Raw genomic sequence first — 71,725 nt, 5'->3', positions numbered from 1 at the left:
GGAAGAAGGTGCCCAAGCAGAAGTTTCCCTGCAACCCATGGCAAGATGGCAGAGTTTCCCCCTGCACTCATGAAGGAATGTGGTGGAACATTCCCTGAAGGTGCCAGGACGTGTGAACTTGGCCAGTGGACTTGGGTTTTGTGGCCAGAGGATTTGCTGCCTGTGGACTCTGATTATGCAGCTTTGGAAGACCCCGGCACCAGGGGGGTTTGATCCCGAAGCACCCGTGACTCTGTGGGAAGCCCAGGCTGGAGCAGCTCCAGACCTTGTGGGCAGGACTCATGAAGGAGAGGTTCATGGAGGACTCTCTGCCATGGGAGGGACCCCATGGGGAAGCAGGGAAGGACTGTAAGGAATCCTCCTTCCTGAGGAGGAAGGAGCGGCAGGAACCTCCCGCCTGTGAACTGACTCTAAACCCCATCCCCTGTCCCCCTGTGCCGCTGGGGGGAAGGAGGGAGAGAAACCGGGAACAAAGTGATTTGGGCCCGGGAAGAAGGGAGGGGTGGGGTAACATATGCAAGCCCTGCTCTTTGTGTCTCTGTGTCCTGTGTGTGTTTGATTAGTGTGAGATTAAATTCTTATTTTTCCCCCAAGTTGAGTCTGTTTTGTTGGGACCTTAACTGGTGAAGATCCCTCCTTGGCCTTTGTCTCAGCCCAGGAGTTTTGTCCTCCTCATCCCAGAGTGTGTGTGGGGGGAGCTGAGTGAGTGGCCGTGGGGCTGTTCCTTGTGTTGTCATGTTGGGCCCAAACCACGACAGCCTCTCATCTGGTGTAGTACATGCCACTGTGGACAAGAACAAGGCTTCATTTTTCTGGATATAAAAAAAAAAAATCTCAGGGCATTTATGATTTTGATATATAGGCCTTGGTGGCTATAACGTCCAGTAACTGGGATTCTTGGATATACAGCATGAACAGAACAGGGGACCATCTACCTTTGGGGAAAAACAAAAAAAAAAAAAAAAAAAAGAAAGAAAAAGAAGTTCTAGGCAGTGGGAATCATCTAACCAGGAGAAAACCTCCACAATGTACACACTTATTTCTGAGCTGCTACTTCAACCCCCTTTGCAGTTAATGGAGGGAAACATGCATTTGAAATAGCACAAATCCATTTCTCTCAGTTGATTACAGAAAGGACCCGGGGCAACTAACTCAAAAGTAGACACTTATATTTTAATCATCTAAGGTTCAGTTCAGCTAGTTGCATTATTCATTACTTACTGCTTTTTCAGTCTTTTGCCTAAAAACAGGTGCCTAGCATCACTTGAGATATCCAGAAACATTCTTGTGGGGACATGGGCTTGGATATAGGATGTATGGGAGCCCCATGTCATGCTGGATGAGCAGCAATAGAGATTAAGTGACATCCTCAAAGCTATCTCAAGGGGTTCTGCACAGGCTGCTCAAGGAGATGCCTCCTTGCAGGTGTGTATCACGAAGGTGTTTTGGAGTCCACCAACAAGGCAAGTTTCTGCGATGTTGGGCCACTAGATTGTACTTCTCATTGGCAGTGGCTGGTGATGAGGCTAAAGGCAGCCTAGCTCCAGCCTCAGGACTGTGCTCTGCCTTCACACCTCTCCTGAGTGGCTTCTTGCAGGTTCCCTTAATTTTTCCCTTCCTACACGCCCCCCTTTGACTACATTCTGGGATTATGGTTAGGGATGGACCATGGCCTCTGTTCCATCTGCTTGCACAAAGAGCCATGACAAGACCAGCACCTTAACCATGAGGGTTTCAGTCGGCTCCAAAATGACCACCCTGGCAGTTGCATCTGGAAGCACAAAGACAACAAAGTCTGGGTGGCCCAGGCATAGAAGCATGTGCTAGGTCTGTCCATGTCTTCTTCATGAAAGGAAACTAGATTTTATAATATCACATATGCAGGGAAGAGGACTGATACATCCTGGAAATGCAGGTCTGCCTGGAAACCTTACCCTATTGAGACTGAAAATGTGGAGCATCTGAACTGCATCTCCTAGGGAAAAACATCATTGACATTTCTGTAGCCCTGTGGGGTTTGAAGCTTTCTCTTCTGGAAAGTTGAATTTTCCTTTGAAAAATATGTATCAGACACATTTAGTAACTGAGAGGTATATCCCATTCCTCTTATAGTCCAAATTTCTACCTGTTGCTTTGGGAAGAAAGCCAGCCATGCTGAATTGCCCATCAGGAAATTCTGGCTATATATATATACTTAAGTAAAACTGAGCCTTTTGGCCACATCCATTTTATTAAACTCTCTTACTCTCCAAAACCAAGTGGCTGTATTAGGACTACACTCCCTATGCCCAAGATAATTCCTGAAGGTTGCAAAAAACTTTTAAGAGTGAGCAAAAACTGTAGCAAGAGCCATCCTAAAGAAGTTCAGATGGGGAAGTGTCAGGCTTAAGACCTTGATTTACTAACACAGATAAAATCTCTTTCTCCAGAAGATCTTGTGCCCAAATAAAGGGTCTGTTGCGTGTCTATGGGGCTCATCAGGGGAGGATCATAGAATCATTTTGGTTGAAAAGGACCTTTAAGACCATCAAGTCCAACTGTTAAGCTCACACTGCCAAGGTGTCCTGGTCTGACCCAGGACAGAACCAATTTTCTTTCTAGTAATTTTACTTTTCAGTGTCTTTTCTAAGTAGCTGCATGTGCTGAAATTAACAGCCTGTTTTCCAGTTAGTGTCTGCTCTTAGGACTGGTAGCACTGATGTTTATAGTTACTGCTGGAGAGGGGTGTGCTCTTGGTGATACCTATTGCTATAGAAACCAAGGTCACTTCTTGGTTCTGCTGAACTTCTTGTGTGCTGGAAATGAAAGAGAGAAAAAGGGATCACACCTGTGACCCTCCTGAAGGGAGGAACAGACCAGAAAAGTGAGGAGAACTGACCAAAGGCAGTGTTCCATCCCATGTGTCATACTGGGTATAAAGCTGAGGGATCATGAGGTCTCTTCATCCATGGCTGGTGTCCTGGGAGGCCTTCATCCGTTCATCTGCCTTTCGTCCTGATCCCTGTGTTCCTGAATCAGTGTGTTCCTGAATCCAGTTCCCATCTGCTGCTGAGTCCAGGAGCCCAATCCAGGACTTTCCCAGAGCCAGCCCTGCAGCCTCAGTGGTGACCTCAGCGTTACTGGGGGGAACAATAATGGTTTTGTGTATATTTGTATATTTTTCATTGTTTTCTTTTCCATTGCTACTGTTTCGTTAAAGCTTTATAGTCTAGTTTCCCACCCATAAGTCTCTCTCCCATATTTTATCTTTCCCCTTCTGGGAAGGGAGAAGGGTTTGTAGAGAGCATCTGCCAGTCATTTATTTGTCAGCCCAGTTTATTGGATGCTGTTAAACCTTGACACAAGGCCACCACTAAACCATGTCCCTAAGCACCATATCTACATGTCTGTGAAATACCTCCAGTGATGGTTACCTGGGCAGCCTCTGACCTGGGCTTGACAAACCTTTGGGTGAAGAAGTTTGGTTATGGCACTCTTGTCAGTTGGCAGAGATACCCCAGATGTGTCCAGCATCACATTGCCTTGGTTCCTTAGTCTGATAAGCAGGTAGTGACAGCTAAGTTCTTCTGCTGGCCCACTTCAATCAGGAACCAAACTTGGCCCTAGGTCACTTCTGAAGTACAATTGTGCTGACACAATGCACCAAAGAGAGTAGGATGGACAAGTGTCTTCAAAATGTTTGCAGTGATTTATGTCCTGCAACATAAAGAACAGCTTTGTACTATATTTTTTCTTCAAAAGTTTAAAAGTTCCCTTTCTTTCCTATTGTCCTCTGAAAATATGAGGAGAAAGGAGGTGGTTAAAAATAAAATATAAGTGAACTTATGCAAATGTTGATTAAAAAATATCAACCCACTCTACTGTGAAATGTTAACAATGGTTCCCATGGCTCCTGTCTCCCGAGTCAGAGGAGCCCCAGTGGGTGAACTTTTGATTTCTAAAAGCACAACCACCTTGTGAATGGGCATCAGTAACTTGCACTCAGAAAGGCAATATCTGCTGTAGGAGATAAAACCACCTGTTGAGCTCCCAAGTTGGGAAAGTGATATCAGTCAAATTCCAGCTTGAAACAAGTTTCACATCTTTGGACAGTGTGGGTAAGTAACAATCACAGAATTTTCTCTGGACTCGTTCCAAGAGCTCCATGCTCTTCTTGTGTTGGGGACTCCAGAGCTGGATCCAGCACTGCAGGGGGTCTCACCAGCGCAGAGCAGAGGGGGACAATCCCCTCACTGGCCCTGCTGGTTCCACTGCTGGGGATGCAGCCCAGGACACAGTTGGTTTCTGGGCTGCCAGCACATGATGCCAGCTCATGGTGAGCATCTCATCACCCAACACCCCCAAGTCCTTCTTCTCAGGGCTGCTCTCCATCCATTCTCCACCCAGCCTGTATCTGTGCTTGGGATTGCAATGGGAACAAATAAAAAGGGACCATTATTGGTTTTTTTCCCCATTATTTGCATGAATAAGCCAAACCTGGATAGGTTTCTGGAAGCCAAAACCCATGATAGGAATCTTGTTATGTTATCAAGTGAAATTCCCTACCCCAGGTGCTAAGGCAATCACTCCAGAAACTCACTACTACCGTGTTACTCCACCTTCTCCTCTGTGCATCTGTGAAGAAGTAAACTCCAAACAGTCATTTATTATTTGTCACTTTCACTTCCCCCATATCACAGTAACGTTTAGCACTAGCACAGCACTAAAACCAACCTGTGGATATTTCAGTGTTTATTTTGTCTGGTGACTGAGTAGTAGTAGTAACCTCTGTGTTTCTCCAGAGCTTGCTCTTTTATCTCCTCCTCCTTTCTTTCCAACAGGTCAGCAGATTTCTACCCTGAATCAATACAATCACTAGAAAAACATCAGCCTCCGATAAAGATCCCCATATCCATTCTGTAGCTGATGTGCAAGGCAGGGAGCAAAGGCCAAGGAAGTGGAAAAAGTTGTACATTGTTTGCAAAATCTTGGACCAGCAGTATCACTTCCTGATTAAGACGTAGCAGTCGGTGACTTTGACACCCCCAACCACCTTCCTCCCATCTCATGTCCCCAGCATGCAATGAGTGTGTGGTGACATTTGCAAGCAGATGAGATGGGGATAAATAATATAAATCATAAAATCACAGATTGGTTTGGTTTGGAAAAGACCTGAAAGATCATCTAATCCTAACCCCCCTGCATGGGCAGAGACACCTCCTACTAGACCATGTTGCTCCAATCCCCATCCAACCTGGCCTTCAATACTTCTGGGGATGGGGCAGCCACAGCTTCCCTGGGCATCCTGGGCCAATGTGTCACCACCTTCACAGCGAAGAATTTCTTCCTAACATCTCATCTCAATCTCCCCTCTTTCAGCTTGAAACTATTCTCCCTGATCCTATCATTCCATGCCCTTGTAAAAAGTCCCTCTCCATGTTTCCTGTAGCCCCTTCAGGTACTGGAAAGTCTCCCCTTCTGAAGCTTTCTCTTCTACAGGCTGAACAACCCCAGGTCTCTCAGCACATCTTCATAGGAGAGGTGCTCCAGCCCTCTGATCACCTTCACTACCCTTCTCTGAGCCTTTTCTAGTTCTGATGTGTCCTTTTGGAGATGAGTGGGGACCACAAGCACCCAACATGCAGCATCCTGGACAGGGAAGCAGTAGCATGTTTTCTTGTGTGCCTTCTCCCTTTCTCAGTCTCCCTTCCATCTGATCTCCCTCTTCTGGCCCATCCCCAGGCCATGCAGGTTAAAGGAGCCATGGTGGCTGAAGGACTGGCAGCAGCACATTGCAGCCACCTGGCTGGAGAGGACACGGTGCAGTGAGAAGGTTTCCAGCCCTCCCTTTGCAGCCTGCAACACTTTTCTCCACTCTCCCCTCTGCTTTGCTGTGATTGCTCTGCCTTCTCCTTCTTTCTCTGCCTGGCACAGATGGTTGGAGGGTTTTCTGAAGCTGCAAACATAGCATAAAGACACCAAGGCCCCTGTGCTCCTGCGTGAGGCTCAGCTTTACAGAGGGAGTGGCTTTTCCTTTACCGTCAGGCGGTGGCAGCTCCCGTCCCTATCTCTTCCCATTGATCTAGCATGGTTTTGTTACAAACAGGTTGGTGGATTTAATTAGAAGCAGGAAAACATTTTGATTTATGATTCCTACCCACCTTGCCTCCTCCCCTCCCTCTCTGCTCTCCTGCTTCACGCTTGTCAGAGCAGATATTTTTAATATATATATATATTTCTCACTAGCCACTCCTTCAGTGCTACAGGCAAAGCTTTTAGCAGGGGGGAAGATGCCCAGCTTACAAGTATCTCTCCTTTCACAATTGCTTGCTTTGGTGATTTTCCAGGAGAGGCAGAGGGCTATATCCTGGCTGTTTCTTTCCTTCACATCAAGATGTTCACCCTTTCTTGGATCATCCTCCCCCACTCTCCCAGGTAGCACATTCATCCTTCTTTGGGATGGAGAGCAGTTCTCTTTGCCCTGGCTTGCACTCAATCCAGAGCTGTGATCTGTGTCTGCTTTCCCCTCTTCCAGACATCAGGGCATTAATAAATTAACCCCCTTCTTTAGGTACCCTTGAGTTTATCAGAAGCTGAACTAAACCCCAGGGCAGGGGCAGCAGGAGGGGAATGTCTCTGCAACCTCTGAGTTTCCCAACTCCACCTATGAGCTTAGATTTGATTAATGAATTAATACAAAGAAGGTTCCTTTATATCTATTGTGTATATAATCAAACAAGTCACTTCCATGCTCTTTTGTAGATCAAATATAAAGTCACACCTCCCAGGACAAGGGCTGGAAGATGGGACTGGTGATGACAGGGATGCAGCTTAGGGATGCAGGGTCCCCATGGCATGGCCCCATGGCCAGGCTCCTTCAGCCCTCCCGGGCAGGCAGCAGCAGCGATACGATCTCTGCTGCCGGCGTTGCTGCAGTGGCTCCAGGGAGGCTCTGTCCAGACCTGCTGTCTGCAGCTCAGGAGGGAAACCAGAGAAAGGCAGGGGAGTAATGGAAGGACTGAAAGAGACGCCAGATGGTGAGCAAAGTTCAGCTCATGTAACACCTGGGAGAGTGTAGGGACAGGGGAAGGACATCAAGAGTTTGGCCACGGTCTCTTGATGCCTCCAAGTGGAGCAGGAACCTGATAAACTGCCTTTTCTCCTTACCTTTAGCTGCAACAAGGGGTAGAAGAATGTAGCTGCTTCCTTGGCTCACCAGTGAGAAAACCCTTTTCCTCTCCAAAGACAATGATTGAATCTGTATTAAGTTACAGCTGCCCTTATTTTATTTTGTTTATTTTATTTCAAAATAGCATATTACCATGATAATACATTATACAGTAATGGGTCATCCCATCCAGCACTATGGGTGGCATACACTGAATATGAAGTTTAAAAAGTGAAATACAACCAGTAATAATAATTTTGCCAAGAAGTGACATTTCCTTGGTTTCTTAAAAGAGCTTTCCCAAATTAATTCCAAAGGTCTTTTACACAAAATCTTCAAAATACTCTTCTATTTATTCCAGCTTGACCTGAAAGCTGATTTCCACGTTTACATCAGACAGGAATTCTTGGTTTAACCTACTCCACCAGCAGGAAATTGTTTGTATAGGTGTATAAATAAATCATGTCTATAGCCATATCTGTTATATATATACACACATACTGTTTATTTATTCATTCATATCAATATATAGGTCATAAATAAGGTTTTTGTTCCTTTATTTATATATACCATATACCTCTATGTATACATATATATACACATTTATACACCTATAATGAATAAATAAGCCATAGATATGTATACATATAGGTTTGTACATATATATGAACCTGCATCTATGTTTAAGAGTGTATTTAAGGGTATGTCTATCTGTATGTGGTTTATTTATTCATTATATGGTTTTTTTCTGGTGATATAGAGTCCTGTGTGGTGCTCATAAATTAAAAAGCAAACAAACAAATAAACAAAACTGTTAAAAAATTCATTCCAGAGTGATTACATAAAGTGACTCATGGGCAAAATCCCAGGAAAAATGGAAGTGGGGCAAGAATCTAGTGTCAGAAAATGGATTTGGGTGAATATATAGATGATATCTAAGCTGAATGGTTGGACCAGAAGGATGGGATTTACCCCACCTGACTTGGTACTTTGACAATGGAGGTATTTCCGAATAAGGTAGATAATTATAATAAAACTCATAATTCATCTCAGCTTAAAGCAGGACTCTGAGGCACATCAGGTGGCTGTCACTGTAAAAATACACTAATTTTTTTTCTTGTTGAATGGAAAGGGCAATGAGCATTCCCAGCACGGCTGGACATGTGGGTAGTGGGTCCCTGGCTGCCACCTGGAAAGAGATCCATCCCCTGCAACCATCAGAAGCACAGAAAGCCAGAAAGCTCTGGCTAGTCCTCTGCCCATGAGTTTTGTGTGCCACCTCATCCTTCTGCTCTCTGTGGAGGGAGAGGTTCCTCTGGAGGATGACTCAGTGCAGGAGGCCAGTTTCAGGAGATGAGTCACCCTCTGCAGCTGCCCCTTGCTCTCCCTCGGCTGCAGAGGAAGCCTGGTTGACATCAGACATCTGATAATGGAGACATGAATAACCTGGTGACATGAATAACCTGGTGCCCTGAGTACTCACTGCACATGCACTCACCACAAACCCCAAGGTGCTGCCAATGTCTTGTATCAAACTGGAGACCTGCAGTACCCAAACCACTAGAAAAACATGGACAAGAACGATATGCCAAGGGCATCACCCCATTGCACCAGGGCTGGCTGCACTGCAGCCTTGCCACCATCCTCCTAATAAGAGCTTTCCACATAGACCTCCTCATCCTTACCTGACTCTGCCCAACATCTTTGACTCAGCCCTCACCTTCAAGGGTGATGGTACCATCCTGCAGAGGTGTCAGGCTATGGGAACAAGGGATTAAGCTATGACAGCTGCAGGTTGTGCTCCCAGAATGTCTGCAAAGGGGTTTTTTCCCATGAAGTCAGCCATGAAGTCTTTCCCTCACCCAACAATGAGCCTAAGACTCTTTGACAACGTCCCTTGAAGGCACTGTCAGCTGTGATTGCCTTGGACGTTGCACCCCAGCTGCAGGCAGCCTCAGACTGATTTGGGATGATAGAGGATGGGACAAGGAAGGTTTTATTTTTTACTGCACCTCCTTTCCCACATGCCTGTCCATGCAGCTTCATAGTGGTTTGGCATTGCATGAGGTGGCTGCAGCACCTCTTCTATGAAGACAGAGTGGGAGAGTTGGGGTTGTTCAGGCTGGAGAAAATAAGGCTCTGGGGAGACCTTAGAGCACCTTCCAGAAGTTGAAGGGGCTACAGGAAAGCTGGGAGGGACTTTTTACAAGGGCAGGGAGTGATAGGTCAAGGGGACGTGGTTTTAAGCTGAGAGAGAGAAGATTGAGATGAGATGTTAGGTAGAAATTCTTTACTGTGAAGGTGGTGAGATGCTGGCCCAGGCTGCCCAGAGCAGCTGTGGCTGCCCCATCCCTGGAAGTGTTCAAGGCCAGGTTGGATGGGACTTGGAGGAGGTGTCCCTGCCCATGGAAGGGGGCTTGGAAGGTCCCTTCCAACCCAAACCATTCTATGATTCTATGATTCTGTACCCATGTGAATTAAATTTGGCTTCCTACAGAACTCATCCCTACCCCTAAGAATTCTGTGATTCTATGACTTACTGCATGTTGGGCAGCCTAGGAGACACCCTGCCAGCTCCCAAGAGGCTTTACAGAGCCTAGACCTCTTAGGATATAGATGTGCTTTCACTGGCTGATGTAGCAGAGGCGTGTCCAAAATACTCATTGACACAAGTGAGGCATTTTACAGTGAAGCTGCTTCCTGTCCCCTGAAGGAAGATGCCCATTTGTCAAAAGCAACAGTTTTAGATGGGAAAACACCAGGGCTGAGAAAGCTTTCATGGGAAAAGCTTTCTTTTGGCTCCAAGATGGTCTTTTAGCTGCAGATCCCATCTTCTCAAATAGCTAAATGTGTCCATATGGGGATGAGGTGTATCTCCCAAATCCCAGCATGTATGAGGAAGAGGGAGACCAAGAGGTAGAAGGGAGTTTTGCAGGTGTAGCCAGAGCCTTTCTGACCTATCTGTCACAATTTTACCTTCTTGCCCCTATTTTACAAATGCCTCCAAGCTGAGGAAGGCAAGCCAGATCTCTTGTCTCAGCTGGCATCTCCACACCATTGAGGAGGTTATTCTTAAGTCCACGCTGAATGTCCTCTGTGGCTTGTCCATTCACTGATCCTGCAACGCACCCTCGGTGTTTATCCCAAAAATGTTTTACACTTCAAATTCACACTCCTGTCTACAAAATGCCTCTGAGGAAACAGTGGGCAATGCATGGGCTGACCAGAGGGGCTTTCTGGGCATGGGCTCTACAGGAGCCATCCATCTCCAGCCCTCCTCCTCCTCCATCCTTCGGATCAGGCTGCGCCCACCTGCTCACGCTGGTTTTGATGAGTTTTGAGTAGAGCCTGGGAGGGGAGCGATTTTCCTGTGAAAGCCACTGAATGGCAGGTTTCATCTCCCAAGCTGGCTCTGAAACACTGAGCAAAACCATCCCTGGTTCTCTCTCTGCTCATTAACAGACAACTGGGAGAGAGGCAGGAACTTCCTAATGACTGGTGGCTCGGGAGTGAGGAGCTGTGCTTTTGTTATTTGCCTCTGATGGTAGGAGGGGGCTGCTGACAGCAAGGGCTGAAAGCAGGCAAGTAGGCATGTCAGGAGAGGAGATGAAGGCCCAGCCTAAGCCTTTTTTTTTTTTGTCCTGTGCATTTAAAAAGCTGGGCTGAATGATCTGCAGGTTTGTACAGCACGGAACACCTCGCTTTTAAATGGCTGTAGTAATTTAAATGGGGGGATTCGGAGACGTGGGGGATTTTTTTTCTCTTCTGCTTTTTAGCATGTCTTTTATTGAAGTGATTGTCATGGAAAGGACTGGAGGTGACTGATGGGTTGTACAATTTCTGTTCACCAGTGGGAAAACAGGAAGAAAACCTTCCCCACAAATCCAGGAGCACTGGAGCAATTCATCTGCCATGGAAGATGCAGCTCTGGCTTTCACAGCAGTGTCACCAAAGGGTTGGAGCATCATTCCCCAAATGCAGGAGGTTGAATAAGGTCCTCCACCATACAGTGTAAGGAGCTGGTGACGCCAGCTGACAGCCAGCAGAAGACAGGTTCAGATCATATCCAATGTAATTTAATCCTAGAATCATGGAATAGTTTGGGTTGGAAGGGACCTTAAAGATAGTCTAGTTCCAACTCCCCTGCCATGGGCAGGAACACCTTCCACTAGTCCAAGTTGCTCAAAGCCCCATCCAGCCTGGCATTCAACACATTTGCAGGGTGACAGGCTGAAGTGAGCTCCACCTCCACCCATTAACACCCCCTCCACAGTGCTAGTTATGGGGCTAACAATCATCATGCACACAACAGCATGTTGCTTTGGCCATTCTGGCTCCTCCAAAGGGTATGTATGTGCAGGTGGCACCTAACCTCCCACAGCCCCATTGCCTGACCCACATGTGCAGGCTGTATGTGGCCATGTTTGGTGACAACCTTGGATCTTCCCATGCTCCCCCAAAGGTCTGTGACCACCCCTGCCACATCAATCTGAGTTCTGAGCATGGATTTGAACTCCAGCCTGTACCCACCCAGGCTACCCCATGAGCATCTGGTCTCACTGGCTGCCTCCAGCATCACCTTTAATTACTTCTTTGGTTCCACCAGTGAACTGAAAAAACAGTTATGTGGGCTTCAGTATGTGCATTGCTTCTATTAACTAGAAAGACCTTCATAGTGATTTTGGTGGGTTTTTTCAATCCATCTGGGTAGGCACAATATCATCTCTCACCACAGTCTCTGATCACCATATATAAGCACAAAGAAGATTAAAAGAGAAGTTGCCTTTCAACCTGAAGATATGCTTTCATCTCCAATGTGTTTCATTTGTTTATGGAGAAAGGTCTTCCAGAGAAAATCCATGGATTTTCCTTATAATAAAATCACACCTTTTAAGAACAAGCTCTCTTTGTTTGCTTTCAAGTGAAAAATAGGTAAAACATGGGACCTGAAGCCCAAATGTTATGTCTGTGTTTAAACCAGAGCAATAATCAGTGATGTTCTCTAACTCTGAGACCAACCTTCATGATCTGCTTCACATTTGAACAATCATATCTCTTAGCCTCCAAAATGATGTGGCAAGACCCCTGATCTCTCATTGCAAACGAGCCCTGGCTTTGGCTAATTTCTCATCCATGCCTGGCAATTGTCTGGAGAAGGCTAATTCTCCTAGCACAAAGCTGTGGCAGGACACACTAACAATTTAATTGTGGATAGTCAGGCTTCAGCCCTTTTCCACAGTCCCAGGCACTCCTGACTTTTATAGCATGGATGTGGTCCTACTGTTCCTGCAAAGCATTGGATGAAAATTATTAAAAGTGACAGCTGAGGTGTGAAAAGTCTCAGCCACACTTTATTTCCTACAATTGAAGAGGATACTTCAAAGGGTACCCTTTGTTCTTAAATGCTGGGCATGTTCCTCTCCATCACTGAGCAGATGTCATGGTCTATTCCAGGTTCACCTGCCTTCCCTGTGTTTCTCAGAGCTGATGAGCTGCAAAACTACATATTTAAATTTCAATACGTACATCCATTGTTTTTTTCATTGCAAACGAACAGAACCTTGCAGTGCTACCATTAAATGCACTTGGTTGTTTTGCAGACATTATATGATTTACTAAAGCATTAATTTCCTGTAGCAAAAAGTGACGATGTGATACGAAAATAAATTCGATTTTAAATTACCATGGCAAGTTGGCAGAAACACTCCCATTATTCAGTAGAATGGGTGAGGGTTTTCACAACTGTGAAGGAAAATAATGCCATTTAAGATCATGGGCTCCTGAGTGGCATTGGCAGGCTTTGGTGACACCATTATGGTGGAGTCCTATTACTAAGCAACAAGCTCTTAAGAGATCTTGATTGAGAGTAACCTGGTCCATGTAGAAAAGCCATGTTACTGTAACTTGGTTTCCTTTGTGTTTCCTTGAAATGATGCTGGTGGGGATGGTGCTGTGGTGATGGATGGTGATGGTCACCAAGATGATGACCAAGAAGATGAACAGCAGTTTGAGGGAGTTGATTCTCCCCCTGTGCTCTGATCTGGTGAGATCCCACCTGTAGTGCTGGATCCAGTTCTGGGGCCCCCAACATAAGGTCATGGAGCTGTTGGAATGAGTGCAGAGGAGGACATGAAGGTGATACAGGGACAGGCTGAAAGAGTTGGGGTTGTTCAGCCTGGAGAAGAGAAGACTCCAGAAGGGGAAACATTAGAGCACCTTCCAGTACCTGAAAGAGCTACAGGAAAGCTGGGGAGGAAAATTCACAGGGGCATGGAGTGATAGGACAATGGGTAGTGGCTTTAAGTTGAAAGAGGGGAGATTGAGATGAGATTTTAGGAAGAAATACTTTGCTGTGAGGGTGGTGAGACACTGGCCCACATTGCCCAGAGCAGCTGTGGCTGCCCCATCCCTGGAAGTGTTCAAGGCCAGGTTGGATGGGGCTTGGAGCAACCTGGTCTAATGGGAGGTGTCCCTGCCCATGGCAGGGAGGTGAGACTAGATTATTTTTAGGGCCCCTTCCAACCCAAACCATTGTGTGATCGATGATCTCTGACTTTGACCAGTGTAACAGTGGGGCCTGTACCCACCCAGGCTACCCCATGAGCATCTGGTCTCACTGGCTGCCTCCAGCATCACCTTTAATTACTTCTTTGGTTCCACCAGTGAACTGAAAAAACAGTTATGTGGGCTTCAGTATGTGCATTGCTTCTATTAACTAGAAAGACCTTCATAGTGATTTTGGTGGGTTTTTTCAATCCATCTGGGTAGGCACAATATCATCTCTCACCACAGTCTCTGATCACCATATATAAGCACAAAGAAGATTAAAAGAGAAGTTGCCTTTCAACCTGAAGATATGCTTTCATCTCCAATGTGTTTCATTTGTTTATGGAGAAAGGTCTTCCAGAGAAAATCCATGGATTTTCCTTATAATAAAATCACACCTTTTAAGAACAAGCTCTCTTTGTTTGCTTTCAAGTGAAAAATAGGTAAAACATGGGACCTGAAGCCCAAATGTTATGTCTGTGTTTAAACCAGAGCAATAATCAGTGATGTTCTCTAACTCTGAGACCAACCTTCATGATCTGCTTCACATTTGAACAATCATATCTCTTAGCCTCCAAAATGATGTGGCAAGACCCCTGATCTCTCATTGCAAACGAGCCCTGGCTTTGGCTAATTTCTCATCCATGCCTGGCAATTGTCTGGAGAAGGCTAATTCTCCTAGCACAAAGCTGTGGCAGGACACACTAACAATTTAATTGTGGATAGTCAGGCTTCAGCCCTTTTCCACAGTCCCAGGCACTCCTGACTTTTATAGCATGGATGTGGTCCTACTGTTCCTGCAAAGCATTGGATGAAAATTATTAAAAGTGACAGCTGAGGTGTGAAAAGTCTCAGCCACACTTTATTTCCTACAATTGAAGAGGATACTTCAAAGGGTACCCTTTGTTCTTAAATGCTGGGCATGTTCCTCTCCATCACTGAGCAGATGTCATGGTCTATTCCAGGTTCACCTGCCTTCCCTGTGTTTCTCAGAGCTGATGAGCTGCAAAACTACATATTTAAATTTCAATACGTACATCCATTGTTTTTTTCATTGCAAACGAACAGAACCTTGCAGTGCTACCATTAAATGCACTTGGTTGTTTTGCAGACATTATATGATTTACTAAAGCATTAATTTCCTGTAGCAAAAAGTGACGATGTGATACGAAAATAAATTCGATTTTAAATTACCATGGCAAGTTGGCAGAAACACTCCCATTATTCAGTAGAATGGGTGAGGGTTTTCACAACTGTGAAGGAAAATAATGCCATTTAAGATCATGGGCTCCTGAGTGGCATTGGCAGGCTTTGGTGACACCATTATGGTGGAGTCCTATTACTAAGCAACAAGCTCTTAAGAGATCTTGATTGAGAGTAACCTGGTCCATGTAGAAAAGCCATGTTACTGTAACTTGGTTTCCTTTGTGTTTCCTTGAAATGATGCTGGTGGGGATGGTGCTGTGGTGATGGATGGTGATGGTCACCAAGATGATGACCAAGAAGATGAACAGCAGTTTGAGGGAGTTGATTCTCCCCCTGTGCTCTGATCTGGTGAGATCCCACCTGTAGTGCTGGATCCAGTTCTGGGGCCCCCAACATAAGGTCATGGAGCTGTTGGAATGAGTGCAGAGGAGGACATGAAGGTGATACAGGGACAGGCTGAAAGAGTTGGGGTTGTTCAGCCTGGAGAAGAGAAGACTCCAGAAGGGGAAACATTAGAGCACCTTCCAGTACCTGAAAGAGCTACAGGAAAGCTGGGGAGGAAAATTCACAGGGGCATGGAGTGATAGGACAATGGGTAGTGGCTTTAAGTTGAAAGAGGGGAGATTGGGATGAGATTTTAGGAAGAAATACTTTGCTGTGAGGGTGGTGAGACACTGGCCCACATTGCCCAGAGCAGCTGTGGCTGCCCCATCCCTGGAAGTGTTCAAGGCCAGGTTGGATGGGGCTTGGAGCAACCTGGTCTAATGGGAGGTGTCCCTGCCCATGGCAGGGAGGTGAGACTAGATTATTTTTAGGGCCCCTTCCAACCCAAACCATTGTGTGATCGATGATCTCTGACTTTGACCAGTGTAACAGTGGGAATTTCAGGCACAGCTTTGTCTCCAGGAGACTTATCTTTGATATTCATAAAAGCAAGGATTGCCCCTTCTTTACATGAGCAGCTGTCCTCAGTCTTGTGCTTCTGAAACAAACATTTTCACTCAAAGTCTGGCATCCTAAGTTATTTTCACCCAGGGTGGCTGAAGCCAAAGGAAAGTGAGAGGGGAAGATTGCAAAGCCCAAGGTCTCTAGCTCAAACACAAAGTCTACTAAAGCCATGTAGATGCTTTTTGGTGTTGAGATGTGTCAGGAGTGTGATGCACAAATAAGCAGTGTGTGTCGTGAAGAAAATTAGAGGCAAGGACCCTCATAAACCCGTAGTAATGAACTGTGGGGTCCCATCCTGAAGGCTTTACTCTTCTTGAAGGGATTGTCCATGAAAAAGCAGGCTGTCAGTGCCCTGGGGCAGGATCTTATGCAAGACTAAGGCTTTGTAGACGCAACAGCTATTTCAGACTGGCTTAAGCTCATGGAGTCAGAGATGCTTTCCCATGGAGAAGGCTGACAATATGAAATGTTTACAATACATTGACATAAGGCATTATTGCATCCTGTCCTCCTTGGTTCCTGAGGTCACACTGTACAGTTGCAGCTGTGGCATAGCTGCCCTGCTGTTTGGACCCCCTCTGCTCATCCCATTCTCTCCAGGCTCTGGTTTGAAGGCTTCCAGGGTTCAATAGCATAGATGTACCCAGATACTGCCTGTTGGCCTCAGGGCCAGAGGAGAACCATGAAATGTTTAGTTAATGACTTTGCATGAGGCCCTAGAGACCAGAAGAAACCTTTAGTGTAAAAAACAATTCCTTTTCTTGGCCCAGAAAATGACACAAGCCTTAAAACTGCTCATTCCTCACCTAATGCTTCTGGTCCATAAACACTGTGTAAGGAAAGCACTTCTTTGCACTCAGGATCATGCGAGGACTCTGTGATTTGATACGAATAATTCCTGGGAATGTTTGCTCCCACGAGGGCCTTTTGCAAGGAGGAGAAGAAACAAGACAGATCCTTTGAATTCCCCCTTACCCTGGCTGATTACGAAGGTTTACATGCAGATGTTGAGAGCACCCACAGCACTAAGCTCTTTATTGATATCATAACCAGTTCTAATCCGGCAGGGATTCTAGGGCAGTGTGGAAAAATCAAAGCAGTTACACAACAGGATGAAGCTGTGACCATATGGAGGCAGGGTGAGCTCAGAAATACGTGTTTTGCTGCGTAAGACCGTGGACAAATTGCCCTGAATCCCTACATGATAGCTCAGCTTGTCTGAGGGGTCGACCTCTGATGGTGAAGGCTTCAGAAGAGAAACCAGTGTCATGACCACAAAGTGACTAGTATGGGCCAAGGATGATGGGGCATAGCCATGGGTGGTGCAGATACAGTCCTACCTATTTCTCTGTTTCCCCTCCCATACAGTGTCACTCAGCAACTGAAATTCTGAGTTGTTTTGGTAGGACTTTCATTTTTGTTTAAAAATGGTTTTTACTGCTAAAATAGCTATTCTGTTTTTTTATTGCCATTTTTATTGGTGTTTGTCTCTTCTGAAGTGTCCGAGTCTCAACCCCAGCCTGCTTCTTCCTTGCTCTGTTTCTTCTGCAGATCTCACCATTACATTTTCTGGACAGTAAGAGAGTCTGGTTAATTTTGAGGCCAAAACTGACCAGACGGGCAATGAGTAGCTAAATGAGACATAGGAGTGGATGTGACAAGGCAAAACCCTACATTTACTGATATTTATCAACTGAAATAAGATCTTAAATTGTTCAGATTTGGGTGTTCAACTGAACAGTTAAATCTCCTTTGCATCACTCCTATGGTTCAAATGCATCCCAGAGAGTCAAGGAGCTTTGGTAGGCTAATGGAAAAGGAATTGATGTCAGATGCCAAATCTCAAAAAAAGTAATACCAGCCTCTCCTCCAGTAGACAGAGTAAATTTATTTGTTCTCGTGTGCTTTCTCACATGTGATTTGGATAGATGTGGAGTGTTATAGGACATGTGTGCAAAGACAGGTGGGATAATCTCATCATGCTTTGAGATGTCCTGACCAGACTCAGAAATGATCAACAAGTCTAACCAGAGTCTTGGCACAGTGTCGTGCCCAACCTAACAAACTGGCTGAGGGTCACTTTTTCAGGCAGATGTCCCCTGAAATCTACTTTTTCAGGCAGGTTTCACCTAAGTAGATGTTATTTCAGCTTCGTCTTCCTTTCTTGCCAGCCTATAGACGTACCTGGAGAGGTTTATCAGCCTCAGCCCTGACCCCTCTAGCAGGGCTTGGAGGGGACCTGTCTGGGTAAACCAAAGCCAGTTGACAGGGGATGATGATGACACCACAGACAGTGGTGTCAAAGGGAGCTTTTCTTCTCCCTCTCAGTCATGTACAAATAAGGATGGGGCAGGAGCAAGAATGCATTTGTGCTGGGTTGTGGGTTTTGGCAGGGGTCTTGGCCTCACCTGAACCACCAGCAAAGTTCCCAACTCACCCAGATTCCCAGCGTGCACCTTCCCTGACGGCTGAGACAAGGCAGTGTCGGTGAGAAAGCAAGGGTCAGCTTTGGGCTCTTCCACAAGCTCCCTCTGTGACCGCAGGTGATTTACTCCATCTCTCAATGCCTCAGTCCCCTGCTGTTAATAACACATCCTTTCCTTTGCTGTGCTTCTGTCCTTGTCAATTTAGATTGTAAATCCTTTAGGGCAAGAACTGTCTCTTACGATGTGTATGCACCAGACTCAGTACAATCAAACTCTGATCTCAGCAGAAGCCTCTTTAACATTGCTATAATATAAATAACAGTCATACCTGGGAGCCAGGACTCGTGGGTTCTGTGTCCAGGTCTCTCAGTCCTGCATTGCAGCCACAGACAAGTTACTTTACCTCTTGAAGAACCTCTAATAATTGTGCTGAAGGAACAAAGCCTCTCTGAAACAGTGGTCGGAAGGACTGGCTGAATGGGGAAGGAAATGAGGATTTATTTATTAATAACTTTAAGGAAGAGTTGATTGGGTGCAAGAGTTTAATTACTAGTTGCAGAGAATGAGTTGAGAGCAGCCCTGAGAAGGACTTGGGGGTGTTGGGCGATGAGGAGCTCACCATGAGCCAGCACCGTGTGCTGGAAGCCCAGAAACCAACTGTGTCCTGGGCTGCATGTCCAGCAGTGGGACCAGCAGGGCCGGGGAGGGGATTGTCCCACTCTGCTCTGCTCTGGTGAGATCCCCCTGCAGTGCTGGGTCCAGTGGGGTCCCCAGCACAAGAAGGACATGGAGCTGTTGGAGTGAGTCCAGAGGAGGCCGCAAAGATGATCAGAGGGCTGGAGCAGCTCTGCTCTGGAGACAGGCTGGGAGAGATATGATTGTTCAGCCTGGAGAAGAGAAGGCTCCAGGGAGACCTTAGAGCACCTTCCAGTACCTGAAGGGGATACAGGAAAGCTGGGGAGGGGTTTTTGACAAGAGCATGGAGTGATGGGATGAGGGGAAATATTTCAAGCTGCAAGAGGGGAGATTGAGATGAGAAATGGGGAAGAAATTCTTCACTGTAAAAGTGCTGAGATACTGGCCCAAGTTGCCTGGAGAAGCTGTGGCTACCCTCTCCTGGAAGTATTGAAGGCCAGGTTGGGTGGTGTTTGGAGCAACCTGGCCTAGTGGGAGGTGTCCCTGATAATGGCAGGGGGGTTGGAACTACGTGATCTTTAAGATCCCTTCCAAGCCAAACCAATCTGTGAGTCTATGATTCTGTAACTAATATGAATTAAATTTGGTTTCCTACAGAATGGATCACTGATCCTAAGGAAAAAATGAAAGGGGATGCACTTACAGGGCTGATCCAACACTGGAGCAAAGGCTTTGTGGACAGTGTATGGGTTCTACTGGATGACTGCTCTCCTGCTCCCTTGTGCTTCCCAACCTTTGCTGCCTTAATAAACAAAACTGTTCAGAGAGATGTATTCTGCCCATGTACCACTCTCTGCTGCCTACAAACCTCCTGAGCAAGCTCCCAAACCTCCTTTATATGCTGCTTTTCTTTTCTAAGCAGTGAACAGTGACATCTTTGTCAGAGGGCATAGCTGGTGACAGGAGGACTAGCAGCCCTGGAGGTTTCAAGGACAGAGGTTCTGGGTTGTTGTGGCTTGCAGGGACGTGCAGAATCTGCTGTCAGGCTCACAGTGAGGGTTTCTTCCAGCTGGTGCCTGCAGTGGGCAGCAGGGGCCAGGGAAGGGCAAGAACTCCACACATGAGGCAAATAAACTGGGTGGCTCCCCATGGGCAAAGTGTAGATGGAGAAATGAATAGCATGGGGAGGAGGAGAGCCTGATTTCTTCTTTGCCAGGGTGGAGTTGGCCTGCCTGGCTTGGTGGCCTGCTGTCATACATTCTCCCTCTGGGCTAAGACTCAGGATCTCCATTCAGTTGTCCAAACCAGGCACCCAGCACCACTCAGGATGTGTCCCAGTGCACCCTCAGCTGTGGGTGTAGAAAGGCCCAGGTCTTCTGCATGCCTTGTGTCCTACCTGCCACCAGTCCATGCATATCTTTGATAACTGCCTGAAACAGTCCAGATGCCTATGAGTCTTGCTCCTGGTTTTCTGCTTCTTCAGGGATGCCTTGGAAAAGCTGGCTGGGGGATTATGCATGGGATTTTCCTCCATGGGGACTTTGATTGAAAGGAAAGACTTTCCTCCGGGTAGAGAGGGACATGGGACAGCATCTGTTCTAGACAAGAGCTATTCATGGTGTGTGTCCACTTCCCATGGCTGTGTATTTGCTCCACAGAGAAAAGGGCAGCCAAGTAAAGAGATGGCTGGAACAAAAAATATCCCAGCCAGCTCTGGGAGCTCCTACTCCAGCTATCAGATAAGAATACATTCGGTTTTAGTGAGAACTTTCCACAGGAAAATATGTTCCTACTTGTTAGCATGGTCCCTGCCACTGCCCCAGTCTCCATGTCCCCCCAAGTCTTTTCCATGGGGAAGTATGTGCATCCAGCACAAGTGAGTCCTCCAAATGGCATATCAAAATGATGATAAGGAGGTGAGAGGCATCTGATAGGAAAGTGATGCCAAGGATCTGAGAGACATCTGGTATCAGCCATCAGATCTCATCTAGTTGTCTGGACCCTTCTGTAGTCAAGGGAAGGAGACAGGAAGTCTGTAGGAGGTGTTGTAGACACCCTTCCAACACAAACCATTCTATAATTCTATTATTAAATTGAGATGGGAGGAATGGCTTTCTGGAAATCTCTCTCTTTCCCGCCATTGGTAAAAGATGGAAACAAGATGATGAGTTGAAATTAACTTTCCCACTTTTGGACAGCTGAAGTAAGAAAGAAAGTCCCATTAAAGCATTAAGATGAGTTGCCTCCATAGCCTCGAGTTCATTCAAGCCTGCAGCATCTTCTTTCCAACAGGGTGTCCACATGAGACTGTGTTCGTAGCCCAGTTGCTGGCACCCAGCCACCCCATGTGAGTGAGGAAGCACGTCTGGCTGCAAGGAGTTGAGCTTTGGTGTCATCCCCTCGAGGGGATAACCCTTTGAGCCAGCAGATGAGAGTCTTCCTGACATGATGCTGTGTTTCAGGAGATGTTTGAGTGTTAGATATCCTGCACAGCAGCCCCAACACAGGCATCTGAGTGCTTTTTCTCTTTGTGGAAGTTGGGGTGGTTAATGGGTTCACCTGTGTTGTTTGATGGTGAAGGTAAAGCCCTTCCTTCACATCCAGCAAATGTTGATGATAGGAGGGGGTTACATAAGGAGGAACTTGGGAAGGCAGAAAGAAAGGACATTTTGAGCTAGCAGTGAGATTCCTTGTAGCCAAAATAGGACATCTCTGCTTCACAGCTGATCCTAGTGTGCATGAGGCTGTTTCAACCCATATGTGGCCAGGAGGACCAGTGCAGGGATTGTCCCTCTGTGCTGGGCACTGATGAGTTTGCATCTCAAATCCTGGCATCAGTTTTGGGCCCCTCATAACAAGAAGGATATTGAGAGGCTGGAGCGTGTCCAGAGAAGGGCAAGGGAGCTGGGGAAGGGTCTGGAACACAAGTGTGATGAGGAGCAGCTGAGGGAACTGGGGGTGTTCAGCCTGGAGGGGAGACCTTGTCACTCTCTGCAACCCCCTGAAGGAGGTTGGAGCCAGGGCTGGGGGAGATCAGTCTCTTCTCCCAAGCAATAGGGCAAGAGGAAATGGCCTCAAGCTGTGCCAGGAGGGGATTAGATTAGATACTGGGAATGATTTCTTAATGGAAAGGGTTGTCAGGCCCTGGCCTAGGCTGCCCAGGGCAGTGGTGGAGTCCCCATCCCTGGAGGGATTTCAAATCTGTGTAGGTGTGGTGCTGAGGGACATGGTTTAGTGGTGGCCTTGGCAGTGCTGGGGTAACAGTTGGACTTGATGATCTTAAACATGTTTTCCAACCAAAACAATTCTATGATTCTATGATAACTGCAAAATCCCCAGCTGTATTTCCTTCAGTACCTCAAAAACCTCAACATCTGTTCTGCTCCTGTTTTAAGAACAGATCCCTAGAGTGCAGAAATCTCTTCCAGGCCCATCTCAACAGGCAGCTGCACCACCTTTCCCAGCCAATTCTGCAGCATCTGACACACAGCCTGAGCTTACCCAAGCACTGTGGCCACATGTCTTCCTTCGTGGGAGGAAAACTTCCATGTTCTCCTGGGATACTTGCCTCACTGCACAAGGCTAAATGCTCTCTCCAGGAAGCAATGCTCTCTAAGATCAGTGCAGACAGGAGAAAAGAGAGGAGCCAAGGCCAGGGCTTTGGAGACAGCATGCAATTCCAGCAGGGAAAGGTTGCATGTTTGCACTTTGGAGAGGCATTTGGGCAGTAAATGACAGAGGCCTTAAGTTATTCCACAGCAGGGGGAGGGGGTTTGAGCACAGGAGGGGAAAATCCATTCATTCATTACAGAAATCAATAGCACCCACATGTCATTTAAGCTGGCCTTCCCCTGGAGAAGTGCAAGATGGAAGAGACCTCTACTTGCTTTGCTGATGAGAGCAGAAACTCTGCCCGAGCTCAACCAGAGGAAGCTGCCTGAAGAGATTATTCAGTGGTGACTCCTGAGTCATGTCTAGATCAATGCATTCAGCAATTTATTGGTGCTGCTGGGATGTATCTCGTCCAGGCATTTACGATAGTCAATGTTGATGCAAACATCCTCCACACAGTGCAGGGCAGCTGCATTGGCTGTGTCAGACGTGCCCAAGGTGGTTGGTTGGGCTGGGGAAGCATTTTGAGCAGCAAGAGGTCAAAAGGACGTCTAAGAAAATGCAGGGCTCTATTTTCTTTCATAGTAGGCATGCACCCTGCACTTCTAAAAGGACACAAAGAGCCCAACCAGCAGGGACAGGGAGACAGGGACCTCCCAGATTGGCAGTTCACAGAATCACAGAGTCACAGAATGGCAGGGGTTGGAAGTGACCTCTGGAGATCATAGAGTCCAACCCCTCAGCCAGAGCAGGACCACCACAGAATCAAGGGCAGTTGGACTAGATGATCATTGTAGATCACTTCCAGCTGAAACCTCTCCTCTCTCTTCTCTCTCTCTTTTTCCTCTTCCCTCCTCTTCCCTTCCCTCCCTTTTACTTTCCTCTCCTCTCCTTTTTCTTCTCCTCTCCTTTTTCCTTCCCCTTTCTATTTAAAAACAACAGCCCCCACACCAATCTCCTCTGCTAGCTCAAGGACAGTTATTTAACCTCACTGTCTCCATTTCTGCACCTAAATGTGCATGAACATCATTCCCTTGGGCTGGGCTGCAGGACCCTGCACCTCACAGCCCAGATGCTGTTCACTGGTAGAAAGCTACTGCAAGCACATTTGTGTCACTTGGATAAATGTTCTACCAGCACGAGAAGACTCAGCTGTACCCAGAGGGTGGTGGAGCAAGGATGTGGTCAGGTGGCTTCACTTTTATTAAGCTCCAAGCAGAAAGCTCCTTTTAAATTGGTAGGAGAAGAGGGGGAAAAAAAAATAGAAAAAAGAAAAATTACTGTAATACTGGGTAATACTGTACTTGAGCTGTTTCTTCTCCTGAACATGACAGCTAGAAAGTAGTCCTCTTTGTCATGTTATTTAGAGTCAGCCTTAATTAGGAGCTACCTATTAAATGAAACAGCTGCAAGTACAGCCACCCATAGGCTCCTATGTAGCTTGACTTGCTTTGTTGTCTTATCATAGAATCATAGAATCACAGAATGCTTCGGGTTAGAAGGGACCTTAAGATCATCTAGTTCCAACTCCTCTGCCATGGGCAGGGACACCTCCCACTACACCATGTTGCTCTAAGTCCCATCCAGCCTGGCCTTGAAAACTTCCAGAGATGGGGCAGCCACAGCTTCTCCAGACAACCTGGGCCAGGGTCTCACCACCCTCACACAAAATAGTTTCTTCCTAGGTTCTCATCTGAATCTTCCCTCTTTCAGCTGAAAACCATTCCCCCTCATCTCCACCCTTCTAAAAAGTCCCTCCCTATCTTTCCTGTAGCCCCTTCAGGTCTATCCTTACAGGGAGACTCCAGCAGCTGGAAGAAATGCTGCAAGTGAGCAAAGCTACTGGAAGGATGGTGGTTAATCATGGGACTGGGAGGAGACTTGTGAAATAATTGCAAGTAGAGCAGGGCAGGATCCTCTGTGTGAAGCTCTGAAGGGGAAAGGGGTGTTTCTGCAGGGATCAGCACAAATACACTGAGGTAAGGGCTCCTAGACCTTCCAGAAGTGCTGTGTCTCCTCTCCTGATGGCTTACTCCATCCTTGTGGTCTTTGCAAAGCTACCATGAGGGAGTGCTTTGGTGCATTTCATTCTCTTTCACCCAGTGCCTCAGAAGTCCCAGGAGACTGTGATGCCTGAAGGTGTGTTTGCCAGGCTGCTGTTGGACCTACAGCTCCCCTGAAGAACAGGGGACATCCACGCTTCGGAACCCGCCGCTACGTTTCCTCTGGCCAGGAATGAATGGCTGATGAGTAATACAAAGCAGCAGAGGGAATAAATATTAAAGAGCTGGAAAATGTTAAAGTGCACAGGCAGCAGAGCTGACATGCACCGTGGGTGTGAAGTGCAGAGTTCGTCAGCGTGTGCCTCACGCAGACATTGCTTTTCATCCTTCCAAGCAGGAGGGAACGTAGAAGTAAATGTTGCAATTATTTTCTGTTAATGGTGTGTTGAAAGGCATTGTTCAGTTGTGAAGTCATGCCCTGTCCCTGGCCTCATCCCCTTTATGGGTCCAAGCAATGGTTTTCCTGGCATGACGTGTCAGTCTGGACCAGGAGGGACACAGCCAGTGAGAGGAAGGAGATGCCACAACAAGCATCTGAGGAGCCTGAGTGGTGACAAGGTCTTGTTCCCCAGGAGATGGCCTGGCTAAAAGGTTGCAGATTCAGATGACCCATTTGGATTGTGCATAGCAGGTTGTCCAGAGCAGCTGTGGCTGCCCCTTCCCTGGCAGTGTTGAAGGCCAGGTTGGATGGGGCTTGGAGCATCCTGGTCTAGTGGGAGATGTCCCTGCCAGTGGCAGGGGGTTGGGACTGGATGATACTTAAGGTCCTTTCCAACCCAAACCAGTCTGTGATTCTGTGCTCTCACAGTGGGTACATTGAAGGATGAGATGTGGTAGTTCATGAGTGGCATTCATCTTGGCCATCACAAAAGGTCATTGGAGTTGAGGCATCATCTCTTGGGCTGTGGAACCACTCTGAACTCCTCCCTGCCCCTCTCAGCCTCTAGTGTGGCTGTTTCCCAGCAAGAGCTGATGGTGATGGGAGTCAGGTGCCATTTCTGTGCTGGCATTTCCTCCCAGTCCCCAGATGATACCAAAGATCCTTGCTCCTCCCACCAGATATCATGATATAAAGGCCACGGGGCAAAGCTCCCCCCCTGCCAGGTGGAGCTGGCTGGGACTGACTGCGGTGAGATGACAAGGGTTAAACCTTTTCCTGGCAGGCTGGGAGGACGCCGGGTGATTTCTGAGAGGTTTCTCAGAGCCGCGCGCAGCCGGAGCGGGAGGCAGGTCCTGCCTGATGTATGCACAGCTTCTGTGCAACTAAAAATAGCCAAGATCTGAGGCTGTTCTTCCAGGATTTCGCAGGCGCTCACCCAATTTTTAGCTCCTTCTTCTCAAACGGATGGCAAAACGGAGGCAACAGCCTCAGCCCTCCTGCAAAGCCACCATGAGGGGAGCCTTGCTCTGGGGGTGTCTTTTGACCCCTGCGGCACGGACGAGCTGGGGACGTGGTGCTGAATATCTGGTCCCAGGTCTGTCATGGTCTCTTGCAAGGCTGGGGTGGTCACCAGCATTTCCGATGGCTGCTGAGAAGTTCCCAGAGGATTTGCTGGCCCCAGGGAGACCTGAAGCTTTGCTCTGCAGTGACGTGTGCTGGGACACGGATGCGAGTGATGGGGAGAGCATGCTGCAGCTGGCAGCAAGCCCACAGCTCTGCCCCTGGCAGCTCTGCAGCAGGCTTTTTTTCAGTCTCAGAAAATCAGCTCCCTTCTTCTCAGGCAGGGTCCTCTCCCCCTAAACTGCTTCTGGCTGGTGGTTTTCTGGTGTGCTGTTAAAAAATTCTACCTCGTTGGCAGAGCCTCTCCTGGAACATCCACCTCCTTAGCTCTACAAAGCCACAGCCATGGGGATTAGGAGAGGCTTTGGTGTATGGAAAAGTCTTGTCTAGTGCTTTCAGTTCCTGCTTTAGCATCAGTAACCTTGATGGCCAGGGAGAGAGTACATGCTATAAATTCAGTGAATACTACCCTAGAGTCCATATCAGTTCCCTGATCTCCCCGTGGGAGATGTGACCCTCTTGCTTTTGCCAGCAGCCAGAACCTGGGAAGAGGACATGTTTCCCTCTGAGTGAGGTGACCAGCTCCCAGTCATGTTCCTCTTTGGCTCTGAGGTCCCCATAACTTTTTGTCCTCCCAGGGCAATGCAAACCTTTCCTCTCCTGAGACATCCTGTCGCTCTGGTGAGTCCATGTGATGCCAAATCAACTCTCAAGACCATCTGGGTTAAGTACTGAAATGTGCCCATCCAATAGAAAGAATAAGGTGACTATTCCCATGTGTCCCTGTAGCATCATGACCTTGAACACTCACATTTTGGGAGCCCTCAGGCATTTCTCTGAATTTGCCCTGGAACTTCCCTTGCTTGGAACCAAGGCAGGTCAATCAAAAGATCTCCACTCAATTTCAAGGCCTTTGACTGCATCTGTTCCTATAGGGTCTACGGGATTGGGACCAGTTTTCTTTCCAAAAGGGAGGCCCTGACAATGAACCCTAATAGCTCAAAGACACTTGAAGCCAAAATTCAGTCTGAGTTTAATTTCTTTCTTTCTATGTAAAGCTACTTAACAGCTTTGATTTAAAACAGAAGGCTTTCCCAGAGGTGATAGCACTAGGAGTCAAGGTACACTTTAAGCAAATAAGTATGTGCAAAATCAGAAAGGGACTGGAACTTAAGTATTCATAACTAGTTTAGGGGGAATCTGTGAAAAAAGGGCATTTGGCTCAGTGCTAGGATGTGAGACCATCCCACGGGTGATGGATGCTCTGACATAGTCTCTGCAGCACCCATCACTTTGATACCCTCTGCAGCAGCCCGGGCTACCCTGCCTGCCCCTTTGCTCAGCACAGGGATGCTTCCCACATTAAAATATATTTGACAAAGGACATTTATAGTCTGGTGCTGAAGAGGTCTTTGGAGTTTCTTTCTCTGTTTTAGAACTCTACACCTCATGAAATAACTGACAAGTAAAAAAACATAAACATGATTTCTACAAGCTTGGCTTGAAACTGTAGTAGCTCCCACTACAGAGCTGTTCTCTGATGCTCTATTGATTTGCTGAGCAAAGATCTGGAAGTAGGGATTCTGCAGCCTGGATATCCAGGGGAGTCCCACAGCCCATGGGACACGAAGACAGGTTGCCTGGGCAGAGCTGCTTGCAAAATTGGGGTTGTAATGAATATACCAGTGACACATTTGTTATTATTTTTGCAAATGAAAGACATGTTAGCCAGGCTCTGGTGAAGCATGGAGATTCCTGTAACAGCCCAGATTCAGGAAAGTTTGAAAATTAGTGCCAGACAAAGGGACTGTCTAGAGCTAGCACTTGCTTATGTTTCATTTATCTTCTTCTGGTTGTGATCTTTCAGTCCATGAGTCAATGAAAACTACCCTGCACCTAGGAAAGGAGAACAGACACAAAGATGAATCCCAGCAACATCCCCCAGGTTGAGCAACATGGGGATGGGCAGCTCACACATTTTTGGAGCTTTAACTGCAGCGATGCCCTTGTCCCAGTTTTCTGCCCCATGCATCTGCTGGAGGTTATGACCCTGCTATCTGTAAGGAGGATGAAATCCACACCTGCAGCTCTGCTGTGGGCTGTCTCAGTCCCAAATATCTGCTTAAAACAAGGGAACTGAACAAAGACTGTGGATTATGTCCCAGAGGAGGTGATAGAGGTAGATGTTCCATTTGGCTGGCATTGCAACCAGAGCAACAATTTGAGAGGAGCTGGGAACAATTCTCTGAAATTCTCAATCCAAGCTCCCTGTTTTGTGTATCAGAGCCCCCAAATTATCAGCCACAACTTACAACAGCCTGCAAACATCAAAGCTGCAGAAACTGAATCCTAAAAATCCTGTGGCATCATTTTATTGTCTCTCTCCAACTGTTTGATGGAATTGACTCTTTTCAAGGAGGGGTTGATTTGTAGGCTTTCTTTAAATAGTGAAAATGATCTCAGGCTGAAAATCATTTCTGCAGTGATTGTGGTTAAGTGCTGGAACAGGTTGCCCAGAGAGATTGTGGGGTCTTCATCCTTGGAGGTTTTCAAAACTCAGCTGCACAAGGCCATGACCAACCTTCTCTAACTTCAAAGTTAGAGGGGAGGTTTGCTCCAGAGACCTCTAGAGTTCCCTTCCAACCTAAATTATTCCATCACTCTGTGATATGATCCTCCCCAATGTACAGTTTACAGAATAAATCAGATGCCTCTTTCGTGGTTGGTGTATAGTAAAGCCATCTGTGCTTTAAAACAGCTTTAAACTGGCTTAGAATACAAAAATTATTACAGTTTCTCTGGCACAGCAGAAGACTGGGTCTATCACTCCTTCTACTGGATGTTTCAGTTGCAAATAGTATTTCATAAAAAGTAAAACTTTCTAATATAAATGGATATTCAAGTATCATCCCCTTTCAAATATGTGCATGTAAAGAACAGGGTTTTGAATTCACATAAAGACTGGTGTTTTCCCTGAAGTGGTGGTTACCATGTCTACAAAACAGGGATGTTCAGGAAGTTTGACTTGAATTGACCCGTTAGCTTTAAAGCGAAGAGATCTTGGCAACTATTTGTGAGAACCTAATTCACAGAGAATTTCTCAAGCAGAGATAAGGAAATAACAAGCCAACAGGAACATCTGGATGCTAGGAAACATGAAAAGAGGTTGAAGTAGGTATGAGTACTGTCTAACTCAAAAATGTTAATATAGGCCAAGTAATCCGATTTTCTCACACTGGTGACATCACTGTTGTGTAATCTTGTGAGTGATTCCTAAGCCTGATCCTGGATCACAGTGGTGCTGTGATAAGTTAGACTGTGGATAAAGTCTCATATTGGAATTCCAAGTTTGACACTGAAATGATGATAAACTGTGTGTCCAAATAAATAGAGTGTCCTGCATGACCCACTAGTCTACATAACTCATGGATTATGTCAGACCACACATTTAAGCTTTTTAAGTGTCTCTAAGGCATGGAATAAGCTTCTTTTGTGTTCAGCAACATTCTCCTCCAATAACCAAGACAAGGCATGGAATAGAGATTATTAATTGTTTAATAGTAGCTGATAGGAGCAATTAACTAGATAAGGGGTAGTTGCATATGGAAGCAAGTTTGCCAGGCAGGAGGGTACAGGAATTGCAAGATAGAAAGACACAGTTGATGAACACACTTCTTGTTGTGTTTTGTTCATTCTTGGATGTAAACTACATGAGGAGGTGCTGAAAGTGGCAAGGTTCTAGAAAGCTCTGAGAATCTCAATTCTGGAAATCCGGGTCCTGATGCATGATGAGTGATTTAGTCATAAGTAGTTGGGGTGACCTGTGAGGATGCTGGATTAAAGGAAGGGTTTGTACACTGTTTGCTTAGTCCTGTTGAAAAATTTAAGGTGCCCTTGCTTGTTTTTGAGCTGACAAATGGTCTTTCCTAGTTTAGCAATGGTCCTTAGCATGATTTTGGCACAAGACTACTAGCAGTGGTGTAAATAAGCCCTGCATACCCTTTGAGGATAAGCCCAGACCAGGAAACATTCCCGAGAGGATTTGGATGCAGCCATCAGAGGTTTGGATGCATTCCCCAGAGGTTTGGATGCAGCCACCTTGTTCTGGAGGAGTTTGATGCCATGGAAGCAGCCAGACAAAACTGTGGTGTATTGGCACCTGGATGAGGCCACGTAGTTACTACTTTGATGCTCCAACTAGGAACAATATCTCTCTAACTTGCAACATTACAACAAAGAAAGAAATCACTAAAAATGTTGATATTGAGCTTGTTAATTGTGATGGCAACTGTAAGTTTGATTTTGATTTTTTTAATAGACAGCATTTTACTTTTGTGCTCCCCTGTTGCTTTAGCGCTGCATTTTACATTCCTTTTCTATCTGTTAGAATGAAAATAACTCATTAAAATTAAAAAAAGGGGGCCAAAGCTGCAGCTGGTGTAAATTGCTGGAGTGCTGTGGATGCCAGCTCGCTCCAGCTGAGATCTGGCCTTACATAACCTCATTTTAAGGCTCTGCTCAGGCAGCCTCTGCTGCACGCCTTCCAGCCGAGCAGTTACACATGTCCTCATTTCCTCCCTTCCAAGGAGTGAGCTTTTAATCTGTAAACACCCTCTAGTGCATAAGGGTCATGGCCCCTTGCAAGAGTTAGCAGGAGTGCCTGTGGAGGAGATGGCAGGAGAATAAGCCATTCCACCTTGCTCCATCCCACCCCTCTTCTTACAGGATTGAACACCAGGGAGAAGGTTGGTACACGGGATGGGTGACAGGGATGGTGTGCCTTGCTACCATGACACCCAGAAACCCACCTGGAGTACTATGTTCAGTTCTGGGGGCCCCAACAAAGGAAGGACATGGAGCTGTTGGTCAAGAAGAGTTTCCCTACCTGGAATTGTTGGCAGTGGTTTGAGTACCCCAAGTCCTGTTCCTTGTCATCTTTCCATAAACTTATACAAGCAAACCAGGCAACTTCAAGGCCTGTTCATAATCGTAACCTGAGCGGGGTTCAGGACTCCACAGGTACTAGCAATCATTCCCAATACTGAGCCTGAACCTAGTTTTGGAGGATGAGAGAGCTCATTTCTGTGGTCAGTCTTGGCCTATTGCCTTCAGGAAAAGTGATCAGGTCCTTGTTTGTTGTTGACTATTGTAGATACAGTCTGAGTTTCCCAACTTTGGTCAGCTTGTACTTGTGTGAGACAGTCCATCAGGACTCTTCTGTCCTCAAAACGTAGCCCAGGGCCTGTGTTGATGTGCCTTTCCATGCTCCTGGAACCCTCTTACACATCAGCATCCTCTTCATTTCAAGCCAGTCTGTTGCCTGAGGCATCCTCCTACACTTTCTGCTGGTGATATTCAGAGCCACCTCTGTAAATCAAACAGTGCCAGGCACAGGCACAATTCTGTAATAGTTCACCCTGATACATTTTTAGCACAGACTCTGGCAATTTTGGCCAACTAGCATGGACATAGCCACGTGGAGTTGAGTCATGCCAGCTGGCCAAGGACAGAGGCTGCTTTGTTTAATGGTATAGACTGAGCCTCTGACTCCATAATCCTATCTCTGGACATTTCTTTTATAGTCCTTGCTGAGCCAGCTGAGCAGCCTCCGTCATCCAACCTGAATCACATTTTTCCATTGCACTTAGGGTGGGAGTTCTTTTACAGTAGAAGCACCTCCTTTTCTTCCAGCTGGTGGCATCCTGGGGTTCTCTCCAGAGGTTATTTGGCCACATATCTGGAGCCAACAGCTTTGGCTCCTTTAAAACCTGCTTTGGCGCAGGGACAGCGGTGACTTTGCCCCGTGCAGTTGGTGTGTTACTGCAACACACGTAGTAAATAAGCATGAGGGTAATTATGCCAACAGGAATTCTGGGAAGCCTGCCAGAATGGAGGGGACAGCCAATCCTTTGTGCATGTAAAGAAAATCGCTCCGAATCCCCCTCCCAACCCCAAATTAGTTCTATCTCTTGAAGCCATGATGGGGCTTAGAACTAAAAATACACGGGTACTCACAAATACACAACCTCGTATATAAAAATAGCCAGCATTCAAGAAATAAAAAGCCCCAAGTTAGGCTCCTGTATCCAAAATTAAGCTCTTAAATAAATAAATTAGCCTGATTTTCAGAAGCACAAAGCGGTGAATGGCTTTCACTGACATAAGAGGAAGAATCGTGTTGCTAAAGATTGAGGATCAGGCCTGAGTATGGATTTGAAAGTCTAATTATAGAATCCTGTTTGCTACCAACTTGACCGAGAACAACAAATTTCAGGTGAAATGACATTGATTTTTTGGTGTGTTTTTTTTTTCCTTTGGAGTTTGTCTACACTTAACCAGTATTAGTAAAGGCAGGAAAAAGCCCTGAAACAAGTAAAGAAAATAGCACAAAGAAGGAGATAGACTGGAAGAAAACTGTTTACAGCACTGCTGTGCATTCGTGTTTGAAAACAGAGTTAACCATTGCAATGTTACAGCTGGGTGAAGTCTTGTATTGATTAATTAGGCAGGTATTTATTAGTTATTGAAAGCCTACTAGGTAGCTGAAATTATGCCAGGCTGTTCCCAAGGTCATAATCCCATGTGGCAGTTGGATAAGGACAGTTGGGTATGTCCTGCTAGGTCATCCAGCACAAGTCAGATTGGGCAGAGTTGGGCTTCATGGTATCTAGGAAGTATGTCCATCCTGGATGGAGAGCTACCAGCAGGCAGAGGCTTAGGACAGCAGCAAATGGCCTGGGTTCTGATGCCAGAAGACTTTGGGAGAGCCCTTGTGGTGCTCTATGACTCAGTTTCCCCATCAATGGAGGGGGCACAATGCAGTTGACCTTTGCAAAAGTCTGTGGGCTCAACAGTCAAGAGAATTTGGTGTTACTGTCATTGCCATTGTTCTCTCCATTGATGGAGATGGGAGCCTTAGAGGTTTTGAAGTGGAGCAACCTGGTCCAGTGGAAGGCATCTCTGCCCATGCAGAGAGGTTGGAACTAGATGATCTTTAAGGTCCCTTCCAACCCAAACCATTCTGTGGTTCTATGATTAGGGCATTACATTAATCCAATGCATTTCTATGTGTCATGCCTCCATGAATAGGTGGCATGTCCTCTCACTGTGGCCAGTTAGAAACATGCATTATTAAACTGTGGATAGTGCTGAATCAAGGAGAAATCATTGTGGGACATGGTGTCCCTTCTGTTAGTTTCTTCTTAATCCTTTTGAGCGACTCACTGTCATTGTTATAGGTTGGTTCTGCCAACCTGGAGTGCTCAGAAAAGTAAAGGGAGTCTTAAAAATAATAAAAAACTGAGGAGAGCGTGTGTTTTTTTTTTCCTTTGGAGTTTGTCTACACTTAACCAGTATTAGTAAAGGCAGGAAAAAGCCCTGAAACAAGTAAAGAAAATAGCACAAAGAAGGAGATAGACTGGAAGAAAACTGTTTACAGCACTGCTGTGCATTCGTGTTTGAAAACAGAGTTAACCATTGCAATGTTACAGCTGGGTGAAGTCTTGTATTGATTAATTAGGCAGGTATTTATTAGTTATTGAAAGCCTACTAGGTAGCTGAAATTATGCCAGGCTGTTCCCAAGGTCATAATCCCATGTGGCAGTTGGATAAGGACAGTTGGGTATGTCCTGCTAGGTCATCCAGCACAAGTCAGATTGGGCAGAGTTGGGCTTCATGGTATCTAGGAAGTATGTCCATCCTGGATGGAGAGCTACCAGCAGGCAGAGGCTTAGGACAGCAGCAAATGGCCTGGGTTCTGATGCCAGAAGACTTTGGGAGAGCCCTTGTGGTGCTCTATGACTCAGTTTCCCCATCAATGGAGGGGGCACAATGCAGTTGACCTTTGCAAAAGTCTGTGGGCTCAACAGTCAAGAGAATTTGGTGTTACTGTCATTGCCATTGTTCTCTCCATTGATGGAGATGGGAGCCTTAGAGGTTTTGAAGTGGAGCAACCTGGTCCAGTGGAAGGCATCTCTGCCCATGCAGAGAGGTTGGAACTAGATGATCTTTAAGGTCCCTTCCAACCCAAACCATTCTGTGGTTCTATGATTAGGGCATTACATTAATCCAATGCATTTCTATGTGTCATGCCTCCATGAATAGGTGGCATGTCCTCTCACTGTGGCCAGTTAGAAACATGCATTATTAAACTGTGGATAGTGCTGAATCAAGGAGAAATCATTGTGGGACATGGTGTCCCTTCTGTTAGTTTCTTCTTAATCCTTTTGAGCGACTCACTGTCATTGTTATAGGTTGGTTCTGCCAACCTGGAGTGCTCAGAAAAGTAAAGGGAGTCTTAAAAATAATAAAAAACTGAGGAGAGCTGGTGGGGACAGCAATGCAGAAGAATAGGGGTCTAGAAAATACGACCTGCTAGAAAGGGCTGAAAAGAAATTGGGTTGTTTTTCATCTGGACAAAAGAAGTCTGAGGGTTTACATGGTAACCATGTGCAAACAGGTAAAAGTTGGGTGCAGGGTGAAAATTAATAGATTCCTCTCCTTGTCTGTGGCTGGGATAGTGATAAATTAGTGGCTTATCCGTCAGAAGAGGAGTTTAGGTTTCATGTACTAGAAGGAACGGGAGCTCCTGGGTAGGTTTTTAGACTTCAGGACAGATTTGGTAAACATGTCCCTGGGAAGAGTTTCCCTGAGGTGATGCAGCCTTTGCCCAGGGGCAGCACCTTCTAGGCGTCCTGTGTTGCTGATGCTCTAAAAGCCACTTGCGTGATCCTTTTCTGTGCTTAGTCCTTGAGCCATTAGAGTTCACTCCTCCCAACTTCTGCCTTTCCAGCTAAACTGCACCTACTTCAGGTTTTGCACGCCTGAAGGGAAGGCAGGATTCCCGTGTCATCCTGCAGTCTCCGGGGTCGGTGCTTCCAGGGAAACGCTGCATCCAGGCCTTGAGCTGTTGGGGGAATGGAAGCAGGACTGGTGTCCGTGGGCATTTCCATCCTGCTCAGGCTCTACTGGGATGTCACACCAGTGTCACCAGTGTCCTGTGCGGCCGGTGCAGCATTTTTCTCGAGCGTCGAGCCCCATCTGGTGGCTTTCCTGCGGCACTTTTGGTGTCCTTGCTTCTTTCGGGATCTTTCGCCCTGCCTGCTTGCGAACTGCAAGCGGGGGGGAAGGACAAGGTGCCTGAGGAAGGGCAGGGCGAGCGGAGCCACCTCTGCCTCCGCCCCAGCTCCCCGTCCCTGGGGGTGATTTGGAAATGCAGAGGCTGTCGGGGCTTGTGTCCCTTCCTCCTGCGCTTCCTTGCTCTGCAGCCTCGCCCGAATGGCAAGGAATGATCTAATCGTTTTGACGAAAGCCCAGTTCGTGCTGTGAGCCCCTCCCAGAGCCTACAGAATGCACTTCGTCCCGCTGTCCTGCTGGCATCTGAGGTGGGACAGATGAACGGTCCCAGGAGGGGATATTTCTGTCCATTGACTAACCCGGATGACTAATTTCAGGGTTGGCATTAGGTGAAATTATTCACATCCCAAATTTCAGAGCACAAGGTTACAGCCACCACTCAGAATCAGAAGGAAGAAGACCCAATATTAGTTCATTAATGTCAGAAAGCATTAGAAAGGAGCCTGCTGTAGATACTTTATTTCTGAAATACCACGTGTCCTGGGACATCTGGGCACCTTGTGCTCCCCTGACTTGATCAGCTCCCTTTACAAAGGTTCCCTCAAGGGAAATTGTGTCCCCAGGGTGAGCTCTGCAGGGTTCCTTTCACACCTGATAGGAAAACCTGATAGGGGATGGAGCAGTACCTGTCTATGCATGAGACACCTCCTTCTAGTCCAGTGTTGCCCAACATCTCAATAGGCAGCCAGTGGCAAGCTGTGGCCTTTTGCATTTGTGGGTCACTCATGTGCTGAAGGTAAAGGTGGTGTCTCATTGCTCCACCTGTGATGACATGGGGCAGAGCTCTGGGGTCTGTGAAAGAGGCTCCTTGCTGGGGTGCTGAAGGGGCTGAGACAATCTTACAAGCTGTGGCTGAGGGAACTGGGATTGTTTAGTTTCAGGGAGGCTGAGGGGAGACCTTCTCACTCTCTACAGCTGCCTGAAAGGAAGTTGGAGCAGGGTGGGGGTCAGTCTCTTCTCCCAAGTAACGAGTAATAGGACAAGAGGAAACGGCGTCAAGTTGTGCCAGGGGAGGGTTAGATTGGATATTGGGAAAAATGTATTCACTGAAGAGGTTGTCAGGCCCTGGCCCAGGCTGCCCAGGGCAGGGGTGGAGTCCCCATCCCTGGAGAGATTTCAGAGCCATGTAGATGTGGCACTGAGGGGCATGGTTGAGTGGTGGCCTTGGCAGTGCTGGGTTGACAATTGGACTTGATGTGGGGGGATGTCCCCGGGCCCCCCCAAGCTCCAGCTGTGGGGATCCTCGGGGACCTCCCCGGCTGCTGGAGGCAGGAGGTTTAAAGAGGCTTTGGGCTTTGAGAAGGGGCCAGTTCACAAGGCGATGGGATTTTTCACAGCCCCAGCCCCAGCCGTGCCTGGACTGGATCAGTCCACCTGGGTAGGATTTAAAGCCTTTAGGAAGTGGTTAAACACCCCTTTTTGGGGACAGAAAACCAAAGCATGTGCAGAGTCATCCCCGGGTCTCCTGGAGCTGGAAAAAGGCTGCAGAGCTGGGGGGGGGGTCCATCAGGGACCCTCACATAGTATCCCAGACTGGTTTCCATTGGAAGGGACCTTAAAGATCATCTAGTTCCCACCCCAATGCCAAGGGCAGGGGCACCTCCCACTGGACCAGGTTGCTCCAAGCCCCATCCAACCTGGCCACCTCTAGGAAGGGGATGTCCACAACATCCCTGGGCAACATGCCCCCTCCCTATCTCCCTTCCACAGCAAAGGGCATGTGATGCCACCCAGCCACAGCTTGATTTTTGTTTTTCCTCCCACCCAGTCCCACCATCCCTGGAGGGATTTAAAAACCGTGTAGATGTGGTGCTGAGGGGCATGGTTGAGTGGTGGCCTTGGCAGTGCTGGGTTGACAATTGGACTTGATGATCTTAAAGGTCTTTTCCAACCAAAAGGGTTTGATGATTCTATAATCTGTGAAGCCACCACCAAGTGTCATGGCCAGCATTTGTCAAGTAATTCCTCCTTTTCTCATTATGAGAACAAAGTGAGGGAGTTGTTTTCTTGTGCAGAAGTTCCATGAGCATGTCCTACCCCTGTGCTTCACATTTGGGTGGTGCAAGTGGAAGTTTTCCCACTCCTACAATACAAAACGCTGCAGGAGGTGGTGTTGGAGCTGTGTAGACGTTCCAGACTCCCATTTCACCCAGACAGCATCTCTCTCCCTGTGCACCTGGCCCACAGCCCTGTCCGCCTCGTGTTTTGATGCAAGCCAAAGTCTCACCCTCAGCTTTTCCTCCTGTCTCCTGCAGGTATATCCGAACTATGTACCTGGGGATCCAGAGCCAGAGGCGGAAGGAACACCAGCGGCGTTTCTACTGGGCTATGATGTACGAATATGCAGACGTAAATATGTTGCGCCTCCTGGAAACATTCCTGGAGAGCGCCCCTCAACTGGTGCTACAGCTCTGCATAATGATCCAAAAGAACCGTGCAGAAACATTACCATGTAAGTGGCCCCCTCGTGTGTCCCCCTCCCCATCCTCCCAGCCTCCCCTCTCTGGTCCTCTGCTCAGCTGCTGGTGGCGGCGTCGCGAACCGCCCGTCCTACGCAACCTGGTGTGTCAGGGGCTGCCACTTGGGACAAATCTCATTCCAGCTCCACACTGCGTCTGCTGGGTAAAATTTCTGCTCGTTCTGCTGAGAAAAAACCCCACACACTGTCTGTGAAAATATGAGATTTCAGCTCTTCCACACCCAGTCCAGTCTAAAGAAATGATGGTGTTATCCGGAGGGGGTAGGCAATCTCTGCTGCTATGGCAAGTGTCACCATTTGCTTGCCACATGGAGCTGGGCAAACACAATCCTTCTCTGCCTCAGTTTCCCTCCTTACTTAAGCAGGATGATAAAACTGGCCAGATTTTAATTTGTGTTGTAGGGACAAAAGCTTCAATGCCTGTCCAGTGCTCTGGTGGTGTGAAGTGTAGGATAAGGAATTTGGTTTTATAGATAAAAGCTGCAAGACCTTTTCCAAAGAGTGCTCAGGAATCAGGACGTGGTCAATGGCTCTGTGATTCTCAGCAAGTCCAAGAAAAGAGAGGGGAGAAGGCAGTGGAGCACATTGTGTAGGGACAGAGATCTTGTAGTGCAGGTATCTGCAAAGGTAGATAGCTGAGCAGAGGTTTGGAAGTGACCACAAAGAGTTTGCCAGTTCTGACGTGCTTTGCTGTAGTGATGTCCTGGAGCATGGGGCATCCACCCCAGTCAAGAGGCATCTGCCCCTGTCCCAGCCCTGGGATGAGCAGCTCTACCAGCCTATGCCAATGGGTATGCTGGCTGCCTAAGAGTCACCAGCTTGAGGAATAATTGTCCTTTACAAGGACCAACTGCAGCATCAGCTGCTGAGCTGCTGGGTTATTCAGCCTGTTCTCAAACCGCACACCAGGAATGACACTTGGATTATGCTTCCCAAAGACAGGCAGTTTGTGGCATGCCATTTCTGGCAGACCATGCTATTTCAAGACCAGGTTGGATGGGGCTTTGAGCAACTGGTCTATTGGGACGTGTCTGCCCATACAGGGGGGGTTGGAACTAGATGATCCTTAAGATCCCTTCTGCCCCGACTATTCTGTGACTCTATGACCTCTGGAGTTTCTCAGAGATGGGATTGGAACTTGGCAGTTCTTCAGGGTTAAGTTTTGCTGGTTGGACCAAGATCACTGCTACCTAGAGCATCAGGAAGTCAAACTGCTCTCCCCTTCCTCCATACTATGGACATGTCCATCAGAGTTGTTTATAGAGGCCTCCCTTTTCCTGTTTATGCAGCCTATTTCTGAAACCTCTCATCACGAGCTCTCCAGGCCTCCAAAATGCTGACACGATGAACATGCATTTCTGCAACTCCTGCTAGCACTGCTCACGTTTGCCAGCACCCTTTTCCTGCTGCTTCCAACGTTACGAACCCTACTATAAGATGTATAAATCCTAACCTAAGAGGCTTGCCAGGGTGTTATGCAGCTTGTTGGTCTCGCTACAGAAAGCACTGGGTGAAGTTTGCTGGCTTCTGTTGTGTGACACGGCCGAGTGATCCCTCTAGGCTTCCAAATCTGCAGCTCTTTTAGTTTGCCACTTCTAGGCATGGCTGCCTAATCCACTGAACAAGCTGCATCATTTTCCAACACTCCCCCCCCCTCCTTCTTCAGCTATGCAGTTCCTCTGTTCCTCCACCACACCAAGCAAGCTGCGCTCTCTTCCAAGGCAGCGCACGTCCCCGCCTGCCTCCTCCAGCCCTGGAGGGCTCTTTGCCTGCCACGCTCCAGCAGCCCAGCTCTCAGGGTCCCCAGTGAACCTTCTCCCTGCCTTCCCCCTCCCAGCCCATGCCAGAGATGTGCCTGCAGATCTTGGGATGCTGATGGATACAAGCAGCAGAGCTTGCTCAGCGCTTCTGACTCAGGTGCAAGGTCTCCTACAGCTCCTCCATGCCCCTTCTGTCTTCCTCCCAGCCTGTACGTAATTATGTGCAAGGAAATTAAATGCTGAGAGGTGCCGTTATGAAAAGGAGCATCAAAGATTTCCCTTAAAGCAGGCAGCAACCGAAGGAAGATGGATGTTGTTAGGAAGGCAGTATGTTTAAAAATCAGCTCCAGTCTCTCCTGACTCCTCGTGTCTGGGTGAACGTGGCTCCTCAGGCTGTACAGGGAGAGGCCAGTTCTGCCTCTGAACAGGGACAGTATCAGCTGTGTCACTGAGGAACACAAGGTAGCCCACAACAGTGCTTATAAACCCAAATACATCCTGTGCTGATATATCCAGAGTCCTTCTGTATGGTTCACACAGTCAGTAAAGGATTCTCAGCCCTCATGAGACCTCCCCAGCTGTGCTGGGTCCAGCTCTGGCGTCACCAGCACAAGAAGGACATGGAGCTGTTTTTTCTTCTCCAGAGGAGGCCACGAAGATGGTCAGAGGGCTGGAGCAGTTCTGCTGTGGAGACAGGCTGAGAGAGTTGGGGTTGTTCCATCTGGAGAAGGAAAGGTTGCAGAAGGGCAGATTTTAGAGCACCTTCCAGTATCTGAAGTGACTACAGGAAAGCTGGGGAGGGACTTCTGATAAGGGCAGGGAGTGATAGGATGAGGAGGAACAGTTTCAAGCTGCAAGAGGAGAGGTTGAGATGAGATATTAGGAAGAAAATCTTTACTGTGAGGGTGGTGAGACATTGGAACAGGTTGCCCAGGGAAGTTGTGGCTGCCCCATCCCTGGCAGTGTTCAAGGCCAATTTGGATGGGGCTTGGAGCAACCTGTTGTAGTGGGAGGTGTCCCTGATAATGACAGGATGATTGGAACTAGATGGTATTTAAAGGTTCCTTCCAACCTAAACCATTCCATGATTCTTCTAGTGCAACAGCAAGGTCCATATGTCATTTTATATGGCATACATCCCTCTTCCAAGCTTCAGTCCTCCCAGCTCTCAAGACTGCAATGCCAAGCCCAGTGCAGGAAACCAAGGCAGGCTCCAGTTTTCTCCCAGTGGGTCAGCTAATGTCTCCTTCTCCTATTTAAGGAGCTGTAGAAAGAAAGTTACTGGAATGGCCAGCACAACATTTGCTTTTTTCTCCTAGTTCCCATGTCAAGATAGCTGTTGAGACAGGAAGAGTGGATATACTGGAGGTCTTTACCCAAGCCCAGAGCATCTCCTCCAGAATTGTTTAGGAGCATGGTGACAGAAAGGGCCTATTGTGGTTGCAGTGCATGGAGCAGCACTGTGAGGACTCGAAGGGGATGCAGTCAGGCTGGTGCTTAATTTCCTGGTTTCCACATCTATTGGGTAGATTGAAAAAGCCTCACCATGCCTTGCAAGAGCCATTTCACCCTGAGAGGCACCTGGGTGGAGGGTTAGGTGGAACATGAGTTTATAGTTTATAGTGCTCAAAGAATGGACCAGGTTCACCAGTGGGTCATTGCTCACCCAAGAGTTAATATCTCCTATATGATCTGACACCCCTAGCAGCAGAAGTGCTAGAGCTGGAATTTGAGGTCAAGTCTCACTCCACTAAAGCTTGGGACAACCCCTCCTGAGATTTCATGAAGGTCAAGATTCATTGCTTTATCATATCCCTAGTACAAGATAGACCAGGTCCTAGCTTAGTTGCCATCACCCAATGACTTGGGAAGAGCAGAAAATAGCACAGAGAAGACAAGTAGGAACTCGTTGTACTCTGGATGGTGCATGCTGGGAGCCTGAGCTGAACTACCTTGTGCTGGGACAAATGGTTGACACCAGCTCCTGGGTATGCATGTGGAAGAAGTTAGTGTTGGTACACAGGCCTGTTGTGAGGATTCATCAGCTACAACCACAGGTATATGGGTCCAAACAGAGTCAGTGGAAGGTGAGGGAGGAAGGATGCCTCCAAAACATGGATCAACCCACATCCAAATAAGCTGGAGGAGGTAAGATGAGATGCTTGCCCTCCAGCAGTGTCTTTCTCCATGGAATCTAGCAGAACCTTGGTGATGAATTTGGGCATAGAATCACAGAATCACAGAATGGTTTGGGTTGGAAGGGACCTTAGGTATTATCTAGTTCCAACCCTCTGCCATGGGGAGAGACACCTTTCACTACACCACATAGGCAAAAGGAGGTGGTGGGACTCTGAAGAGGATACAGCCCTGTCCCTTACTCACCTTAACTCTCTCCAAGATTTAGGAGGGGAAGGGATTAAATGGTGGCCATCTCTCTCAGCACTGGCCAGAGGACTTCCCTGATTTAAATAACATGGCGTATTTCTAGGGGAAAACATAATATTAACTATAACAAAAAAAGCCCAGCAACCCAACTCTTCATTTCCTAGTCACTCCTAGTAGGTAATCCACCTCACTCCTTGCCAAATAAACTATCCTTAACCCACTTCACCCTGCAGAGATGCCTGCTCCTCTGCACTGAATGGAAGGAGCACATACAACCAGCTTAAAGGAGACACCCAACTTCTAGACAGTTAGTGAGGTGAGAGAGATTCTGTTTTTTCAGCATAAATCTCCTCTTAAAGAGGTTACCTTCTATTTAATTTTTAATGTGGCTACTTTAAGACTTAATGAGATTTAGCAGAACCTCTGACATCCTTCCACTCATATCACGAGTGGTTTATGCAAGGCTTTTGCTGGGAATTTGCCTGCCTGCACCTGAAGTTTTCAGAACAGGGTTCCTCCCCACAAAAAGGACTGTCTATCCACTGGTGCTGTGCCCATCTCCTCCATAACTCTGCTGTTGATCTGAAAGAGATTTGCAGCCTAAGCCTTCATTATGCAAAGTCTTGTTGAAATCTCAGGGATTTTGTGAGGTCTCAGCACTCTCTGCAGCCCACAATGAGTAGTCTGGAGCTGCTGGTATATACAAGAAAAAGCAACATTAGCTTCAGCCTGTCTGGGGTGTCACTTTTTTTAAGCAGAATGATCCAAGTTAGGCACAAAAGGTGATTGTAGACATCTCCACTGGAGATGTGTTGGCTGAGAAGTTATCCTGGTGGAGTTCATAAGTAACATAGCCAGATTTTGTTTCCCTCCCAAATAAAGGTCCTGTCTGTTTCATCACATCCTCACTCTTTCTGTACCACATCTGGAGGCCGTGTATGATCAGGGATTGTCCTTTTTTGCAAGGGCACTCTGAGATGCTTTCCCCTTTCACTTAGTTTAGAAAACTGATCTTAACTGATCTTTGTATGGTATTGGAGGATGAGCAGCAGGAATGGGTTAGGCATTGTCCTCACTGCCCAGAGATAGCATTTCCCATCCAGCTGAGTGGGTTTGGGATGAGCCTGCCCTATTATAAATGCTCCTGCAGCTGAGTGAGAAGTGATAATGAGTTAAGCCCACACCCTGGGCTTTGTCTTGGGCTGTGAGACAGATCATAAGAAAAAAAAAGATGCTAAAACTTTGCTTATGGGGTTGAAGACATGTTATCTTTCTGTCTCTTCATGCCATTCCTTGGGGAGTAAAAGAAATGAGAAACTGCCTCCACTGAGCTCTGATGTGATTTCACCCGCAGCACTATGACCAGCTCTGGAGTCCCCAACAAAAGGACATGGAACTGTTGGAACAAGTCCAGAGGAGGCCACAAAGCTGATCAGAGGGCTGGAGCAGCTCTGCTCTGGAGCAGGCTGAGAGAGTTGGGGTTGTTCAGCCTGGAGAAGAGAAGGCTCCAGAGAAACCTTAGAGCAACTTCCAGTACCTGAAGTGGCTACAGGAAAGCTGAAGTTTTTACAAGGACAGGGAGTGATGGGATGAGGGAGGACAATTTCAAGCTGCAAGAGGGAAGATTTAGATGAGACACTAGGAAGAAATTCTTTGCTGTGAGGGTGGTGAGACCCTGGCCCAGGTTGCCCAGAGCAGCTGTGGCTGCCCCATCCCTGGCAGTGTTCAAGGCCAGGTTGGATGTTGCTTGAAGCAACCTGGTTTGGTGGGAGGTGTCCCTGCCCATGCAGGGGGTTGGAACTAGATGATCTTTAAGGTCCTTTCAAACATAAACTGTTCTATCATTCTATGATTCTATGAAACATCCATCACCCATTCCTATTTCCCTGTGACAGAAGAGGTCTGAGAGGGACCCCACCAGTTGTGTGCTTGCTGAAGGGGCTTGGCAGGGAGGAACCAGGGTAATCTGCATTGAAAATTTATCCTCATTTAACCACAGTTTCCCTTTAAATGTTCATCAGCAGACCAAGGAGGCACCTCACAAAATGCCCAGATACCTCCCAACACATGAGCAGCTTGCCTGAGAGGCCACTCATATGACTCAAGTGCTTTGCCAGACTGGGGCATATGGCTCAGTTCCTGCCTTCCCCTGCCTCTCACCAAAGCCGGATGACAGATAGCAATTTGGTGCCCTGCTTGAAATGAGTGGCTGGTCCCAGGCCAATTCCCAGCAGCATCAAAAAGCCATCTCCACAGTTGGCAGTGGGCACTGAGGACGTCTTGCTCCGGCATGCTGAGAGCAGGCCAAGCCCCAGGCAGATTAGCAGTGAGTGGCATGGGGAAAGCTTGCTCTGTCATCACCCGTATTGTCCCAGCACAGCAGGGAAGGACTGAGTCCAGGAGCCTTTGGAGCCAGTGACAGCTTTTTTTGGTGGTGTTTGTTGTTTTTTTCCGAAGGGACTTTGGATTAAGCCCAAAGGAAGACATCATCCTTTAGCCCATCCCCACCTGCAGCTCCTCCATCCACCACCTTGCCATTGCTCTCGCTCAGCTATTTTGGAGTGCTGATAAAAAACCCCCTTCTGTTCCCTGGCACGTGCCACCATCATACATATGACAGGCCACAGCCAATAAAGATGAGTCACCATTCACGGGACAGTGCTGGCAGGGAGCCAGGGCTGCCAATTTTAGGCAGGGAGGGTGTTACATCATCAGAGCACTAAACAAGCATTAGCACATGCTGTTCCTAGGAGCTGGGAAACTGAGGCACAGACTGAGCGGTTTGAGTAACCCCAGGTCTTGAGGTGGATCTTTACACTGTAGGCTCCTGGGGCGCAAGTTCAAGCCAAACATATTCCAGGCAGGAAATTAAAGCTTTTTCAGGTAATTTTATGCTGCAGACTTTCTTGGAGACATGTTTGTTATGGCAGATTGATAATTAGAGCATAGGAAGGGTGGCTGCACACTGCTGGGGAATTGGCAAGTAACATACGTGGAAATTTGACTCTTTTTGCCTTCAGGGCACTCTAGCATGCAACTCTGGGGTTCACGTCAGGCACCCAGGACAACATGCTAACTCTGGAAAAACAGAGAGCAAACGGGGTGTGCAAAAATCAGAAGATGCAGGGCGTGTGCTGGGCAGGGACTTCTCTGTGTTTGCAACCCTGATGTAGATGGAGCAGTTGAGGTTGATGCAACTGCCTCAAAATTGCTGAGTATTGAAGGAAAGAACTTTCTTGTTTCAGAAGCTATCAGCTGGTTTAGATGATTAGCTCAGGGTGACAGCCCTGAGTCTGGGAGTGCAGCAGATTTACTTAGTCAGTGGAAATCTCCTGAAATGATTTTTGTCCTAAGTGGCATTTGACCAACCTCCTGCTCTCAGTGCCCTCAGTGCATTCCCATCTTCACATGGACTCTCACTGATGGGGAATGTCCACCAGGCATGGCTGTTTCCCTGTTGCAGGAGCACATGTCTGGAATACCCTAAGGTGCAAACCAACATTTGCAGTAGGGGAATGGATGCATGGTTTGATCTCAACCTGTCCTGGGGGAAGGTGATGTTCATTAATCTGTTGAAGAGGCAGTCTCAGCTCCATCTTGTATACACGTAAACTTCTGAGAAGTCAAAGAGACCCAGGGGAGACATGCCAACCTGAGCATGACTTCACCAGTGGATGCTGGTGTGTCCTTAAGTTCTGGCCTGCTACATGTCACTAGACCTTCACAGAGCATACAAAGCATGGGAAGCAGAGGAAGAAACAGGTTCCTGCTGTTATCCTTGGAAATCAATGTCCCTGGTGCCTTCAGCTACCCCACTGCGAGACAGCACCAGCTGCACCACATCCCTTTTTTGTCACGTTGTCACTCCCCCTCACAGAAATGCCCTGCCAGACTCACTCTAATGATGCCAGCCCTGTGTACTCTCCAGAAGTGTTGAGATTATCCCTCTTTTCAGGACACCAGTCCTCTCACCTGCAATTATGCTGAGGCAATTCCAGCAATGGCCCCTTATGCAATAACAAGACTTTAAAGCCATAGGGTCAGCAAGGTATGCACTGAATGAAGACCCTCTTACCTTGGCCAGTGTGTGTGAACCAAGTTGTGTTTCCTTCCTCTCCCCCATCTGCTCAAAAGCATTTCCAGGACTGGGATGAAGTTATTTCTCTAAAGCCCTGCAGACTTTCTGTGTCCAGGCCAAACCATTAGCAGGCTGTTTGAAATACTGCATTGGTGTTGCTTCCTCTGTAAGGAACTGGCCGTGGGAGCTGTATTTGTAGCAGGAAGTTCCTTCACTAAGCTCTGGCAGAAGATGTTGCTTTCCCAATCTGGTGACAAGTCTGTTGGGTTTCATATACGCTAATAAACTGAAACACAGCAGAGCATGAGCACAGCCACCAGATCTTGGTCATCCACGTGGTTCAGTTATCAGCACAGTCCTTGGCATATTTTTAGCCCGCGGCAGCTTTAACCAACCCAAACAATTCCTATGGTTGGCTCAGACATTAGCACAGGCCAAGGATGATTCCCAACAGGGGGTCTGGATTGGGCCACCCTGATTTTGGAGGCTGAGACAGAATAAGGGCATGGATGTAGCAGTCAACAGAATTAGGCTTTGCTCAGTTACTGATCTCTAGGCACAGGGTCTTAGGTTCGGAAGGCACCCCAGACCTGTGCTAGGGAAGAGATTCTGATGGTGACTTTCAGAAGCAGACAGAACTCCTAGGGCATTTCTTTCCAGGCATGACATGCTTCTCTATTTTTTCAGAGTATTTTAGCCCCTCCTGCAAGGTTACAACATCCTTTAATCTGAATTAGAAAAGAATGCCAGGATGAAGATGCTGCCACAAATACCAAACATACAGTGTTAAAATGCAAGTATGTTGTATGTTTTCATGGAGTTGTGATGTTTCGTGACAACTACCCTACTCAGGATGTAGAAATGAGTAGGGAAGGATTTTATTCTGAATCAACCCATGTGTTGTTTTCCTTAGCAAAGGAGGTTGGGTTGTTTTTTTTCCCTGTGTCAGTATATTCTAGTAGTATCCTAAGGTGTGTTGCTTTTCTAAAGGTTTCTAATGGTAGAATTGAAATATCATTAGGTCTGAAAGATCCCAGTGTAAGAGGCTCATTCTGATCTTTGCAGAGTGTAAATCAGGAGCGTCTCTGCTGGAGTCTGCTAAAATATCCAATATACTTAAGAATCTGAGCAAAAGAACTGGCTGCTAAAAGTTGTATCTAAAGTGTCCTGCATAAAGAACCAGCTGTTGAATGTGCAATATGATTTTTCCTCCAGGAGTAACTCTTGGATTTTGCCACCTTATTTTTCCCAGTTAAAGTGATCACGCATTGAGGGTTTTTTTCTCCCGTTGCTCTGGGAAAGACTATTTTAAATAGCAGAGGGAAAAACCCTAGATCTCAGCAATCAACAACCACACAACACTGCACATCTAGTCAACAGGCTACAAGAGTGTTGAGTGGTGTCCCTGCTCATGGCAGGGGGATTCAAAGTAGATCATCTTTAAGCTCATTTCCAGCCCATACCATTCTGTGATTCCAAGATTATATACAAGAGCAGCACAGTCATAGTTGGATGTCTTTAGTCTCTAGAGATCTATGGTAGATCCATGTTAATGGTAGTGCCTAGCTATCCATATTAACTGTAAGGGTAGCTTAGGTTGACTTTTCTCCCATCTCAGGTGCCTGGTAAAGTTTGGATGCCTCTGGGCCACACTGATGACCACATAGGTTCAAGGCTCTTCTCAGGCTACTCTGATTTCTGAACTGAGGTCAGAAGAAAGTGAGCAGAAGAGTAACCAGAAAGTACACACAAAAAAAAGCAATGGAAGTCTGTAGAGACGACTTGTACACTTCTTTGCTGGCTGTGTTCCTTTCAGGTTGAACCAGGTTTCTGTGCTATGCTCTACTGTCCTGTAACAATGCCCACAAAGAGATACTTTGCTCTGCATACGTAGATTAAAAACCTGACCTTGCTGGAGGAGTTGTCAGGACATCCTGATGGAGCATTTCAAGTGAAATCTCTTGGGGTCTCATGAAGAGCTTCAGATCCTCCTTCCTGTGGCTGTTGACTTTGGGTGATCCATGTCGGGTTCTTTTTCAGTGTGATTCTGAGACAGTGGTTAAAGACATCCAGATTAACAGGAATTTAACTGAAGTCTTTATCATTGCAATGATGGCTGTGCAGAGGACATCTCAGTCTGAATAGAGTGGCAATTCATACAGGCTTTGACAAAAATAGACACGTATAGGAGTTCTTATGCTCTATTTCCAAAAAACTGAGCCCAGAAAATCCTGGCTGCTGCTCCCCCAGCACATTTCCACAGCAGAATTAGCCCAGGTGATTGGTACCTGGATTGATTTAGACCAGGCTCAGACCAGATCATCTCTCATTCCCATGTGTGTCATTAGAAGATGGAGAGAGACACAGTTGTTGGTGCCATGCATCCCTAGGAACCTTTATGCAGCCCTGTCCACATGAGACTCAGCATGCCCTTTGGAGGAAGCACTGGAGGAGGATGCACCAGGGCACTGTGGGAACATCCTGCAGAGATATTATCACATGTGTAAAATATCTTGAATCCTGCAGGGGATGTGGGTTACCAGGCTACGCAAACCCCAAATTAAGTCATAACAGCAGCTAATACTAATTGGAAACACCATCAAATGTAGCCCCACACTGACATCAAAAACACCTTAAGTAGGACTAATGAGATTTCTGGTTTACTGGCCAAAAATCACAAAGAACTGTTCTATATTAATACCCCAAAATAGCCCCACTGAAGTGGAACTGTTTGCTTTTTGTCAGAGTGGGACAGAAATGTATTTTCTTTTTATTTTCTTAACATTTAGGGGAAGTTTCAAAGTAGAGGAGAGATTTCAAAATAAATAGCTCTATGTCATAAATAATATCATAATAATGTCACATCAAAAGGAACAACAAAGGAAAGCTTAGTCTTACAGTATGTCCTTCCTTTCCTCTACTCCATTATTGTCTCCAGCTTCTTTAGGACTGAAACTGTTCACCAAACTCACTCCAGATTCCTGAGTGGTCTCAGACACCTGCCATGCACTGGTCCCCCTGAAAAGTGGTTTTGAAGTTAATTTATTTTACATCCACCATTGGACCTCCATCAGATACTCTAGTGGACCTTCATAAGAGGGCTTTTCTCCATAAGGCAAGGTTTGCCCATCTATCTGTAGCAATAAGAGTCGCCGAGGCCTTTTTCTTAGACATAGTTTTGAGAGATTAGCTGAAGAATTAACTTACGCTGACAAAATGACATTTTGCTAGCATAAAGCTGCCTACGCTTCTGTATTCCACCATTCTGAAGCTTTAGCTGCCATGCCCAGGCTCCCCAAAGCAGCCACTTGGACTAATTTCCTCTGCCAAAAGCCCCAGCCTGGAAAAACTGGTAATATGAGAGGCTCCATCTCCAGGAGTTAAACCACATTTTCCACATTATTTTTTAAAGTGATGAAAGGGACAGTATGACCATGTTTGTGACAGGCAGAGCACTGCTCACAGATTATGTTTATACCTTAATGCAAACAGGGCTGAAGCCCAAGCACTGACACTCAAGTGACTCTGCTAGCATGGTCTCTGGAACAGTTTTGGCCAGCTAGCCCTTTCCCAGAGCTTTCCCAGGCATGACAAAAAGAGTTCACATAGTCCAGGATCCATTCCCAAAAGGCAGTTTGGATACAACTACTAAGAAAGTTTAATAGTATGGACATGGTAGACTCTGCCAGCTGGACATGGGGTCATTGAATAGTCCTGGCTCTGTTTCTTGTTTGCTAGTTTAGATGTCACCACAATAACCCAAGATTTCTCAAGGCCTGGCTTCCCATGTGCTCTTCTCCTCTCTTCTGTTCTTTTTTGTGAGCCATTATCTGGTGGTGAGCCACTATACAAGATCAAAGATCTCAGCTCACTAAGTGAGATGAGGCTTGTTTGAAGATCTGTGCATATCTAAGGACTGAGATACTAGCTTTAGCTAAGTGCCACCAGAAATGTTTCAGCTGTGGAGTGGATGTCAGAAGCTTTTGTGCCTACATAAGTAGGTGAAACCTGAGATACCTGCAGTCAGCATCCTAGGAAAGGGGCAGGGCTGTTATGAAAAGCAAGTACTGATCTTACATGCCTGTGAGGACTGTGTGCATATATGCCTGCTGAGACCAGCTGCCTTCTTGTTGTAGCAAGTGGCTATTGTGTTTTTACTACCACTTTCTTGAGGATGGTGATAACTCTGGTTGTTCAGAGCAATGCAACTGAAATGTATCCTCTGACTGGTCACAACACTCTTCTCTCATTAGGAGGGTTTTGGGGGGTCGTTTTCATAGAATCATAGAACAGTTTGAGTTGGAAGGGACCTTTAAAGGTGATGTAGTCCAATCTGTTTGCCTGCTTGGCCTTCAGTAGCATAAAATAGTTGTGTTGCATCATTCAAATTTGTCCATGCTGTGTTGGATCTGGGAACTTCTTCTCTGTAGAAGTCAATGCCAGTTATTCTGCTTATCTTGAAGTCAGGAACAGGTTTCCCCAAGCATCTTTTCTGCTCTCCTCACCTTTCTGGGACTGAAGGCCCTCCTCTGAGCTCTTGTGGGGATTTGGTGGATACCAAACTCCTGCTATCTCGGGTACTTTTCATCTTACCCACTTCTCCTTATTTGGTCATTTCAGTTTGTTTATCCACACTCCAGGTGGAGTCAATGGAGAGACAGAGCAGCATTTCCAGAGGGCAGTTCATCCCATGTCTCAGATAGATCTCCTTGGATGGGATAAACACTGAGGCACGTGATGCAAGGAAGATCTTAATTAAGAGTGTTTTAAAACAGGGGGAAGCTTTGCCAATCCTTATGTGGTAGGTGATAGTCAACATTTTCAACAGCAGATTTGACACTTTGCTGGGGGTATTCAAGGACAATCCAAAACAGAGGACAGATTATCCTATTTCTGCTTGGCCTGGGGTGCTTGTGCTGCCTGCAGAAGGATCAGTTGTTGGCTTGCATCCAGGAGGAGATACAAGACTGGATGGCCCCAGGGTCTGAGCCAGTTTGGCAGCTCCTGAGTTCACAGAGGAGATGAATAGGAGGAGACAGGACAGAAGCAGCTGAGATAATGAGAGCACAGATCTGAGGAATGTGGTTGGTCACCTCTTCCAGCAGTTGAGCAAAAGGAGCATTTGGGAGAACTGAAAGGCAACAGGATGAAAGGGGAAAAAGGCAAGTCCTTTTCAAACACAATCTGTAGTGAACCTGTGGACCTCAGTTCCTAAAGGCAGTGCTAAGACAAAGGCTGGTGGGGAACTAAAAAGAGATCCAGTGCTTCTCAGGTCAGTGAGGACATCTTAATTGTGCAAAAAGAAAAGGTTTTAGGAAGCATTCCTATTTCATGACATGAACCAGCCTTTAACGGGCAAGGGGTGGGAGGGCAAGTCTGTGTGAGCAAGCTGTTTTGAAGTTGCATTCCTGTGTACTTTCACACTCTCACAAAAAAAAGATTTGGAAATGTGGATGCTCCTCTGGTCTACTTTGGAAGAGCCTTCCTTGTGCAAGCTTGGACATGAGCTGTCCTGTATAGAAACTCAAAGCAAGTCTCATGTCAAGAATTCCCATTGAGATTCAGTGGTAGAAGATATTCTTCTTGTTGTCCAGATCTACTTGTAGATTGGTCCCTGAATTGAATTACTTATCTTTGCTTCCTCCCTTTCCCAAACAGGCACCAGTAGTTTTCCATTTCTTAGGGACTGGTGAGGCTGTGTCCTGTGAGAGTCAGGCCCTGGGGAGAGTGGGGCTGTGCATGTTCCTTGGAAGAAAGCCTCAGAAGAGCTCCCTACCAAGGGGGCAGATCCTGGGGATTTGAAATTCACCCCTTGCCAATGAAACCAAAACGATTTTCTTGAGAAAAAACAACAAAGGAGAAGACACTGGTGTCACCCATAGAGAAAACCCAGTCTTCAAGTCACATCTCTTCCTGGTGTCAGGATCTGGTTTTTGTGACTGGTCACTCCAGGTCTAAGTCAAGTGCAGAGGTAAACTGGCAGTCCTGTAACCAAAGGCAGTGTAGACTCAGGCTCCTGTAACAATTGTAGGGAAGTTCAGCTCTAGGAACTGTTTCAGCACATCCCCATCTTTTATCAATCATGTCCCAAAGGACAATAGATCCCTCAGCTCTCTTGGGCCCTGAGGATGGGATCCATCCTCCTTGCTAAGCAGCTGAATGCATCTTAGGCAGCTTAAGCTTTATGTTAAACTGTATAAATGAAGTTGACTCCCATAGTAGTCACTGGGTAGAGACAAATGCTCCAAAACATGACATGATTCATCTTCTGTTGTTGAGACTTGTGAGATAAGTCATCCCCTGAGGAGAGGTCTTGTTTTTAGCCAACCCCATTCTTTCCATTAAAAGCAGCCACAGGAATTGAGAAGTTGAGAATACTGAACCTAAGTTCAGCTCACCTTTTGGGCTTGGTTTCACCCAGAGAGCACCCGCAGAGTGTTAAGTGACCGTAGAAAATAGGTGGCACATAGATGAAGGCAGGCCAGGCCTGGGTCAGAATTACTGATGATGGTCACCACAGGTGGAATAGTCCTCATCTACTGTAGTGGATTGGTGGCACACTGGATAAACTGGTTAAGGAAGTGTCCTGAAGTCCTAAGAGGAAAATTAATGCCAAAACAGGCTATGCAGCCCTTTATTATTTCTATACTGGGAATGGACTGTATTCTTCTATGTTTAAGGTGAAAAACAAAGGAGGAGAATGAAGGAAAGAAAAGTCATTCCCTCCACTGAAAGGAATGAAAAATGAAAGATCAAGCATCAAAATACAGCAGGGACAAATGTAATTGAACCTGGAGCCTGATTCTGATCCCTTTCACTCTGGTACAAATAAATTAAAAACATTAAAAAATAAGGGGGAGCAGCTTTCAGGCAATGTTGTTACAAGAGCAGAATCTGGCTCAGACTCTTTGGTATGTGAAAGCATTTTCACTCTGTGTGCATTGAAATGAAAACCTGTTCCTCGGTTTGTACCAACCTTCAGGGAGAAACGTGCCACCCAAAGGGGAAAACATGATAACAGGGTTCACAGCACAGAGGCCTGAGCAGCCAGTGAGGGATGGGGAGGAACTGAGACGTGGCACTTGGCATTAAGCAAGCACTGCCTCCATGGAGGGGCTGATGGAATGTTTAATGTTGGATGGAATGTCTCCTGTCCGGCTTAACCGGGAGAAACGTTGGTATCTTCCCATTTTCTTCTAGTAGAATCTTCAGGAGAATTAATGTCAAAAAAGAAATAGAACACCATTTGGGCGTCGTTTTCAGCTTTAAAGGGACAGGCACCACAGTAAATACTTAGGGAATATGCTACAGTAAGTGCATTCAAATTACTTGCAGCTCATAACCTGCAGCTGGATTAATGATGAAAACTCTACATACCCCTAGTAAAACCTCCCTCCTCAGCTGGACAACACTACAAGGGGGAAAAAATGGATATATTGTTCATTTTAAATGTTCCTTTGTGTGTGTGTGATTTGTCTACAGCTTTTATTATACTAATTGTAAAACCACATGTAATTGCATAGCATGAATAGACCAGATAGACTGGCTTGGCTTTCCATGTGCTGTTTTTATTCCTACACATGTATGGGTTTTAAAACCAGCAATGGAAATTTAAGGGGAGTCATTGTTTTGAGTTTCCCTTGTGGATGTGGGTTTTTCATAGACCCTCACTATATTTCTTGAGCTGGCCTTTTCTTTTCCTGGGCCATCAGTAGGAACTAGAGGATGAAAAACAAAACAAGCTGAAATTCAGCCTGTCCATGTGAGCTTCATCAATGATCCAGGAGCTTTCTTTGGACTTAGAATGGCTCATACTCCTCTCCTCTGATATGAGATCATGACCTACCTTATACTCTAGTCCACTCCTGTTTTCATGATCTAAGGAAATGGCTAGTTTCCCCTTCTCAGAGACTCTATTCCTTGGTCTGACATTCTTCTCAGAAAGTTTAACTTTTTCTGTAGCTGCCTTATTTTCCACTGCTTTCTCCTTTCTCTTCACCACTTACTGGTGCTTAGTCTCCATGACACGTGTTTACCACTGACAACTGTTCATTAGCTACCCCCTGAGAAAGGCAGAGTTACTATGGCAAGAATCATACAATTATAGGACGGTTTGGGTGGGAAGGGATCATCTAGTTCCAGCCCCCCTGCCATGGGAAGGGGCACTAGACCAGATTGCTCAAGTCAACATCAAGGAAGTTCAAGGTGATGGACAAGTTCCACTCCAGGTTCAGACACCTAAACAAAGGTGTCTTCAATGGAGGTGTCTCCACATGATGGGAATGTCCAGGCTTCCCTTGCATTCAGTGGAGATATGGGCAACACAGCCACAGAGTCTAAACAATGACCTTCATACAGCTCTGGCTCCACTGGGTGAAGAAACAATTTGGTTGACTTCTGCCTAGCATCATTTTAGATGCCCTGATTACCCTGCCTCACTCCAGCTCCCACCTCGAAAATGGGACAAATGGCAAATTCCTGTCTTCTCTATACAAGTTTGTTACATCTGCCAGCTCCATACAGAGGTCTGGGATATCCTACAGCATCTCAAATGTTGCTGGTTTCCCATCTGTTATGGTTGCACTAAGTCTTAATTCTCCATTGAGTAAAGAGATGTCACTCACCAGTGGACACCACAGGGTGAATCTCTATAGTAGAAGCTGAATTCTGCCTGAAATGCAAGGAACCCAGTGATGTGATAGAGATTGATTCCCTGCTGTAGCACAGATTTTATATGAGACCTTGGATTAATCCTTCAAATCTTAGTGCTGCTTCTGCCAAATGGGGACATCATAGAGCTCTGTCTCACTATGCTGAATGTAAGTTAGGAGGTGTCTCACCAAAGGGCTTGAGAAGACATTACTAAGAGGACTCGTGGAACTAATTCTGTCATTCAAGACACATGGGCTTGACTCTTCAATGGAGCTGATTATGACCTGTGAGTCACTCATTGCTTCTAGCAGGTGAGAGGAGGAGTTCAAGAGCTGTTGTACAGCCTGGTCCAAAGAGTTTGAAGATCACCTCAGTTTACGCCACTCTCACTTTTTACAAATAGTTGGGATACAGATCCCACAGATGCAGCCATAGGGCATCCAGCCCATGGTAGTTGATGTCCTCCTGGCTGGAGAATGCCCACAGAGAGGTGGCAATGCATGGCAGGTATTTTCCACTCTCAATACTAAGCACAGAGTGGGAGGAGTGGGAGTGGGTTTTTGGAAGTGACTTCAGTTTTGAACCAAACAAACTTTGATAAACAAACCTTGGAAGGGAGTTGAAACCTACTCATGCTGGATGAAGGTGCGTCAGTCACCATGTGCGAAAGTTGAAATCAAAATTAAAAAACTATTTCCCATGTGATCCAATTTGTCAGGACTTTTTGTTCCAGCTATAATTGGAGATGTCTCTATAGTTGCTTAGAAATAAGGCCCAGAAAAAATGGAAAAGAAAGAAAAGTTTATCCCACAGTCTGTGAAAACTGTACATTGTATGAAGATGTCGCAGGCTAGAGATAACAGGACAAGATGGGAATGAGAAACTCATGGTCAAGATGACAAAAGCCAAGGCTTACTTTGTCATTTAAGTCTGTATGAAAAAGCAAGGAAAAAAATATGTAGCAACACAGTAAGAAGTACTGCAGAAACCTTCATATTGCTCCATGGTTCCTGTTGATGTCCACCTCATTGCACCCCCCTGACACCCAGGTACACATCCTGCTCATTGCTAGGATGCCAAAATTCACCTTTGCCACAGAGTCATGGATTTTTAGACAATGGCAGGAATATGTCAAAAATTCTACAGATGCTTAATATCCCCCCCTCAGATCTTAGTGCAGATGAGGAGGACATGAACTGTTTGGTAAGGGTAGGACTCATCCTGCCTGACTGCTGGTGTTGGCAAGTCCCCACACTCCCCTGTCAAGGGAGACAGACACTTTGAGAGCGTGAGTCAACCCCGCTTGTCCCACACGTGGATCTTAGGACGGGGTGAATCACTTTCTGGGGGTGTCTGCCTCTCTCTGTTGACTCGAGGAGACGTTCAGATGACTATCAGCAGGCATGGGGCTGTGCAAGATGAGTGACTCAATGCACACACGCCCAGCCAGCTCGGTGCAGTTTACAGCAATGGCTGTCATGTCTGTAGGCTTCTGCACTGAAAACATTACAGTGGGAAGAGCCTTTATGTGTACACTGGGTTTTTGTTGCTGGTGTATTTTATTCCTCTCTCTATTCTAGAATAAATCAACCCAATAGAAACATTTTTAAGCCAGTGTGACACATGTCCCTCGTGGGTTGGCACTGCTTGAGTTTCGGTATGCAGGTACAGCTAATGCTGTATGACTTTCTAGTGTAATAGCACTAAAAGAAGACAATGCATGACTTTTTTTTTTTTTTTTCTAGTAATGGAAAGTTTTAAACCTGAATATCGAGAAGATACTGCAACAAACAGTACTTACACACATAGCAACACTTCCCTTAACAATGGCATGGCATTCCAAAACTGTTACTTCTGCTAAAAATGTCACACACCTGGCAGGTTAAAAATAAATCTACCTCTGTTTGGGGCTGAGGCCCAACTTTCAGAAGTTTCCATCTATTAGTGCTGCCAAGTCCTATATGCAAGTGTTTCTTATTTAAAACTTGGGGAAAACTGTTTTTTTCCAAGATGATGGCCTAAAGTTTCCTTCTTTGATAAGGCCACTGATACTGGTTTGTGCTTTGTTGTTTTTTAAAATTCAGTCTGAAGTGCTAAGGTGTGTGAGCCCAAAGGCAAGGTGTTGAGAGGCTCGAGTGCTGGTGAAAGGGCACAGTTTTGGTGGACCTGCAGGCTGGGTTAATTTCAATGGGGGGCAGAGATGGACATCTGCCATCCTTCCTGGCCACCTTTTCCATCATGTCTCCTCTGGACATACCTAGGCTGGAAGTGGGGAATCTAACCCCACCACACTGTGGTGTGGACTGCTCCAAAGGAAGTCTTTACAGTGAGACCTGCAGAGCCAAGGCATCTTCCTCTCATCCCCATGGGAGCAAGATCCTTGTGGGCAGAGGGAAAAGTGATAAGACAACAGGAGGAGATTAAATTTAGGGGTTTCAGACATTTTAGCTTTTTAACCCTGAGCAGCTGCAGCAAGTTGATCCTTGGGTTTTCTTAAAGTAGTAAAAGCAAAATAGAGCTGGACTTGTTTTCCAGTACGTTACACATCAGAGATGGAAGGGTGTTTGTCAGTGTTTGTATTGCTTAAAACCCATTAGCATTTTCTCTGTATATTTTATAGGTGATGCTCCCAGAGAAATCTTTGGCAAAGGCTCAGTCAAAGTATAGCTACCAAATTATTTCACTTTCCAAACATGGATCTTAGCTGATCATCTGTTCCCTCACCTGCAGAGCCGTTGTCCAGTGAACAGCAGTGGGAGCAAAGGAATGAGATGCCAGTGGCCTTTTCTTTTCCCAGGAATCTGTCAATTAATTTTGATTATGATGCTTTGCTCAATGAGTTGTGCAGTTTCCCCTTGTGATAATCAATGGTGTATTTCTAAAAGCTCTTGAAGTGTGACAGGGCTTTATTTTATTCATTGGAGCAAATAAATAGTGTTGATTGGGATGGGAAATAAGATCAAGCCCCTTTGGAATATAATGAGGTGCCTGTCCCATGCCAGGGAATGGGGGGGATGAACTGGGAAGTGAGGGTGACACCAGAGTAGACAGTGCCCTGATTGATGGGGGCAGAACCACAGGGGCTGAGTACACAGGGCAGAGCTACATGTTTGTTGTGGCTCCCTCAGCAGACCAAGACAAGGCAAGGGTATATACCAGATCCAAGGTCCCTCCAGGGTGTCTCATCAGGAGCAGAATGAGACAGGGCTAGAGACAGGGCTGAAGACATGACTGCACCTTGGATCTGTGGTTCATCCAGAAGACAAGTCTGGAGATAACCTACCTCCCATATAGGTCTTCAATCCCTCCTGGAAAGAATGCAGGAATCAGATTCTTTGCTTTAGGACCATTTGGAGGGTATTGATGAGTCTTGATGTTCCCTGTTTTTATATATTATCTGCATAGGACAACAGGGTGTCAAAAAAGCTGATCAACTGCCTGTTTATTTCAAAGGTGAATGCAAATGGGGATTCCTGATTAAGGCAGAATCAAGTGCAAGTCAGTATGAATGTTACCTGTATGAAAGTATTTTAGAATAAAAAAGATCCCTGACATTACAAGGAACATAGATGTCCTGCTCTTGAATGTTGCACCCCATCATAGAGCCCTTTCTAGAGAAAGTGACCTTCATACTTGGGCTGCAGATATTGAATGGGATCTGGATTTCAAATTCTCACATGTGATTGAATCAGGATGAGGACAGAGACAGTTGCCTGTAAGAAGAGAATACCTGTATGAAAGTATTTTAGGATAAAAAAAGATCCCTGACATTACAAGGAACATAGATGTCCTGCTCTTGAATGTTGCACCCCATCATAGAGCCCTTTCTAGAGAAAGTGACCTTCATACTTGGGCTGTAGATATTGAATGGGATCTGGATTTCAAATTCTCACATGTGATTGAATCAGGATGAGGACAGAGACAGTTGCCTGTAAGAAGAGAAGAGCTGTGGTGGGGTGGCAGAGCCGGTAGTTCATGAAGATAATCATAATGGGCTGTGTCAGAACTCCTGAGTGCAGCATACTTTCCAGTTCCCCCACTGATATTTCTGTATTTCTCTCCTCTAGACAAGGACAACCTGGCGCGAGTTGAACCGTTGGGCTTCTGAGCCTGCCCCAGATGCAATATTTAGTGAGCAGATGATGTTTTCAACCAAACCTCCTGTCTAACTCAGTGGATCTGTGTGTCTTCCGGCAGGTGTGTCCTCTGTGGCCTCCCTGATGTCCCTGGCTTGGGTGCTAGCCTCCTATCACAAGCTTCTTCGGGACTCTAGGGACGACAAGAAGAGTATGAGCTACAGAGGGGCCCTCATCCATCTCTTCTGGCGCCTCTTCACCATCTCATCCCGAGTTATTTCTTTTGCTCTCTTTGCTTCCATCTTCCAGCTCTACTTTGGGATCTTTGTAGTGGTCCATTGGTGTGCCATGGCTTTCTGGATCATCCATGGTGGGACAGATTTCTGCATGTCTAAGTGGGAGGAGATCCTCTTCAACATGGTGGTAGGGATTGTGTACATTTTCTGCTGGTTTAATGTCAAGGAAGGGCGGACTCGATACCGAATGTTTGCGTATTACACGGTGGTCCTGACGGAGAACGCTGCCTTGACGCTCCTTTGGTATTTTTACAGAGATCCTGACACTACTGACTCATATGCCGTGCCAGCACTGTGTTGTGTCTTTCTTAGCTTTGCTGCTGGGATAGCTTTGATGCTGTTATATTATGGTGTGCTGCATCCCATGGGGCCAAGAGCTAAGATCTTTGCCAGCTCCTGTTGCGCCGAGCTGCTCTGGGGCATTCCTTTGCCCCCCGATGTTGAGCCCATGGCGCCCCAAACCCCTGGGTACCGGGGGGCTCAGGCTACGCCCACCAGAGCGGTCACGGAGCAACAGGAGGAACTCACAGCTGACACTTGCTTGCCCGTTTTCCAGGTGAGAGCAATGGTACCACCTACTCCATCTGGGCGACCCTACCCCCCCGAGGGGCCTCTCATTAAGATTGACATCCCAAGAAAAAGATATCCGGCATGGGATGCTCATTTTGTAGACAGGAGGTTAAGAAGAACTATCAACATCCTCCAGTATGTCACCCCCACAGCTGTAGGTATTAGGTATAGAGATGGACCTCTCTTGTATGAGTTGCTACAATATGAATCTTCACTTTAAAAGCTCCTTAGAGCAAAAGTAAAAGAGGGGACCTTATTTTTGTTTACGGTAAACACAGATCATGAAACAAACACAAACCTTCAGATAAGCTTTCTTTCTGGTTGCTGTATGTATAAAAAAAAAAAAAAAAAGATATTCTCTATGTTTTGTAAGTAAAAACAAAAAGAAAAACTTTTCTTTTGTTTTTTACACACAAGAAACAGTATTTCAACTTCCACACCTAGGATTCACAGGTGGAGAAGGAGGCATCTCCACATCAGTTTTATACCGTACACCAAGTGTAGAACATTATTTATGGGATTGGTGCTGATTGAAAAATAAAAAAACAAACAAACAAACCTACAACTGCCTTATGCCCTTAGGTGCTGAGTTTCATTAAGTACTGTCACCTTTCTCATGCAAAACTCTTTGATTATTATATGCCAGGAAAAAAAACCAATCAACTGAAATACAAACCTTAAAAGAAAAAAAAAGGAAAAAAAAAAAAAAAGAAAGAAAAAAATTAACAACAACAAAAAGAGATAAATGTATGGAAAATAAAATTGGATTTAGCAGAAAAAAAACCTAAACCCAAATGTCTAAAGATAAGAAAGCAAAGCCAAGACACCCAAATGTAGTCTGATTTTTCCAACAGTTGAAAGATAAAATCAGGTCTGTAACTCAATCTGGCAAAGCATTTGTAACACCACTTGGCTGAGCCTGCGAGCCTTGACCAGGTCGTGTCCTAAAGGCCATCCCACCATGCAACCTTTTCCCCCTTGTAAACGGGCCACATGTAATGGTCAGTTTGCACCAGATTAATATGGAAAACAGTATCTGATCTTGCTTCCAACAATTGCACATGCTGAAGCTCCACTGTCTTCAGTAGAGTAAATACCAACCATCTGAGCCCAGAATAAAACCTGCCACCTTGATTTCTGGAAAATAAGAAATTTGCAAATGTTGAAATTACGTACCAAAACCATGATCCTAAAGTACATTTTTGCATATCTAATAGCTATTTCAGTAATAATAAAACTCAGCATAGTAGCAAAAAGCGAGTCAATTTAAAGGCACAATACTTGATCAGTGACTGGCAAAATAATTTGACCTACTGTATCATTTTAAGGCTGTGAAAGGCATCCATTATTTGTAATCTTGTGTAAGACCTGTCATGTCTCATTCAGTGAGAGCCTTAAAGTGATTGTAAAGCATCCTTTGTTCCATTCTGGGGATTTTGGGTTTTGATTTTTGTTTTGTTCTGGTTTGTTTTTGTTTTTAAGGAAAACAAAACATGAAAATCGGGATTAAAAAAACAACAACAAAACACACACACAAAAAAAACCAAACAACAACAAAACAACCGACAAACTTCTTCAAACGGTAATAACCTGTAAACTGACTCACATCTTGAGATGATTTGGTGCTTTGTATTTTTGTTGATGTTGTTGTTGTGATTTAGCTGAGAATTCTTCAACTCAGTACATGTGGGGAACTGCTGATAAAAACTGTCTCGGGTCACCCTCTACTGTAAGTACATGGCGAGAAACACCACCAGAGGAAATTCAAGAGTGTAGCGAGAGCGCTTAGCCTTCCCACCGCAAGGAGATGCTGCCACCTCCGATCATGGCAAAGCCTAGATGGTCACCTGCTGAGGGCTGCGCGGTTGTCTTGACATTTCCAAATAACCCGCTTGGTGTCTGAATATCCACATCTCTAGAATTCTGTTTCTGTGCTGGGAATCTCTTGTTTCGAGTTAAATCACGGGTTTGCATCTTAACCGACAACCTTTTCTGTATTGAGAGTATTGCTCCTTTAAAGGAATATTCCCATTTCAGGGCATCTTTTCAATCCCACCATCCCTCTACTTGGGAGGGGAAAAAACAACAACAACAAACCAAGATATTTTTAAGTGAATGCTGTAGTATTTTCTGTGTGTAATTGCAATTTTTTATTCCAGAAATACTGTAACTGTCTAGGGTGCAAAACTCCCATGCTGACCTATTCTGAACAGAAGATCAGCATGGGGGGGATATTTTTTAATTATTATTATGATTTTTTTTTTTTTTAATTTTGAGGAATCAGTTGTGTTTTTTTAAATTATAATAGTATTTAAAGAAACTAGTACCAATTTTATATAACAGTTCAAAGAAGCTGAATGCTTTCTTCGCCTGAATATACCTGAAGACAAACATTTTTTTCAATCAGTGATCCTTTGCAGTACTCTGAGAAAACGTTGAGCTTTGTTTAATTGTTTCATTTTGTTTTGTAAAGAAAACTTTTAACTAGTGCCTGTCCTTTCCAAGGAGGGCAGGACTCACGCCAAACTATAGACACACGGCAAAGTTTATAAGAAGCCAAATTGTCACTGGTACTGTAATTCCCAGTCAAACTCCATTTCAGGCAAATGTTTCTGGGCTCTGATTACAACCAATATGATGGTCACATTTTCACGCAAAGGGAGGGATTTTGTCTTGTCATCCCTTATCTCTAAATTCCCCATCCCTTGTTTACTGTGCACAGAAATATATATATATACCCACACATATATATTTGTGAAAACCTTTCATTTCCGTTCTTCATTGTCTGTGTCCCATAACCAGTCCCTTCTCAAGTGTCCTACTAACATTTCACCCTTTCTTCCCTAATCACTGTGCTGTCTCTATAAAAAGAGGTATCTTGTGAAGTGAACTTGCTGTCCCCGCCTACTGAAACATAAAAACACAGAGGTGCCCATCCTCCAGCAACAGGCCTGCATTTCTGCTCCCAGGACTTGTTTTTGACTTAGCTGTAATACTAGTGTAGACTTATTCTGATCCAGTTCCCTAAGACTCATGCCCTGTGTAAAAACTCTCCTTGGTCCTTCAGTGAAGAGCTCTCCTCTACTCATCTGCATTTCATTGGCATAAGCATGGGAAAGGAATGGATGACAAACAACCTTGCTATTCCTCTGGGACCTTTCATCCAGGAGATAGTACCTTCATTTTCAAAAACACCTTGAGAAGCACCCCCTCCACAAACTTACCAACTTTGAGGTCTGGTTTGGAGATGTAATCCCATTCCCTGGCCCCACTGAACAGCCGGACCCTGCCGCCTTGCACCGGGACAATGAAACGAGTCAACGAGCCAAGGAACATTCATCAGGAGTCGAGGAGAAGACCCTTCAGTGTTGCCTCTCACGAGCATTTGCATCCTGCCTTCCCTCAGGAACAGGACCTTTGCTCCAGACCACCACACCAACAGCTGTCCTCTCCATCCTGTTATGGGAATGGAGGGGCAAAACACTCTTGAAGTGACCTTACCTCTCAATGCAGTGCTAATTTCTCACAACCAAACCAGCTTGACTAAGGGCTTGACACACCTCTGCTCTGAAGTCCTCCTTCCTCGTGGCTCGTAGTGTGGATAACAACAAAGGCAGGTGCCTCCACTGCCTGTTAAAACTGTTTCATTACACTTCATTGCATAAACTTTCTGCCTGGGCTATTAGTCCTTTCTTGGAATTATATCCACTGGCATCTTGATGGAGCAAAAGATTTCCAGTGAGAGCATGAGTCAACCTTGAAGAACTGTTTTCTCTTTGAAGGACTTCGTTACAGCCTTAACGTAAAGCACGTGCTCTACCACTACACCCAGTGAGTTCATGGTGAACTGTTTGGTGTGGTGACTGTTTCCTCTTGGGATTATCTGTGATCTTTTTGCCAAACAGCGCCTTTTGTCAAGCCAAAAGCTTGGGGAGGAAAATTACCCCCAGTTCTTTATTGGTACGAATCCTGATTCTGACTCTAGTCCTCACCTTCTGTTTTGTTTTGATTTTTTTTTGCCCAGGGTCTCTTGGATTTTGGGTATGCACTTTGGAAGAATGGTCAGTGACTTGTTTTGATTTCACTTGTTTTTAACTCCTCAGATTCTCCCTTGTAGCTTAGTTATACCACGTCCCACCTTCTTGCCAGAAGATACTACGAAAGGGCCCTTTGAAACTGTGATGAAGAAGATTGAGTCCGTATTTATTCACATCACAAGATCAGCAGACAACTTCTCTGGCATGTTTGTGTTGCTAGATTCACTCTGGGATCACCTAAACCAGCCAACTGTGGCATGCTAGGGCAAAGCCAGGGCATGAGGGCTCCACCACCCCCACTGCTATGTTGTTCAGACCTTCCCTGGCATGGTTTTGACCCACTCCAAGGAGTCCAAGGGCACAGCTTGCACAGATGTTGACACTGGCCAGAGACCATCCCCAGTGGGCAGCTTGGATGCAACCGCTCTGTACTGGGGGTGAAAGTGTTTAGTAGTGGGGATGTGGCCAGCACTTGTCAGTTGGTTTTGTGGCCAGAATGGATCCTGGCTGTGCTTAATTAACTAACAAAGGTGTAATTCTGTGCCCCAGACCAAGATGCAGGATTTGCTGGAGTACCTCAACTCCAATGCAGCATTTTTCTATTTTTACCGGACTCAATGGGCAAAGTATTTTTTTCAGTTCATTTTATTCTTTTTGCTGAGGTTATTTTGCAAACAGTGTCACTTCTATCGTTCTGATGTCAACCTGTCCATCCATCCCTCCATCCACAGCAGATGGCTGGCATGCTTATTGTGACAGCATTACACATCTGTAGGCAGCTAATTTGGAGACAGGGGTGATTCAAACCAGACCAAACCAACAATGGAAATAACAGGAATCCCAAAGTCCCTGCCCATGCCCTTGTCATGCTTTGCCACCCACACAAGGCATTTTTCATCACAGCTTATCCAACCTGAGCTGCAGAAGACAAACCAATGTTGTATGATTACCAGTAGGAAGTGCAAGCAACCCACCAATTTCAAGTGTAAATATATACTTCTCCAGTGTTTTGGATTGGAGATAATTGTGTGCTTTATTCCATCCTTCTCTGCACGTGCCAAAAGTCAGTAGCCATTTGCATGTATTTTTATTTAAACCTGGGTAACAGGATAAAAATTAATTCAAAGCTTTTAGTCAGTGGTCTGCTAAAACATGACTGCTGCTCACAAGAGCAGCATTGCTGTTGACTTTCAGAGGGCAATCATCCTGTGGTCTTCAGATACTTTTTTTTTTTTTTTTGTGCACACAAGATTCACTTCACAATTTATCCCTCATCCCGACACAAAAATGCATGACACACCTGTCACCTGCCTATCTGCTGCCAGACTAAACCTCCTGAAGAAAATGTGGTCAGAGGGTCGTCCAACCTGATTTCACTGAAGCTCAGAGGTGCTTTGAAAAGGAAAACTTACTACTGTGCATTTGCAAAACCTTTTAGTGCCTGCTTGCTGGGCAGCTTGGGCAAGGGACAATTTGAAGCTGCCAGAGTCAGCGGAAAATTATGAAGACAGGCTTTTCTAGGATCTTGTCTTCTTTGAATGGGTTAGCTTTTCTCTGGATTCTGTTGAGATTGAATGTGGTCATGCAAATTAATGAAAATAAATAAATAAGAAAATCCACCAGAAAACAGAAACCCAAATAACCAGTAAAAAGTAAGGTCTATGCCAATCCCCACTGAATCTGAGGTAGTCCATGTTAGATGGTAGGGATGATGTGAACTCTTTTGTGTACCCTTTGCTTGCGGAAGCCTGCATGTTGTTATTTTGGCAGTTGTCTGAAGCCCTGGGGCTTTGGGGATGGTAGTTTCCCAGGATGATGATTGCTGTTTTTATTTTTCCTTGGAGCTCAGGTGTATTCTGGTGCAGAGAATCTCAGCCTGGTTTGAATAAGAAGATTTGAGGCTATCCCAAATAGACGTGGGCAAACCTTTCACTGTGTGCAGAATGCATTTCCAGATCTTTGGGTACTGCTAGAGATTGTTACAATCCACTCTTTCTCCATGAGCATGTTCAGAATGGCTTAATTGTTCTGTTGTGTTTGAACTTGGGAATAACAGTGTGGTGACTCTTTTCTGTTGAGGTTCAATGTGAAGAAAGGTAGGAGCCTTCCCACTGTCCTAGATATTGCCTGTGTTCAACCCTTGTTGCTTACTTGAAGCTCAGACAGTAGGATAATGAGAAAAATGTGAAAATGAGATGGCAGATAGCTGCATATGTTCCATTGGCTCTTCACTGGTGAGGAGGGATGCAATTGGTGACAATTAAAATAGATCTGCATAAACCATCTGGACCTTAATGTATATTCAGATGTTCACACAACCCAATTGGAAAGCGATGGTGTTGGTGAAGTCATGTGGACTGTTGTTTCCCAGTGTATATTAAAAAGTTAAAGAAAAAAAATATATTTAAAAAGGAAGAAAACAAAGTATTTCAAGCAGACAAAAATAATTTGAGAGCATAAACTTTTACTTCCCCCCTGCCCTTTGGGACACATGCAGCAAGGCAACTGTTTGAAAACCAGGTGCTTTGTAATATGTGGAGTTATTTGGATTTATGCAATGCTGTGTTTGTCAGGTGGCCTTTTACAGACAGCGTAGAAAATGGCCACGGTCTAAAACTCATTGCAGATTTCTGGGTGACACTACTCCTGGGTTTTGACCCCAGCTCTGCCACGAAGTTGCTGTGTAACCTTGGGCAAGTGATTTAACCTTTCTGTGCCTACAGTTTACCCGTCTATACATGGGTATAATAATATTTACCTACCTCACAGGGGTGTTGTGAGGCTTAAGGAAATGTGTGTGAGAGGTGCTGGAAGTGTGCCGTAAAAATCTCAGTCTTGCTGGGTTTGTACTGTTGTTGGGAACGAGCAGAAAAGGGGTTTGTTAACAACATGTGGGAGGAAAAGCTGCGGGTACGTGCGTGTGTGTAGAAGGTGATCTGCAGTCTTTTCTCTCCCCACAAGCAAAGAATGGAGAAAATTGTTGTGCGTCAGCTGAATGGCCTTGCTTTCCTGGTCAAATGTAATAGCACTGTTTGCAATATTACTTTCTTACACAACAGGTGACCTTTCCCTTTTTCTTTTCTGTTTCTGGAAACTTGAAACTAAAGATCACAAAAATCTTTCTGAACCGAACAGATCACTGATGAATACTTGAATTTCTTTAAAAGTTGCTCTCATCAGCCACGGTTAATGTGCACTAATCTTTCAGTCATCAGCTTCCATCTGAATACAGTGAAAAATTTGCTCACTCTGTTTTGGAATAGCCTGGACCTTATCTGGGAGGCTGGTACTCTGTTTGCTGAGGACTCTTGTAGGCATGGGAAAACTAGGGTCTCAACTGATGTACATGTGAAAAATCTTTTTTCTTTTTGTTTCCTTTTGCCTTTAAGTTTCTTAACTACCTAGGACAGCACAATAATTGTTTACTTTGTTGTACAGTACAGTAGCTTTTTTCTTTTTTTAACTGTTTCCCTATGTGAAGGGTGAAGGGGGGTTGTGAAAGGATAAACTAGACTCGACGCTACTCGTACGCGACTCTTCTCGAAGTACCCACTTTTCTGGAGAAGAATCTGTGCCACGTCCAGGGAGACTAGACCAGGCCTGCCTTCACCATCCTCCTGCAGGCAAAACTTCCCTTGCCGTCCGCGGAAGTTTTGACTGTTGATTATGTGTCCAGCAAAGTGGATTCATCCCTGGTTGAACCCCAAGGTGCTGGGGTGAAACCAAGGATGATTTTCTTTAGAACACAGGAAAGGGATCCAGTTCATTGCTCCAGATATCGCCACCAGTCAGATAATTTGGAAGGGAAAAAAGGAATGGGACAGAAAGCCTGGGTTGTATTTTTGCTGCTTTTGAGCCAAGTGGTTTTTTTAATTGTCTTAGTGTCCTGACCATTATCTATTGTTTCTTTTGGAAATGCAACGTGAGGCAAGACTCCCTGCTCCCTTTTAGAAAAGCTTTTTGAAGTCTACTCATGCATTCCTTACTCAGGCAAAACTCCTGAGTTTTGTTCCTGGGTCTCATTTTCTCTCCTGAGTAAGGACTGTGAAACCTGGCCTGTTCTGAATAACTGGGTGGTGCTTCAGGCGGCTGTTGTCTTCTCTAACCCAAGACTTGCCTTGCATGAAGCAAGAACAAAGCTAGGAAACCCTCCACCTCCAGCTCCGTCTTGGTCTGCCACATACCTTCCCCATCACTTTTCTGTATCCACCGTGGGGAGGTAGTTCAAAATCTTCTGGCTAGGTGGGCCAGGCTCTTCCGCATGACTAACCAGGCAGCTGCATATCTTCTCTCTGGGGCAAAGCAAATTCAGAAGCCCAACTCTTCCAGATGGGCCACTGCTCATCTGCCTTGGCTTTGGGTCTGCTCCTTTCCCGGTCTTCTCCCCAGCCATTTATTTGCCCTGTTTTAAGCACTCAGCTCGGTGCTTCTGGGTTCTTTTTACTGTTTCTGTTCCACAAAAAAAAAAAGATTGAATCTGGGAAAAAAGAAACAGCAATGTAACTCCTTCGGTGCTATACTAACTGCTTTGTTCAACCCAACCAAATGCTGGCCAACATATAGATTTTCCCTCTTTGTCCTAAGAACCACCACCCATCTGTGTCTTGAACAGGGATGGACTGAGAGGGGTGAGAGAGGGCAAGTGTGGTTTTGAAAGTAATTAAAGTCTCACGTGTATCTAGTAGAGCAAAAAACACCAGATGTAAATGCAGACTGCTTTCAAGGCTAGTTGTTGCCCACCTCATGGAAGCAAATAGGATATAGCCTATAAAGTATTGAGGGCATTATATATATATATATATATATATAAGAAAATAATTTAAAAAATTCACCTTATCAATTAATTACTCTTTAATTTTACTGAAAATATACTGTTCAACAGCAAAAACACCTGGCTGTGCTTGCACCCAGTTGTTTTGCTTTGACCCACTCCAGCAGCTATGGTGACTCTTAACTGCAAAGGTAAAAAAGTGAGAGAGAGAGAGAGAACTCCTTCTACTATGTATTAGGCCTGTTGTGAAGTGGGTGGCTAGAAATTTTCAGGATTAAAGGGACTAATCAACATGTATGTCTGTGCCTATATACACAGTTCTGTGAAAATATAGAAAAGCATACATGCCGTGTTACTGCAACAGTATATATGTTTTAATATATATTAACATATCGTGAATTCCAAAGGGCTTTTGGAGATGAGGAAGGTATTTTCTGGTGTGAGGTGCTAGCAATTTGGGATTTGCAAGCAGAACTGAAATAAATATTCCTTGTGATTTTTTTTTTCTTTTTCTTTTCTCACTTTTAAAAAATTTTTAAGTAAAACAGAGACAAAAGACCATCAGAGGCTTAAGGTCCTTCTGAGGAAATACTGTACCACATGATCTTCCACTTCTTAAGTAATTTGGAAGCCAAAATCAAACAAAAAATGACAGCCAAAAGCAGTGTCAGTATAAATCAGTGAAACTCCATTGATGTCCAGGTGCCTTCTTACACTCCCTGTGCTAAAACCAGTCATTTCTGCTAGTGCCAGGGGAGCCCAGACTGGGCACTACTGGCCCTACTGGAAGAGCTGGTTCCCCCTGCCACAACTATTGCTATCACACCAAGAAGAGCCCTGTTAATACATGCAGCTGTCAGGCCCTCCTTTGCAGGGATTAGACTCTCCAAATCTAATTTCAAGCCCTTAGAATTCAACTACCAAATGCCACTCAAAGGGAATGATACTTGTTTTCATTCCAGAGTCATTCCCATTCATCCCTCAGACCCCGCTGAACATTGCCTTCGTGCCACCCTCATCTTCTCTCCCTTCTTCCACCTTAAAAAGCAAACACTGTTCTTTCCCAAGTAGCAAAAATCCAGGACAAATGCCAGATGATTACACCTGCAATCTGTTCACTGTAGGATTTTATTTCACTTTCTGAGACCATGCAAGTACACACAGGCACATGCACCTGCAGAAATTTCTGCAGCCTGAAGTTGAAGCCACTTGACTTCAATGGACTTTGCTCTGAGCTGACACTGCTGCTAGAGAAAGATACAGCAAGTGTACCCCAGGTGACCCCCTCAAATTACCACAATTTCATAGTATTCCCATATAATATGGGTTTCTTTTCTTCAACAATTGTTGAAGCCTGGGTCTCAGTCAACAAATTTGTGACAGAGAAGTAGTAGAAGCGGACTGGTTCTCACTTACCCATAGACCTCTTGGTATTGCTCAAGCAATTAAATAAGCCTTAAATTGGGTGTAATTGCAGTCATTTGGAGGAGAGCTGTGCTGTGTGTTTTCTTTAAAAATGGCTAATTAGGTGCCACAGCCAAACCCTTTGGCCCCCATCTTCTCTGTGTAAGGAAGTGAGAGGGAAGAGATTTTTCATGAAACATCAAAGTTTGCCATTAGCTACTAAACATGTCCCCTCCCAAAATGGATCTAAAACTCTTTTTTTTGGTAGAAAACATTTTCCTATCCGAAAATACCCAATGGTTTTGGCTAATGTTTCCAGTCTGCAAAATGTTTTACCATTCCAACCTTCTGTTCCAATGAGGAATAGGAAGTAGTTTCAAAAGTGTTTAAATTACTCAGGGAAGGACTATTTCACATCTAGGTCTGGTGACTTCCACTCATGTCATTGGGCCAAGTTCAGACCATTCCACTGAAGCCAATGTGATTACCCAGTATGAAACCAGTATAATAGCTGGGAGGAGGCCCTTGAGTGGTGCTATATGTTCCAAATCACAGACTTGATGGCAATGTGCTTGGGAACCTGACGTAGCAAGCCCCATCATGGAGCTGTTCCCCTAAAAGCAGGATTTTCACAGAAAGGCTATTTATTTTGGAGGCTTTGAATGTATTTTGATTGCAAGAAAATAGCATCCCTTTAGGTTGTATATTTTTGGATGCACTGTTGTGTACAGAAGGTAAAGTCATGGTGCCTGAAGATCCACGTTCTCTCTCCATCTCTGCTGTGGGCTGTTGGTTGGGAAAGGCAAAGGGATTTTAGGGTTGTCTCTGCTGGCAGATAAGTTCCCTGGTACCATTGGCTTTTTCCAGGGCATGTGATATGGGAATGGTCAGGCTGTTGCCTGGCTTCCAGCAGCAATCCCATCTCCCTCCCTTCCACACTTGCTCCAGGTGTTGCAAAGTGTGATCCTTGTGTACTCTATGAAAGTGCTGGGAGGACAGAGTACTTAGGTTCTTCTTCCAAAGCTCTCAAGCATCTTGCACCTTCCTATTAAAAGGAATTCTGAAAGTTCACGGTATCTTCTCAAAGGAACTTTCATCCATGGAGCATTTTTGGTTAGTGAATGTTGGTAGTCCTGGAAAACTGGCACAGTCATAGAGGACAGCACACTTTAAATACTCCTATTTCAGAAGTGCCACTTTTCCCATAAATACTGAAACTTAACTACTCATTGCTGGAACTCATTGCCATTCAAAACCTGGAAAATACTTGTGCACTTGATACCTTATTGAAGAAGAACAAATTCCCCAATCACTAAAAAGCAGTAAAAAGAAGCTCTTAAATTAGGACACCTGAGTTTTTCTAATGTTTTTGAGTGCAATACACTGCATATTGTCCATTTGCCTTGCAGTAGGCACTCTAGGACAGCCAGGCTTAGGACCCCCTTGTGCTTTACCAAAACACAGAGAAACATGGGCTTGCCCTAAAACAGCCTGCAGTTTCACTGTGGTTGTTTGTATGACCTTGGACACAGGTGTAACTGCTCTGTGCCTCAGTTTCCCCGTCTGTATAATGGGAGGTGTAAAGCTTCCCTCACAGGATGAGGTGAGGATTATTTATTCAATGTTGGTGAAGTGCTTCAAGACCTTAAGACCAAAAGCACTGCAGGACTGAAGTGGTGTTGAGCAGAGTAGGACAAAGTGCATCATGTCACTTTTCCCTGGTCTCTGTGCAGCCCAGCAGAGACTGGGAAGGCAGGCTGATCTGAATTCTTGCAGAGGACTAACACAACCCAGACTTTCAGAGATGGCTTTTCTCCATCCCCTGAAGTGCTCCACTCTCAATTTGAAAACAATTTGGGGGAAAGTCAACTGAGAAGCCAAGGATTTAGCACAGTCCCATTGGGTCATAGAATTGGAGAAAGCAGAGATGGAAAGAGCATGTGGATCATCAGATGCATTCCCAAGAGCTCAGGCCACAGGCATCCCTGTTTCTTATC

At 45.8% G+C, this 71,725-nt stretch overlaps 1 protein-coding gene across 1 annotated transcript; it reads left to right on the top strand.

The window, feature by feature from the left end:
- The first annotated feature begins 35,361 nt into the window (after positions 1-35,361).
- Positions 35,362-60,046, top strand: XKR6 (XK, Kell blood group complex subunit-related family, member 6). The gene is made up of 3 exons (XM_010002237.1): positions 35,362-35,408; positions 37,476-37,672; positions 58,772-60,046. The coding sequence occupies exons 1-3, from the start codon at positions 35,362-35,364 to the stop codon at positions 59,734-59,736; spliced, it is 1,209 nt and encodes a 402-aa protein (XP_010000539.1). The 3' UTR covers positions 59,737-60,046.
- The last annotated feature ends 11,679 nt before the right edge of the window (positions 60,047-71,725 follow it).

Source organism: Chaetura pelagica, unplaced genomic scaffold, assembly GCF_000747805.2.
Source record: "Chaetura pelagica isolate M959 unplaced genomic scaffold, ChaPel_1.0 scaffold107, whole genome shotgun sequence".
Classification (NCBI taxonomy): Eukaryota; Metazoa; Chordata; class Aves; order Apodiformes; family Apodidae; genus Chaetura; species Chaetura pelagica.
Note: the sequence above shows the minus strand (reverse complement) of the source record. Positions and strands in the feature narration are given on the sequence as shown.

Excerpts from the sequence above, each read along its gene's own strand:
- XKR6 (XM_010002237.1), top strand. The coding sequence starts at position 35,362 with ATGGCAAGGAATGATCTAATCGTTTTGACGAAAGCCCAGTTCGTGCT. Across the intron at positions 35,409-37,475 it reads ACGAAAGCCCAGTTCGTGCT|GTATATCCGAACTATGTACC; the intron begins GTGAGCCCCTCC and ends TGTCTCCTGCAG. Across the intron at positions 37,673-58,771 it reads CCGTGCAGAAACATTACCAT|GTGTGTCCTCTGTGGCCTCC; the intron begins GTAAGTGGCCCC and ends GTCTTCCGGCAG.